This window comes from Bidens hawaiensis, unplaced genomic scaffold (assembly GCF_021521415.1).
Source record: "Bidens hawaiensis isolate Kalapana, Puna unplaced genomic scaffold, B.hawaiensis_p1.1 tig00020416_1, whole genome shotgun sequence".
NCBI classification, from domain to species: domain Eukaryota; kingdom Viridiplantae; phylum Streptophyta; class Magnoliopsida; order Asterales; family Asteraceae; genus Bidens; species Bidens hawaiensis.
This window is the reverse complement of record NW_027493108.1, coordinates 101,212-156,021: the sequence shown is the minus strand read 5'-3', so window position 1 is coordinate 156,021 and position 54,810 is coordinate 101,212. Positions and strand designations below refer to the sequence as shown.

General features: G+C 36.9%; 3 protein-coding genes and 1 pseudogene across 4 annotated transcripts; all 4 read right to left on the bottom strand.

Annotated features, from left to right (window-relative positions):
• Nucleotides 1–13,180: 13,180 nt before the first annotated feature.
• LOC143560594 (large ribosomal subunit protein uL5) lies at nt 13,181–14,843 on the bottom strand. Its single transcript, XM_077048872.1, has 4 exons — nt 14,725–14,843; nt 14,595–14,637; nt 13,703–13,898; nt 13,181–13,575 (listed from the first exon to the last, which is right to left on the bottom strand). Exons 1-4 carry the CDS (start codon nt 14,803–14,805, stop codon nt 13,377–13,379), a joined length of 519 nt encoding a protein of 172 aa, XP_076904987.1. The 5' UTR covers nt 14,806–14,843; the 3' UTR covers nt 13,181–13,376.
• A 1,632-nt stretch (nt 14,844–16,475) lies between these two features.
• Nucleotides 16,476–21,032, bottom strand: LOC143560593 (putative LRR receptor-like serine/threonine-protein kinase At5g45780). 2 transcript variants are annotated; one of them, XM_077048870.1, is made up of 12 exons: nt 20,983–21,032; nt 20,533–20,597; nt 20,298–20,430; nt 19,859–19,930; nt 19,616–19,759; nt 19,460–19,531; nt 19,300–19,359; nt 19,086–19,159; nt 18,524–18,670; nt 18,075–18,413; nt 17,153–17,544; nt 16,476–16,936 (listed from the first exon to the last, which is right to left on the bottom strand). In XM_077048870.1, the coding sequence occupies exons 2-12, from the start codon at nt 20,582–20,584 to the stop codon at nt 16,613–16,615; spliced, it is 1,809 nt and encodes a 602-aa protein (XP_076904985.1). In that variant the 5' UTR covers nt 20,585–20,597; nt 20,983–21,032; the 3' UTR covers nt 16,476–16,612. The 2 variants fall into 2 exon arrangements, with proteins under 2 accessions (XP_076904985.1, XP_076904984.1); XM_077048869.1 differs by lacking the exon at nt 20,983–21,032 and having other exon boundaries at nt 20,533–20,794.
• Nucleotides 21,033–21,770: 738 nt separating this feature from the next.
• On the bottom strand, nt 21,771–24,496 carry LOC143560596 (shaggy-related protein kinase eta-like). Its single transcript, XM_077048875.1, has 11 exons — nt 24,391–24,496; nt 24,171–24,230; nt 23,831–24,100; nt 23,679–23,753; nt 23,553–23,609; nt 22,896–23,036; nt 22,770–22,820; nt 22,590–22,685; nt 22,412–22,495; nt 22,215–22,316; nt 21,771–22,128 (listed from the first exon to the last, which is right to left on the bottom strand). The coding sequence occupies exons 1-11, from the start codon at nt 24,478–24,480 to the stop codon at nt 22,030–22,032; spliced, it is 1,125 nt and encodes a 374-aa protein (XP_076904990.1). The 5' UTR covers nt 24,481–24,496; the 3' UTR covers nt 21,771–22,029.
• Nucleotides 24,497–38,564: 14,068 nt separating this feature from the next.
• Nucleotides 38,565–45,476, bottom strand: LOC143560603 (uncharacterized; annotated as a pseudogene).
• Between the last annotated feature and the right edge of the window lie 9,334 nt (nt 45,477–54,810).

The window sequence follows — 54,810 nt, the reverse complement described above, 5'->3', positions numbered from 1 at the left end:
TATTTTTATTTAACTTCAAAAGGTTTTAAATTTTCTTTTATTTTAGTTTATTCTGTTTTGTTTTTGTTTTCTAAAATATTAAGTACCTTTATAGTTTAATATTTTCAGTTTTATTTTTAATCTTATTTTATTTTATTTTAATTTTATTTATATTATTTATTTTATTTTTATTTTTAATTTCTTATATTTATTTCATTTTATGCTTATGTTTAAGAGATCGTTAGTGCAAAGTTTAACTGTTATGGACCGACAAAAGAAAATCATAAAAATTAAACAAGTGCTTGGATTCTGTGGGTAAATGTTTTTCGGATTTGAAAATGCAAATCTTTTTAAAGACCGAGGACCGAGAGTGTATTTTTGGTGAATATTCGCCATGTTTTAACCTTATCGCGAGATAGGCTGACCCTATATATATAGAAAACCTAAAATATCTTTCAACACTTTTACTTTTCACTCTCTCTCTTCTCTTTCATCCTTTCATCCTTCAAACCCTAAAAGATCCGGCCTACTCATTATCCATCATGTCGTTGAATCCAGATCACGCTCCCATGGTATAACAACACAAACACCATCGTTCATCTTGATGATTCTTTGTTTCTGGGTTCTCGAGGATCGAGACGGCGGTTCAAGTGAACCGTCGGCTAGACCTAAAGCAGATCTGTTGATTTTTTTATGTTCTCATGATCATAACCTGTAATTAGGACCTTAGATTTATGTGACCTTAGATTTATGTTTATCATCATTAGTTGTTAGTATTAGATTTGATTTAATGTATCATGGGTTCTATGGTTAAAATTGACCAAGTAAATTAAAAGTTTTCGGGTTCAAACTTTCCAGAAATACAATTCAGGGCTAGGCAACACCCAAGGAAAAGAAAAGGAGTCAAAATTTGTGCCAAGGAACTCTTTCGCTTGGAAGAAGGTTTTGCTTCTCATGGTCATGCGAAGCGAAATACCTTTATTTCGCTTCTCATGATCATGCGAAGCGAAATACTCTTTGTTTCGCTTCTCATGATCATGCGAAGCGAATTGAGTCCTTGTTTCGCTTCGCATCCCATGCGAAGCGAAATAAGTGTCATGCGAAAAAGTTATACTTAGCAAAATTTTTTAAAATTTAAGACTGATGACTACTAGACTGTTGGACTGTTTGAACTTTTGGACTGATTTGGACTTAATCCTTATACAGATTGGACTTAGTAGATTATTAACTAACTTATAAAATCTAAAGTGTATATGATAAATTTATTGTAAAATTTAACTAAGTTAAGTACTATGCAAATATTTAAGGCATATGTATATAATTTATTTTGTTCCGTTATAATGATGATACTCATGTTCTTATGGTTTAATCTCAGGGTCATAATAACTTTTGTGCTCTCAGGTTGCCTAAGTCTAAGGCAGATAAAGTATTCACATCTATGGTCAAGGGGCTCAAGCAATCACCCCTTGCGCATGCCGACCCAGCTATTTACTACAAGTGGGTTCTGGATTTCTGGGCTTTTGCAAAAGTTGATGATGATTCCCTATCGTTCACAACAAAGGTTGCAAGACAGGAGTTAACGATTACTGAAGCAGATATTAGACGTGTGTTCAAGATTGCTGACTAGCCAGATTTTACATATGAGAAGGGAGACATGAAGAAGCTAGTTGATTTTGTTACACATATGGGATATGACACTGAGTGGAAGAGCCTCGAGAAGAAACATCTTCCACCATACTGGAGGTTTCTATTCCACATAGTCACTCATTGCTTTACTGATATTCGTGGAGGGGTTGATAGCATGAGTACTGACTGGGTCCGCATTATGTTTGCACTGACGACTCGAGAGAAGTTCAATTACTCTCGAAGGATATTCCTATGCATGTTGGGGAATATTAAGAGTGGGGCGACATGGCTTATGTACCCAAGATTTGTACAGATGCTTCTTGATGATATAATTCCAGATGTCCCTAGGCTAGGATCAAAGAAAGCCAAGGACAAGAAGTCATTTCCCTAGCCCTATCATGTGAATGAGATCAAGACATCAATCTTTGGAGTGTTGCTTAGCACCAAAAGAAGAGGACACCAGTATATAGGACCAAGGCCGGGTCCTAAATTTGGATTGTTTGAGGAAACAGATCCGGCTGGGGATGAGGCATTTGTTACACGTGAAGAGGAGGATGAGCCAGAGGTCGAGGCAGAACAAGATTCGTCTGATGAGCCTCTTGAGGACCGCACAAAGGCCAAGCATGATTTAAAGAGGAAGGAGGCTGAGAAGGGCAAGGTCATTGAGCTTGAAGAGGAAGAGGAAGACCAGCCACCCTTGAAGCGTCTGAGGAAACTTGGGGACTCCCAGAAGTCATCCAAGATTCTTGTCAAGATTCCCTCACAGGACAAACCATCTGACCAACCCAAAATCACCAAAGAAGCCCTAGCCCAAGCCCTCAAAGCATTAGATGTAACAAAAATCCATCCCTACCCACAAAAGGCCAAAGACAAGAAAGAAATCCAAATCCAAGAAAACCAAAACCTTGCTCCACGATTCACCTGAATCCTCACCCAAAACCACTCCAATAGACCAACCAATTTCTACCTTCCTACCCCAAATACCACCCTCACCACCTCAAGACCAACCCACAACTCCAGTCACACACCTAACCCAAACCGAACCCGAACCTTCCCAAATCACAACACCACCCACTCAACCAATCACCGAACCAACAACTTCCTCCATATTCACATCATCCGTCTTCAGCTCACCAATCCAAACAACCAGCTTATGGAGCCAAACCGTTATAACTTCCCCAACCCAAACCATAACACTACCTATGACACAACCAACACCACCCACCACTACAACTTCACCAATCCTCACCCAACCCATCACCCTACCTTTGCAAACAACCTCACCACCTATAATGTCCGCTACCCTACCATCCACCATTATCTCACCCAAACCCATTGCCCGAGGAAAGTCTTCGACACCTCCAGTGTACGCCGATCCTATCCTCGATAGGATCGTAACACTGGAGGAATCAAACGTAAAAAGGGCGGAACGTGAAATTGGGCTTCTCCGATTTATCAAAGACTTGAAAGTAAAGGAGATTGCAGATGAAAAGGAAAAGGAAGAGTTGAAATCAAGGGTACAAGTTCTGGAGGAAGTGAAGGCCGTGAATGAGGCTCAATTGGAGAATCAAAGATTATTTATTAACACACTTCACACCAGGGTCCAGAATCAACAACTGCTGCTGAACAACGAAGCATCTCAAAATGCCAATCTGAGAGCAGACCATTCAAGGCTTGCTGATAGATTGGCCACTCTTGAAAGAAGCCTACCATCAGCAAGCGCCCTCAGAACAAGTCTTAACAAGAAAATTGAGGATGCCACTCGAAGATGGGATGTTGAGAAAGAAGCTACAAACTCTAGAGTCACAAACTTAGAGAATCAGCTTGCTTCATCCGCTTCCCTCGATACACTCAGAGCCAAAATGGAGGTTGTTCAAGAGAAGCTCAAGGAACACGATCATCTCAATGAGCTTCAGCTGAAAACAAATGAAGAGCTGGTGAGCAAGTATCAAGCGGCCTCAGACCTTATGGGTATTCATGAGGATGACTTTCATGGTCTGGAGGATCGACTTGATACAGTTTTCATAAGTTGGAGAAGGTCTGGTGAGACTTCTCAGGCTGGTGGTTCGCATCCCACCGCAGGTCCAAGTGTGGCCTTGCGAGGAGTAAGGGTTGAGGCGTCTGAAGGAGAGGCGACTGTTAGTCGGTTAGTACAACAGGGCGGCCAGTCTAGCGGTGTTAGTGGTAGTAATGAAGGTGATAAAGAAGATGTTGGTGACGATGGTGATGATGAAGATGATGAGGATGGTGATGAAGAAGATGATGACGATGATGATGAAGAAGATGATGACGATGATGACGTTCATAATAGTTTTGATGAGGATGACGACGGTAATGATGATGGCGGGAATGGAGGAGATGGAGGGGGGCAGGGCAGCAGGAGGTGGAGGTGGAGATAACACTCAATCACCTCCACATTCTCAACATGATATTCAAGACCCTGCTGATCCAGACTCTGCCAGTAAAGTCAGGGAGCACGACTCACAGATTGACGATTTATATAAAGATGTTTTTTCTGCAGGTAATGTTACAGGGATGGTGGATGCTCTTATTGAGGCGGGTATGAGTTTTGAAGATTTTTTAACAAGAACGGAGGAGGCAGTGAACGAGCCAGATGACGACATCAACTACTCGCCAAATCCAGATACTCCTCCTGCTCAAGCTTCAGATGCACCTGCAACAGATCCCGTCTTAACTCCAGCAGCCGACTTGACACAGGAACCACCAAAGAAGAAGAGAAAGACGCACATTGTGTCAAGTCATGTGTGTGCCCGCTTGCTCAATTACCCTTATCATGACGATTCGCTGATCGTTTATGCGAAGTATGATAAGAGGAACAATGTTTGGGCCATCAGAGGATATAGCGGAGACATTATTTATCTCAACCACCACGAGCTAAAGTGGCTACCAGAGCTTGACATCAATTATCTCCGAAAAGCTCTAGGCCATGGTGCGGTTGGAAGTACGCTAGAAAGTTGGATCCCCGATTATCTTCATCGTCAATCGAGGGTCGACTACAAAGATTTTGAGCCGAATAAGGGTCTCAAGTACAAGAACCCAAAGGAGATAGACCCAGCTACAGGAGAGCCTCGCACCATGTGGAGATACAGGGCACCGAAAGACTGTCACGAGATTTATCACGGCGAGCCTTATCTTCCCAACGCTCTCCGAGTTTTCATTGACTGGGAGTTTGATAACAAAACCGGTGAGTCCGTCATCCACTGCCGTGATATGCACGAGATTTGAGTGTTTGACGAGCATGAGCTTATGGGTCTACACATTGAGAATGTGAAGAAGCTCTACAACAAGCCACTGGGAACCGTCGAGGACTTGGGACGTCAGAAAGACAGACCAGATAGTTGAAGCCTTCAACAAGTTCGTGCGTAGACTTGTTAAACTTTCACTAACCGAGGACGAATGTTTGGTCTACGATACCGACGAGTTTCAATACTAAAGACTAGAGGGAGATTGTTAGTCCCATTTTGTAGTTTTAGTCTTTTGTATTGTAATTATATGTATTGGGCTCTAGTTGTTAGTTGTGAATGTTTAGGCCCAAAAGAAATAATGTTGTAAAGCCCATTGGGCATTTGATGTGACTTACTTCTCATGCATGCTTCCCTATAAATAGGAAGCATGCCATGAGAAGTAAACATATATATGATTAATCAATAGAAAACCTTTTGGCAAACTCTCATTCTCTCTCAGCTTTCTCTCTTTCTCTCAAACTACCGAAAATAACATCTCAAGATCCGAGACCACTTAGGTGGCTTAGTGTGATTTCCGCTAGCACTAAGTTCGGTTGATCCAAGATTATTGTTAGATCCACCCGTCTCGGGACCTACACTTCTTCTTCTTCTTCTTCTTCTTCTTCTTCTTCTTCTTCTTACTCGTTTGAACGCTAACGGTTCCTTTCTCCATCGAACTTGAAGATCCTTCATGTTACTTGATCTTTACACTCATGAGGTTAGTTGATTAATGGCACTCTAGATTCATGTTTTATGTCTATTTTGTTGACCCAAAGTGAATAATGCTTGTCTTAACCACACAAAAAGACTAATTGTTGATGGTATATTTCTGGTAGATGATAAAGTTGTATGATGTTTGGCCGTTAGTTCTCTTTTTCATTCGTTTGTCAAGAAATAGATGAAGAAAAAGTTGGACCCATTTAGGGTATCTCATAAAGGGTAAAGAACTATCATGACTAGGAAAAAAAACACATCTTGGTATGCAAGAACAAGTTACAGAAACACTAGAGCTGATCATTTTACTACTTTACTAACAAATGAGCCAATTCGGGTTATACTCTATATTATATGTCTTGCCATGATCTGACAACATTTGAGATTTAAACATGAAACAAGAAGATTAAAACATGTGACTTCTTCTTGTTGATGTTGCTTGCTCATGAAAACGAGACCATAATTCAAAAAATATTGTCTGGCACCTCCGGTTACAATAGCAAGTTGATGGTTAAGTGATTATATTTCAGTTAATTTTTTGCAGTGTTTTATTGAGCTTAACTACAACTAAAAATGCAGGCAAGTATCAAGAAAAGCGGATGATCTTCCTCACTTCAATTCTGTAATAAGTTTTTTTTGTTCCAATCTTAGCTTGTTATGATCATAGATGTTTTTTCTCGGAACCTAATTGGTACTTTTGTTTAAACAAACTAGCAGTGTCGAAGTGTTGATAAAAATTTTTCTTTTTCAAATTGTGAAAGTTAGGTTCTCCATAGTTGTAGAAAAAAGAAAGAAAAATTAGATTCTAAAGATGGTTGAATAAAAATGATGCCAACTAAATACAAAAATTTGTGTCAAACGTAATGCTGTGATTTCTCCTATTTGGGTGGGCAGGGTGTTTAACCCGGACATCCGAGTAGGTGAGTTATCTTTACATAAATTTATTAGTTGGTGGAAAAGACTTAAATACGTCTTTATTTAACAAAAATATTTAACGGTGTTAATGATGTAGATTGTAGAGTTAATTGCAACGAAAATAAAATATTAGGGTCTGACATCACAACTTTTAACATACTGGATTGCAATAGCGGTTGTTAACGCTATGAGAACGAAAACCATAATTTACTCTAAATTAAATGATGAAATGAGAGTGTTTACTCCAAAATCATAGTTTTTTCATTAATGTCTAAAGACAAAATATTCAAGTTTTGTAGATTTGTTATGATGAACTATATTGTAACAAAACATATGAATTAATATATGTTACACAATTTTTATATAAACTGATAATTATAAAACTTAGAAACAACAACTAAACAAAATTGTAGAATGGTTTAGAACTTTTATATTACAAGAAATAATTTTAGTACACACATGTTATATTGAACTAGCTTTTGAACCCGTGTATTACACGGGATTTGTTAAATAATAAAAATAAATAAGGTACGTTTTTTTTGAAAGAAATGAACAAAATTAAAGATAAGAAGAAAATAAAATATATACTACAAATAATAAGAAGTCTATAATATCAAATTGAGAAATTAGAATAAGATAAACCATTACACGTTTACAATAATATACGACATTTGTTAAAATTGTTTTGACTCATTACCCATTGATAACTATAATGAATGAAATGAGAGGTTAAAAATTAGAAGAGAAATTATAACCCATTTGTCAAAATTGTTTTGGCTCATAACTCATGGATATATAGGATAAATAAGATGAGGAATTAGAGAATTATAAAGGAAATTATAACCTTTTTGCCAAAATTCTTTTGACCCATGGCCCATGGATAGATAGGATGGATGAGATGAAAGATTAGAAAGAAAATTATAACCCATTTAACAAAATGGTTTTACCCATAACCCATGTATAGATAGAATAAATGAGAATAAAGATTAGATTAAGAATGAATGTGGAATTATCACATCATCCTCATTATTTTCTTTTATTAGTAAAGTTAGATAGTAACTGATAATCAAAGATTCAAAACTCTATGTGTGTTATAGTTAGCACTTAAATACCAAGGTAGTTTTTTTTTCTTTAAATCAAAACTATATAATTAACATCTAACATAAATTTCTTAATTAAATTAGTATGCATATTAGATTACAATACAAATTATTTTTTGGACTTAAGATAACAAAGCAATTCTTTAATGCGACTCAAAATCGTACGTATTATAATATGGGTTACATTTAAAGATTTAAACGAAGTATAAAGTAAATCTTTAACAAAGCACCGGCTCAACTTTGTTTCTTTGACACAGAAAAGGTCTCTCTCTCTCTCATTAAATAGTTTTTTAAGAATTGTATTTAAGCCAAAATTTTAAGTTTTGCAAGATTTGTTATTATGTCCTATATTGTAACAAAACATGTGAATTAATATGTGTTATAATTAACATAAATTAGTAAGCATATTAAAACATAAATGTAAATAAAATTGTATATATTACAAGGGTCAGGTTATTTAATAAAATGGGCAAAAATGAGAAGGATGAGAATGATTTGTTGCCTTAAAAATAATAAAAATATTAATAGAAAAATCATAACTCAAAATTTAATTAAAAAAAACAAAAAAAATAAAAACACAAAAATGTTTTCACCGTCTTTGTCATTCTTAAAAAAATGTTTAAGAAAAAAGATAATTGTGTCTTTTTATTTATCATTTTGTTTTTTTATTTATTTTCGTCATTGCGTCTTTTTTTTGTCATTGTGTCTTTTCGTCGTTTTCTTTTTGAATGGGAATGACGAAGGAAACATGTTAGTTTTTAAATTTATTTTGTTTTTTATCTATACTTTGAGTTGTGATTTTTTAAAAAATAAAATTGAAGGGTTTTTTCTTTCTTTTTTGCCACAAATCCTTCTCACACTTCACATTTTTGTCTCACTTTGCATTTTAATCTTCTATTATATAAAAATACGGATTATTTTGATAAATAACAAAACAATTCTCTATAGGCTGTAAATAAACCAAACCAAACGAGACATTGGTTGTGTTCATCCGTTAAGCTTTTATCGGGCAAACAGACGGTTCATGAACACTTTCACGAACGAAATTTCATGTCCTTGTTCGTTTTTTAAGGAACTGAACTTGTCAGTGTCCGCCTATTAAGCTTTTATCAGATAAATAAACGGCTCATGAACACTTTCACAAACAAAATTTCGTGTCTGTGTTCATTCGTTAAGGAACTGAACTTGTTCGTGTCCATCTGTGTCTGTTCATCAATTTTGTAAGCGGACGCTAATGAACACCAACAGACACAAACAAACATAACCAGACGATAAAGGTCACTAACGAACACAAGGAAACGTATATTAAGTTTGAGAATAACAATCACTATATCAACACAAAATCACCCAAAAATCCAAAAATACATAACATAATAACCCAAAAAAAAATTAACATAGTCACTATAAACATAACTATATCAAAATAGTAATAATAAATAAATATATAAATAAACAAATAAAATCGGAAATAGTAATAGTAAAATTCTATCAAGACGAACATAGATATACAAACTTAACCAAACAGACGTAACAAACGTAACCTCACGAATGTAAACGAACAATAACAAACGAACCTAAACAAACATGTTACCAAACTTTCACGAACTTCACATTAAACTCACCAAACAAAATTCCTTGTCTACATTCATTCAATTTCCATGTTTACAGTCCACACCTCCTCTCTTACACTCATACAAAAAACCCCATCTTTTTCCTTCAATTTTAATCAAAACCCACAATGGAATTAGGGCAAAATCAACCCATGAAACACATCCGATCTGAAGAAGACGAAGCAGATGATGATAAAGATCGTCTCAGCAGCTTACCCGACTGCTCAATTGTCGAAATCCTTACCCGTTTACCCGAAACAAAACACGCCGTTAGAACAGGTACACTCTCCAAACGTTGGAAACATGTCTGGCACTCGGTTCCTAGTCTCAGATTCGTCTGTTACGATGACGTTAGCCCGGCTTTCTTTGACGCCGTTGATAAAACCCTAGCCCTTCGACCCCAATTGAAGGTTAACAAATTCGTTCTCGATACGTGTTACGATAATGGATGTGAATCCCGGATCGATAATTGGATTCGTTATGCTATCGATTGTAACGTTGAAGAGCTTAATTTGACTTTACGGCGTGTCGAACGCAACACCCGGAGGCTATGGATTGTGGATCACGCAAATGAGTTTCTGCTGGACCAGTTTGTGTTCGTGTGCTCGAGTTTTGTGGATCTGACGTTGTCAGGGTGCTCGTTTAATCCCACCGGGCGGTTAGTTGGAAAAACGTTAGGAGTTTGTTTATTACGTGTGGGAAGTTGGATGAGGATGTGATCGGGAAGATGGTATCGGGTAGTCCAGTATTGGAAACGCTGGTGTTGGAAAATTGCTATGGTTATAAGCGGCTTGATATTAAGTCGACGAGTGTTAAGACGTTGGTGATATCCGGGTACGAGAATTTTCCAAATATTGATTTTGGAGAGAATGGTTTCGAGATTAACGCGCCGAATATTTTGTCGCTGCAAATTCTGGAGGATGTTTGTATGAGGAAGTTTTTTTTGCGGAATGTGTCGTCTTTAGTTGAAGCTGAGTTGGATTACTGGCATGGGACGAGCATTGACTGTGAAGAGACGCTTAAGGGACTGATACTCGGCCTTCACCATGTCAAGGTGGTTAAAATTGGGGGTTACTGTTGTAAGGTAAGCTTTTGCTTATATGAATGATGAATCTGGTTTTGTTTATATAAAATGCGGGTGAGTGTGATGTTGAGTTAAAATTAATTTGTAGGTTTTGAATCGTTTGGAAGCGAAGGGTTTCAAGCGTCTGGCAAACTTGAAGGTCCCTTCAACTTCGCCTTGGTGATGGTCCTGCAGGTGATGAGGCTAGTTGAGTTTTAAATAAGTTTGTTTGTAGGTTTTGAATGATTTGTGTTTATATACTTAGAAAAGTTTGACTCATTGCGTGTTTCTCTTTGATTTGTGTTTAGATGCTTAAATAAGTTTGGTATGCAAAGAACATTAGAAGTGATAATTTTACTAGTTTACTAACGAATGGCCGCATTTAGGTTGTATTTTATATTGACAAAAAAAGCTACACTTGTGATTTAAGATTTTGTACATGAAGCAAGAAAATTGAAACTGTTAGGACTTAATATTAATCAATAAATCAAAGTAGTTATTTAGGTGGTGTTTGGGGTTGCTTATTTGAGTCTCTTTATAACTTATCAACTTTTCAAAAAGTTAATAAGTTATATAAGTTGTTTGGCAAACAAAAAGGACTTATGGATTTTAACTTATCAACAAGGCAAAATAACGACGTTTTGATAAGTTGGGGAAGTGTAACTTATTAACTTATGTTTGATTTACCTATTACACATTACACCTCTCAAACCCCCAAAACCCGTTACACTTCTTTTAAAAAAGGGTGCCTTTTTGGTCGTTTTGGCTTTCCCTACCACATAAGCTAACCCAAACACTTTTTAAAGAACTATTCTTAAAAAAGTTATAAGTTAATAAGTCTTTTTACAAAAAGTCCTTTTTAGCTTAAATAAGCAATCCCAAACAGACCTTAGGAGTCAAAATAGGTTAAATATGTAAGTCAAATTGTTATGTAAAAGATCAAAATAGGTTAGAATATATGCAGGTTTTAGAATGGGCGTTTTACTTTAGACCAACAGTTGGTTAAAATGGTTAATTCACTGTCAATTTTGAAGGGTATAAATACCCCTTGTGTGTACGACATTTATATCATAATAGTGTGTATTGTTTGTGATTTGCCTTGTCCATGTATCTCGAGTCCTGGCACATGATGTGTGCATATCATCGAGTTCATCCTAAATGAATCCTAATCATGATCTTAATTGCATGCATGATCCAGGCAACAGAAACATGTCACGTGAACTTGAACTCTTTGATGTTGCTTGTTCATGAATATGAAAATCCAACATTAATTTAACCGTCTTAGATGTGTATGGTTGACGTGTAAACAGTGCATGTAAATCTTTAGTTTTCTTGTGTAATTGGTTATTTGGAAGTTGAATTATGAGTTGTGCATCATGAAAGTTGGCGGTTGATTCAAGTTATGAAAGTGATAAGTTTCATCAACGAAGTCCATTGTAAATATATAAGCCGATTCTTCATTTCTAAGTACACGGTATAGTTTTTTCTTTGAACTGATCAAGAGAATGGACAATCAAGCACTTGACTGAGGGCCAATATTCACTAAGCCAAAGCTAAAAGCATTTAAGAAATTGACACCATCTCATCTTAACAATTGATTTATCGTGATCGATGGGCCAAAAAGAATGAGAAACCAAGGCATCTGTTGCAACGCTTCATTTACATTTGATCTAAAAGCATCATCGACGTGGGAGAGGGGGGTGGGGGGTTCAAAGACGCTTCCATGTCACCTTGTTAGGCGACCAATCACATTGAGTTACAATAAGAAACCCTTAATGTATAATGCACGTAGACTTCACAGTTCACACGCTGCTAATAGAGAAACATTATCAAATAGCACTGACAAAGAAGTACCAATGAGTAGAGGTGCACAAATCGGGTATTTAAAAAACCAGGAACCGGGTAGGAACCGGTTCCGGGTATGGTCAACAAAAGTCAAACCCGGTTCGGTTCCGGAACCGGTTCCGGGTATAGTCGGGTATTTGACCGGGTTTTGACCAGTTCCGGGTCGGGTTTTGACCGGTTCCTCCGGGTTTTTTTCGGGTTTTTGACCGGTTCCTCCGGGTTTTTTCCACCGGTTCCGGGTCGGTTCCGGTTCCGGAACCAGCTCCGAGGAGAAATCCTATACCCGGTCAGGAACCGGTTCCGGGTATGGGTTAGAACCGGTTCCGGGTCGGTTCCACCGGTTCGGTTCCGGAACCGGTTATTTTGTGCACGTCTACCAATGAGAAGAATTTGTAGAAAAATGGCCATTATGACCTTTAATCCTTTTTGTATTGTTCCGATAGTTACAAGTATAATACTTCAATTTAAACCCTAATAGAATTGAGTAATGAATGAGTTTTGGTCTAAGATGTCTTACTAGTAGTGACTTTTGGTGATAATTTGAGAATTTTAAAAGGCAAAATCATGTATATATACATGTGCATCGTATATATACATGTGCATCGTTCACAAGTGTTAAATCTATAAGGAAGATTTGCCAAACTAGATTTAGTGGGTGCCATTTTTGGCCTTAAAACGTGGTTGGAAATGCACCAAAAGACCTTACGTCGTTATAGTTTTTCTCATACATGCCACTCGTCTCTAAGGCCTTACGTCGTTATAGTTTTTCTCATACATGCCACTCGTCTCTAAGGCCGTGTAATCTAAGGTTATAATGGCCCATAACCAGATCATAAGGGGAGGCCATGTGATGAGGCAACTCATAACTTTGATTTCTTACACCTCTCTGGTGACTGGAACTGGAATATGGGGAAATTTGATGACAGCAAAAACAATGAGGTTCACTGCAGCCATTGATAACCCTTACTACAATGCGTTCGAACTTATTATTAGCATGCTTGTTTTGACTCCCCAAATTAGTCAGGTATTCTCATGAAATGATATATGAGTTGATCTCTTGTGATAATACACAATGGCACCAACAAATCAAAGCAGCATGTCTCAAATATAGAAATAAAAGACATCTGACCAAAACAAAGTTCAATAAAATCCTCCTAAACAAGAGAAAAACAACATCACAAGTCAAAACGCAAAAAAACAGAAACACAAAAATTGTTGTAATAAAAATTCTGGTGACCCATGTCATACGTTAACCAACAAAAAAAACTTAGAACGCCTTCTATGCTCCAATCTGCTGGGACTTGTTGAGGATAACACCTTCATACTTGACCTGGAACCATTTCATTGCATCCTCCTTGGTAACTCTGTGCTGGATCCCAACACGAGCCTTGCACCTACGTCTGCGACCCACACGGTATCCTGGGCGTTCAAGCACCACAAAGAAGTCCATACCGTAAATACCAGTAGATGGATCATACCTGTCATATAATAATATGAGAATAACATTCATAAAAGCAATAAAACAAAATGATTCAACCAACCAACAAATGAAGTTCCTAAAAACAATAACAAAATGTTTCAACCAACCAACAGAAACTAACTTACTTGATGCCAAGATCAATGTGCTCTTGGATGCCAAAACCAAAGCAGCCCGTGTCACTGAAATTGCGTCTCAAAAGCTCATATTCCTTCACCTTCAAGCCACTTTCCAAGAGCTGCATCGCCTTGTCGCCCCTAACGGTGACATAGCACGCAATCTTTTCATTACGCCTGATGCCAAAAGACCTCACGGTGTACCGTGCTGCACCAGCCAAAACCAAAATATTATTCACTCAATGCTTTCCGCAGAACAATCAAAATCAACTTTAAAGACTAAATAAATCTTTACAAAAGCATTTCAAATGCATGCTAACCACATTTTCCAAATCAAACCACAAAAACTCCTTTCGAATACAAAATCTAAAACTGTGACATTGAAAACCGAAGCCAGTCACTAACTACTCAAGCTCAAAACAATAAAAAGCTCGAGCCAATTCCGAGCCTCAAATAAAGCTTGTTTAGTTATCGAGCACATGCTCGAGCCTTGTAAAGGAACCTCATTTTGGCTCTTCTACACTGCACCACCAAGCTTGAGCCAAGCTTTGGCTCGTTTAAGGTACTACACGAGCTCAAGCCAAGCCACTAAAAGTTTTTTCAGAATAAATAGAAATAATATAATTGTATATAAACTAATTAATTAAATACAAGCAAGCCGAGCCCTAGCTTGAAAAACCAGCTCAAAAGTCGAGCTCATGGTCTCCAGCTCTAGAAAAAAAGCTCGGAACAAGCCAAGCTCAATCTCAAGCTCTTGCAAGTGAAAACAAGCTCAGTAATGTCTGTCTCATAAGACATAATAAAACTTGTAAAAACCGTGACAAATTTTATGAAACAAATATAACGCTTCTGAATTAAATAAATGATGTATCAAATAATAATATAAAACAAAAGTATAACTTACCCTTGGAAAAGACAGGGGATTGGCCACTAAGTTGTTCCAAAACCTAATTGTTATAAAAAATAAAAACTGAATCAGTAAAATTTCAGATCGGATAAAAAAAAAAGATAATAATAATAATAATATGATTGACCTTGGCGGCACGAGTGAGACGATCGCCACTTTCACCGACGGAGATGTTGAGAACGAGCTTCTGAACCTTAATCTCCCTCATTGGGTTCGCTTGCTTCCTCTCTGATGCCTACATAAACAAGACAACTGTTTGATTGAACCATGACAGGCTAATAGCGGATTAACACAGTGTTTGATTGAGATGGAAGCTACCATTGGAGATTGCTGATGGAGGCAGCAGCGAAAATGAGAGTGAATGAGGATTAAAAAGGTTTTTATGTCAAGTTTTGAGGCCTGCTAGGGTTTCGTATGGATGTGAATTGACGGTTTTGTCCCTGGGGTTTAAAAAGAATTGTATAAGAGGCTTCATAACTGATTCAGAGGTTTTGTTTTAGTGAACCAGACATCGGTTGATGCTGACCGATTAGGAGGTTTTAAAAGGCTACTAAACATCCTATGAGCATACCAAAATACAAATTGTTATGGGTGTTTTGTCTTTTCTATTCATTTCTATATATTGGATGCAAAGCGTTCTTGGGTAAAAGAGTGATAGCTTGATTTTTACTTAACTAAAAGATATGCAAGTCCTTTTTAGACAATACAATTGTTTCTTTTTTAAAGAGTACTAATCGATAAGAATGGGGCTTTTCAATATGAAATACATAATGTGATTAAGGAAGAAATAATATGTTTGGTTGGTTTTTTTAATTAGGTGAGAAAAAAATGATCATATGATAATCTAAAAACATTAGGAAACATGATTAATAGTTTTAACTTGTCATGTCACATGTAGCATTTCAACAGCTATATTAGACTATGTTATGCTCATCATATACTTTTGTGTTACTTATTATTGAAATGTTCCCATATGGTATATGTACATATTTGAATGTACATATAAACGCATATTACAAACATACCACAAGAACCATCTTCAAACATACCACAAGAACCATCCGTCTAATTTAGTTATTCAATATTCGTCAACAAACCATAGTACTAACAACACAATAGTTGACACAAGAACGAGTAGAAGCGACGACTGTGAAATTCTGAACACCTCCAAGGACTAAATAGTAGGGGTGTTCATCGAATCGAATAATCCGAATAATTATTTTTTTTTGCCAATATTCGTATTCGATTAAAAGTTGAACTATTCGATTCCTATTCGTATTCGTATTATTTGCCCAATTCGAAATTCGATTTGAATTCGTATTTGAAACTCGAATTCGAATGAGTTAGATTTTAATTCGAATATATTCGATCTAATTCAAGTTTACCTATGCCAAAATTTCGAAAACAATAATCGTAATTGCAAAACAAACGTATAAATTTAAAGTAGCTACAACACCACATGATAATAAATTCAAAAGTAAATAACACTCATATTAGTATTGGCTAAGAAACAATAATATGACACATTGGGTTTAATTAATTTGTAATGGACATTTATTATTTATGTATTTGACACAAATAAAAAATAATTATATATATACGTATATGTATATATAATTTGAATTTGAATTTCGAATCGAATAATAAATCATAAATTCGTATTCGATTCGTATTCGATTAATATACTTGAATACGAATCGAATCGAATTCGAATTTTTTAAAACTGAATTCGAATCTTAATAATCGAATTCGAATCGAATCGAATTTCGAATGTTTCGAATACGAATCAAAATTTGAACACCCCTACTAAATAGTAAATATGTACCAAGTTTAAATTTTGATATCTTCATGTGCTTCAGTCATTATAATGTATAGGCCATGCCATTACTGACAAAACTTATGGCTCCATTTCTAAACATATATAAGATAACAAAACTTTCCCATAATGGAAACTAGCAACTTCAAATATTCACAATTACACCACAACTAAGTCATCCATACACCATAAAGACCCGTTATCGAGGTCCCGAAAGCTCCATTGCTTCAAATATAAACGAAGACCCTTCACGAGCAACACTCAGATTCCTAGAAAAACTAAAAGCTCTCCCATCACTTTGTTGGGCGGGTCCCGCTTGTGCCTCGTCCACATTGCAGGGTTGACCTGTGATACCTTCTAACACCTTCATGACTTCTGACATCTTCGGTCTAGAAGTCGGGTGTGCCCGAGTGCATAGGAGTGCGAGTTCCACCGCCTTCTCGAGCTCTTGTGCATCATAACAACCTTTTAGATCCCTATCTATTAATATGTGCAACCGCTTTTCATCATATAAAGTTCTAACCTGTGTATAAAAGTCAACCTAGTCAAACATTGACCTTGACCAATAGTTAACAAAAAAAATGACTTTAACTTTTATGTCAAACATTGACCTTGACTGATAGTTTAAGAACAAAAAAATTTCTTTCACTTTTAAGTCAAACAAGTCAAACATTGACCTTAACCAATAGTTTGACAAACAAAATTGACTTTTGACTTGTAAGTCAACATGAATGCTTACCAAATCAAGGATCGTTCCCTTTTGAACTTGACCATTGCCAGCATCTAATGCTTTTTGTCCTGTTATGAGTTCCAAAAGAAGCATGCCAAATCCAAAAACATCAGTTTTTTCAGAAGACTGACCCGTGGAGAGATATTCTGGAGCGATGTGGCCCACAGTACCACGAACCGCGGTTGTGACATGTGAATCTCGGGGGTCTAACAACTTGGCAAGACCGAAATCACCAACAACCGCTTCGAAATTCTCATCTAGTAAAATATTTGCAGCTTTTACGTCTCTATGGATTATTTTGGGGTTACATTGTTCATGTAAATATAGAAGTCCTCTTGCGGCTCCAAGTGCAATATGCATTCTTCTACTCCAATCCAAGATAGGTGTTTCCCGACTGCCGTCTGTTTATGAAAATTCAAGTTAATGTACAAAAAGACTACATATAACTTTGTGTTTGACTTTCAAGAGTCAAAAGGTGAGATGTCTAACTTGAGTTTTATCTACAAGCTAACGCCTTTTCACATAAAGATGCAAAGACTCTAAATCTATGTAAGAACCAGTCTGATTTAGCTTAAAGGTACTGGAAACGTAAATTCAGAAAGCATGATTGTTTTAAATTTCAAAACTGTAAGGTTTTGACTTATCAGAAGTCAAGAAAAAGCATTTGACTTACAACAGTTGCCCTATCAGAGTCAAACTAACTTTTTTAATACATAAAGCTTTATGTAAAACCTATTTGTTTTTCAAGAACAGGTTTAACAGCATTAACTATGTAAGAATTCACTATAAATTTCCTTAGAAGCATCGAGAAAGTAACATCAAGAATTACGTTAATTTCGAATTTCATTTTTTTAGGATTGACATTTGACAACCAATAATAGAGAGTCAACACTTGTATAGAAAAAAAAAAGATTATCGCTTTAGTTGTTACCTCTCAAGCGATCCGCAACGCTGCCATTTGGCATATAAGGGTAAACAAGTAATCTTTCATCCGAAGTCAAACAAAACCCGTAAAGACGTAAAAGATTCCGGTGCAATGCCAAACTTATCATCTCAAGTTCAGTCTGAAACTGTACCTCCCCTGATAAATTAGGGTCTTTTAGTCTTTTTACTGCCACCAAACTTCTATTTATAAGACACCCTTTATAAACGACCCCAAAACCGCCTTGACCTAATATATTCTTGGAACTAAAATTCCCGGTTGCAACTTGTAGTTCACGAAATGTAAATCTTTGCAAGTGCCCGACGTTAAACTCATAGTCTTGTTGCACTGCAAATGTTTAAAACATTTAAATGTCATCACAAAGAAATGAAGAATGCATCATGGGATGCATAATGTTTGGTTAATAAAAAAAGTTGATTATTTTATATAAAATATACCATAGGATGTACATATAAGGCGAGATCGGTACCAATGGACCCCACAAACAAGAACCATTATTGAAGCCACGAAGGTGCAAATAACTCCAAGTGTAACAGAAATGATCCAACGGTGATGATTGTCAACTTGCTTTGTTTGACTGCTTTCTATAAAAGTTAAACAAAAAATAATTTGTTTAGATATTACGCCAAGATGCTTAAAGCAATAAAACATATCAGCAGTTATTCAACAAATTTCTTGCAAAAGGCATTAGTCATAAAGCAAACTTTTTTTCATATGGTAAAGTTGCATTATTAAAATCTTTGGGAATTAATCAATGTGTTAAATATTATTTAAAATAAAGTATACATTATTACATAATAATTTAACTTTTAGAAGCGATTGGGAGATTGTATGCATCAAAAATAAACTTTAGTGACTTAGAACCCGTCTAACTTTTTGACCCATTAGAAATTGTAAACACAACCCAAATAGATGTGTTAACAAGTTAACAGGTCAAGATTGTACTTCTACTAAAACGGTTTAATATCCGACAAGGCCACAATTAATAAGAAAGATTACCATTTGCCACTTTGGGGACGTTGACACAACTTAACGAGGATGATGAAGTGCAAAGATAATTGTTCCCGGTGATCCTGCAATATCAATTAGGCAGTTATTCATATAATATGCAAAAATATAAAAAAAACACATGAATCTTAAAGCATCTTAGTGCATAATCAATCTTAAAGTATATTTATTAACAAAAATGGTTTGCTAGAAGGAAAAAGGTTACCTGTAGTCTTTAGCTCTTATTTTTGGAGACGCTCCACTGAGATTATTAAATGACACATCCCTGCAATATAACAGAAATGCCATATCATGAATATTATTCCAACTTTACTGGAACAAACATAATATTGGTACGAAAATCGTGAACATATAAACCGACATACAAGAACGAAAGACCTGTGAGGTTTGCCACAGGTCCGGGAATATCCCCCGACAGCTTGTTCTTGTTCAGTCTCCTGATAAATATGTCAAAATAACCTTTAGCACGCGAAATGAGTAAAGAAAGACCATAATAAACAGAAACTTGGATAAAAACTTACAGATAACTTAGACGAGTCAACGAACCCAAAGATCCCGGGATTTCGCCGACAAATTGATTACTTGATAAATCAAGAGTTTCTAGTCCTGTAAGTTTTCCAATTTCAGCTGGAATTGGACCTGATAATGCATTGTTCTGTAGTAACCTATAAGAAATGGATTATAATTACAAAATATGTTCATATTTGGATAACTCTTAAATATAAGTCTATAAATGTAATAAAACATAGAAAATCTAAACTTACAACGTGCGAAGACGTCCTAGGTTCCCAACACTTGGGGATAACGTGCCTGCTAATCCGGTACTAGCCATTTCACTATGACAATATTAAAAAATATAGTCGCATTTCAACATCAAAACCAGTTTAATATTTGAGTTGCACACACATGCTACATATATAAAGTTATTGCATTATAGCAACATCAATCCACAATAATCAATTTTGAGGTTGAAAAAAAGTTGATTTTGATAATAATTTTTAAAGTATCTAGGGTCAATCTATATATAACAATATTTGAAAAAGGTTTAGCAGCAAAAAAGCTAATCATTGAGAAAATTGAAGAGTACCAAACTACCCCTGACTTTAAACAACTGGCTCAAAAAAACTATTGTGTTTAAAAATCTTGAATTGTTTTAAAATAAAGATTTAAAAATCAAAAAGATTGAGAACTTTGAATACTAACAGAGAAATAACAAAACCCTCAGAAGAACAAGCAACCATGTTCCAAGTACAAGGATCAACAGAATTAATATCCCATCCATCAAGCACATGGTGCTCATCTATCATTTTACCCTTCATAGACATCAATGCAGCCACTGCCACAACAAAAACACATTAAAAACAACCCTCAAACCACATTCTTAACTAACCAAAACTCAAATCTAACAAATGGGATTTCATAAAAATGTAATCTTTACCTTCAAAGTTGACACCTTTTGGGGAAAGAAGACTGTCAGAAGCACCCACCATTGAAACCCAAACCCTAAATAAAATCACCCACAAGATTACAAACTTCATATTGTTGGATTTCTGGTAATACCCAGAAAGATTTCTGGCAAAAAGACTGAAACTTGAGTCAAAATAAACACAAAATGTTGTGTTTTTGTTTTTAATCTTCTTGGAATGAAGCAGTTTCTCGAGTAACTAAAAATGATAAAATTTAGCTGGTGGTTTTTAATGTTTGTTACGGTAAAGAAATGAGGTTATGGGCATTGGGAGTGATGTTTGGAAATTGGGGAAATCAAATTTTATAAAAAATTAATAACTTGTGAAGAAATAGAAATAGAAATAGAAATAGATTATTGAGATTTGAAAAATGACACAGATGGTTCCCTTGTCTTTCTGTCATGGGTCAACTGACAAATTACCTATTAGTTGATTGTCAGAGCTGTATTCTCATTTTCTTGCTGACTCTGATTTCTGTTTTTGTATGAAAATGATTAAAGTATTTGATAAAAAAAATGGAATCTAGAGATCTAATCAGTAAGTAGGTCAATATTCCTCTGTAGTTTATGTTTTATGATTATTAAATATTTATAATTTATGTTTAGCAAAATAAAACAAGAAACTTTTCTAGATTACAACTTAACTTTAGATTGTTTACCCTAATTCTTTGTAAATAAAGACTGTTAACAAGATCTTTCAAATTTAACCATCATCTTTTATAAAAAAAAGAAGTTACACTAAACAACCTCAAAAAATTAACTAAGCATGCATTTTAAATATAAATTGACTTTGTAATATTAAAAATTACACCATTGTTTAGACATCTACAATAAGATAACCAAAAAAACCTAAAAACGTGTCTAATGAGCTGTCACATCATAATAACATTCATTCTTTAAAATCTCGGTTTTGACTTTTTGTTGACCAACCTTAACAGATTTTTACTTTGAAACCATTTTGTGCACCTTCACTCCACAAACTATATATATTAAAAGGATTACGGAGCCTGCTCGGTTTTTCTGGTTCTTCCACAATGGTAAAAACTTTAAAAACCACCACATAGGCATCCTTGAAGGCCAAAATCTGGTCTGCAAAAGTGTCTTAATATCGACTCCATTACCGTCATCCAGTCGATTCAAGTTATAGTTTATCTTGTACAGGTAAAATCACACAAATTAGCTAGAAAAACAGGCTGAACCTAAAGGGTATTTACATAACAAGGTAACCAGATAGCATCTACTGAAAATACAAAACATAGCTGTATTGTATAACTAGGGTGGGCCGAAAACCAGCAACAACCACAACTCCAAACCTTTCGGTTCTACCATCTCTTGTATTTCATTCTTCTTCTACCTAATCCATACATTTAAATAACAATTTTGCAGAAACACAAAACATATACAACCAACCAGCTTCTCATTCTCAGACAACAATACGAATCGATACATACAACAGACAACCTTAAATCTTTACGGCCCCATAACCGCCTGCACAACTTGTAGATTCATTTGCCTCTTCACATAGTCCGGAATCAACCTGTTTATGAGCTCCACAGATGCTCCCAATAACTGAATAACCACCCAAAATAAAAATAAAAAAAAATAAAACAATAATAACCCCAACAACAATAATAAATCACTTAGATGCATAATACCTCTTGTTTGAAGTCAAAGAGAGGAGGTAATGGTCGGCCATTTGGCAAGTGAACATTAGGTTGGCGTAGCTCATCAAAGAATGGATGCGCAATCGCTTCAAGCTAAATAATAATATTCAACAATTTAAAGAAAATAATTAATGAATATAATTCAATATATCAAGAACTTATTTATAGTAATACTGTAATAAACTTACCGCATTGCAGCGAAGACTTGGAGAGTACTGTAACAGACGCGAAGCAAGGTCAATCGCTTCAGGAGGCGTTCGCTTATGAAAAACCTTACAAAAACCAAAAAAATAGCAAATATTTAGTTAGAATTTACATTTATGTTATACTATCTAGCATAAACTAACAGCTATTATTAAATCATACCTTATGCCATGGGTGAGCCTTAATTTGAGGAAATCTAAAATCGTTGTAGTTTGGATTCATGCAACGAATTTCTTCTCGAGTTGGCGTGCCCAAAACCTAATATAAATTTACAATCCGACCATGAGAAATAAAATTATAAAACTATAAAAATAAGTTTCATATATTTACTGATTACCACACCTTGATGATCTCCACAAGCTGGTCCACTGCATTTTCTCCAGGAAATAGTGGCTGTAACAAAGAGCGTTAAAATTAGTAAATGATATTATTGCAATGTAGTGATAACGATTTTTTTAAGTTGCAAACCTGTCCCAAAAGAAGTTCAGCCAGAATGCAACCAGCAGACCAAATATCAATTGAAGTTGTGTACTCGGTAGCACCAAATATGAGTTCTGGTGCGCGATAGAAACGTGAGCATATGTATGATATGTTTGCTTCTCCCCTCACCTAACCACGATCAAACATATTGCCAAACATGACGTTAAAATCCCGAGAAAGATATTTTCTATAAGTTTCACATTGCAGAATTTGGAAATGATATTTAGAGCATATACAGAGGCCACTAAACCATGCAATCGTGTTAGTTTACACCAAATCTACCTAAAATGACAAAAATACCCCAGATTTATATTAATTTAGTGTTCTAAAGTCTCAACATAAAAATGTAAAATTTAGACAATTTAGGTGATGGGTGTGCTTTACTGTATAAATACATGAATGCACGAACGAAAAATTTTAATTTTGAATTTTGATAAGCTTGAACTTTAGGGTGGCTTTGAGATTTTAAAAAACTGAAGTCAAGGGCATAATGGTCATTCTATCATTTCCAAGTGCAACTGACACGATTGCAAATTTGGGTAACCTTTTTTTGAAGAAGTTTGGTGACCGTGTTGTATAAAACAAGCATGTTAAATAACGCATGAAATTATATAAGATAAGTGTTAAGTTTGTGATTTAACGTACCAGCATTTTCGCACTTCCAAAATCACAAATCTTGACTTGGTGAGTCAGCGGGTCCACCTGTGGAAAGTAAATACATAAGCTTTAAAAGATTCACAAAATAACACCGAGTAATAAATAAAATCTCACCAAAACATTCTGAGGTTTCAAGTCCCTATGGCATACTCCAGTAACCATATGCATGTACGCCAGCCCCCTAAAGATCTGAAACATTTACAAATTAGTCCCCGTAAAACAAAAGTAACAAAACTGGCCATTGTGATGAAAGAAAAAAAACTCACTTGATATGTGTAAAGTTTCACATAAATGAGGGGCATACTTTGATGTAGATTTTCGTAATGTTTTAAAACTCGATAAATTGTCTCGGGAACATATTCCATGACTAGGTTTAGAAACACCTCGTCTCCACTTGTAGTTGAGAAACAATGTTTTAAGGAAACAACGTTTGGATGGTTCATCGCATGCATTAATGGCAACTCACGGTTCTTGTGTCTTTTGTCTTGCAACACCTTTTTTATAGCAACAGTTTCTCCTGTTTCTAAACATTTTGCCTAAAATAATAAAAGATTATAAGAAATTATAAAACACAAATATGTAAAGTTTAAAGAAAAGATAAACTACCTGAAAAACGGTTCCAAAAGATCCGGTCCCGACAACACGCTCTGCCATGTAACTAAGCGTCTGCACAAATTAGAAATAATGTTGGATCGATACACAATAAATGCAACTTCACGTGAAAATGGTAATAACATAAAGCAATCTTGGATAAGTTTCATGAAATCAGGGTTGACCAATCAAACATGATTCCAGTTGACCAATAGGACTCGCCAACGAATCATACCTGCTTTGGTTCTCCATTTTTGCCTCCAATTGTGGTTGATATGATGTGACCAGCTTCTGCTTCATTCCCATCAACAACAGGAGCCGACATTTCCTAAATTATTTATCGAGTAATTTAGTCAAACAATAACTTGTCGATAACTGATATTATTTATAAAGAAAAAAAATGCCCAAAAAAAATCTTTTTTGTTACTTATTAGTAACTTATTAACATTCAAGAATTGCTATTTACTTCACACACAGAGTTTATGCCCAAACTTTAGAAACTAATTTGATTTCATAACAATTAAAAGCAAGTTTTAGCAACAGAAATTAGCATATGGTACCAGATCCACTCAACAAATAAAGAACACATGAACCCAAATCAAAACCCTAAAACACAAAACCTGATCTAGCAAGAACCAACTACCACCAACACAAAATCAAACAAAAACCAACAAACATCACACCTTTGAAACCCTAATTGCAACCCTGGCACACTGCAAATCAGCTTCTTCAAGATTCAAGACACCACATTTATACAAAATCAAACATACCCATATACCAAATCTAGCCCTAACTTCATAAAATCAACTTAAAGATTCAAGAAAACACAAACCCACCTCAATTCTTGACCAATTACAGCTTTCTTTGTATAAAGTTTGCAGCTTTATAGAGATCAAGAAAGTGGGTTGCTGCCACCGGGCATTCGGGGCTCCGGCAAGGTGAACGTGACGGCAAAAAGGGTTAAAATTTGGTGGGTTAAAGAAAGAAAGAAAGAAAGGAAAAGGAAAAGGAAAAGGAAAAGGAAAAAGAAAAAGGAATACTTTTTGTTAATAAAATTAAATTTTGGTCCGGTGATAAAGAGACCCCATGACACAAACAATTACATGTGAATACAGCTCCACTCTCTTTTGGTATGTTCCGAGGAGATGAGAGAGATTAATATGTGACCAACGCTATTTCTGTTGCTTTACTTAACCCCACAACACACAACAAGACTCTATTATTATTATTATTATTATTATTGTTGAAGAATTAAAGACAAATCATGTTAATTCTTGTTTGTTTAGTTGTTACAGGGGCTGAAACTGTCAAGTGTTAATAGTTGTAATAGTTCTGGAACTATATGACTGGTCTTAGAAGTTAAAGGGCTAGTTATGTAATTTTTTAAGTTAGTTTGTTAATCAGTTGTTAACCAACTGATTTGGGGATAAATAGAGTAGATTAGGGCTTCTAGATTTATTCAGTTTTCTTTTGTAATCCTTTTCTGTTCAATTGTAATTGTTACATTTCTTGATAATAAATCTTCGATTGAAACCCTTAATCGCTGATTCTCTGTGTGTGTTATACAACAATTGGTATCAGATCTCGGTTAGGGCTCAATACCGAAGAAGACGAAGTAATAATTCAATCGGAGTGGTCGGATTCAATCGTGATGGTGTCAACAAAATTCGAATTGGAGAAATTCGATGGCTGGAATGATTTTTCCCTTTGGAGGGTGAAGATGAGGGCTCTACTGGTTCATCAGGGTATCTCCGATGCCCTGTTGGGAGAGCCTAACATGCCGGAAGCTTTGACTGACAAAGAAAAGAAAGATATTATGGAGAAGGCGCATAGTGCTATTATTCTGAGTCTTGGGGATCGGGTCCTCCGGGAAGTATCCAAAGAACTCACGGCGGCCGGAGTTTGGGCCAAACTTGAGTCACTGTATATGACAAAGTCTTTAGCAAATCGCTTGTATATGAAGAAGAGACTCTATACTTTTCAGATGAGTCCGGGTAAGACCATGGAGGAACACACAGATGAATTTAATAAGTTGGTTCTTGATCTTGAAAATATAGAGGTGGATTTGGATGAAGAAGATCAGGCTGTAATCTTTCTAGCATCTCTTCCTTTCTCTTATGAACACTTTGTTGACACTCTGATGTATGCAAAGGAGACTCTAACCATGGATGAAGTGTTAGCAGCCTTGAATTCAAAGGAATTGAAGAAAAGAAGTGATCCAAAAGAAGAAGGTGGAGAAGGGTTAACCGTAAGGGGAAGAAATGAAAACAGAAGCTGGTCTAAAACTGTGACATTTGTCAATTTCGGGTTATTTTATACTTGTATTCTTAATGTAAACCCGACCCGTTTTGTATCCCGAACCTTTCAATATTATCAAAATGATGAATTGTATGTTAAATATTTGTTTTATAGTTGTTGGATAAAAAAAACACGAGAAGTGATCCAAAAGAAGAAGGTGGAGAAGGGTTAACCGTAAGGGGAAGAAATGAAAACAGAAGCTGGTCTAAAACTGTGACATTTGTCAATTTCGGGTTATTTTATACTTGTATTCTTAATGTAAACCCGACCCGTTTTGTATCCCGAACCTTTCAATATTATCAAAATGATGAATTGTATGTTAAATATTTGTTTTATAGTTGTTGGATAAAAAAAACACCGTTTTCGGTTCTTAAAATTCCCCGAAAACGCTCAAAACGAACTCCGGGGACTAAAACTACCAAAATGGAGACTTGAAGGACCCATTTGTAGTTTGTGCTTTCTTGGGTCTATAACCAACCCATTTTCATGAAACACCCTTTATGAAAGACCCATTCAACTTACCCTATATATACACACCCATCTTCTTCAGTTGTGCTTGCTCATTTCTTCATTTCTCTCTCAAATTCTTGAATTCTAAGGTTGTTCTTCATAAGCTAATCTTTCATTTTAACTAACTTCTCAATACTTAAAGCTTGATGTTACAACATATATATAATATACACTCCTTGTTTACCTTCGGTCTTTCATTTCTCCGGTCTCGGCCGGTTGAAATGTCGGGCTAGTAAGGCAAGGTTACATGGAGGACTTTGTAGTCCTTGTTTATATATTTAACAAATCTAACCATATAACTTGTTATACTTGCTTAACTTCTACATATTTTAGTTTATTGTTCATATTTGTCAAGTTCCATGGTATTGGGTATGTGGTGACTAGCCTCGGTTTCATCCCGAGTTGAGAACCGAACCAAAAACCGAACTTTTGTTTAAAAGCATTATTGTTAACTTTTTGAATGTAAAACTTGAGTATTATTATTTATAAGTTATTTTACAAGTTCCATGGTAATTGGGTATGTGGTAACCATCCTCGGTCTTATTCCGAGTCAAGGACCGAACCAAAAACCGAACTTTTGCTTTAAAAGCTTTATTGTTAACTTTTTGAATGTAAAACTTGAGTATTATTATTTATAAGTTATTTTACAAGTTCCATGGTAATTGGGTATGTGGTAACCATCCTCGGTCTTATTCCGAGTCAAGGAACGAACCAAAAACCGAACTAAACCGAGTTCACTCGCTTAAGACACACAAGTGTGTTTTTAGCCACCAAAACTCATATTTTTCTTCAAGATTATATTTTAAATCAATTTTAGTTAGTTTCTAAACATACTTGGCATGTCGGTAACCAACTTGATCTTATAACAAGTTCGAACCGATAAGGTCGTATACTCGCTTAACGAACGTTAAGGTTCTTCACAATAGAACTACATACTTGGTTAAGTCTATTTTGATTTTATTGAGTTATCTCATAACATTTATTATTTTGGGAAGTTAACTGTGAGCTTGGTCAATTATCAAGTCTCGAACCGACAAACCCGAACACTCGTTTAAACCTCGTTTTGGGTATTCTTATAATCAAGGGTTTTGCAATATCGCATTTTAACCCACATTATTACTTAACATAGGTTGAGTAAAAAAAAAGAAAAAAACTAATGAATAGAATACCGAGACCCGGTTTCGAGTAAACTTATTTTACAAAACTCGTTTCTTTAATTTCTCAAATATCTGCATTTTAAATCCTAAACTTTATTTATTTACTTTATTTGTCATGTATTTTATTTTAAACCCTTCCAAGACTACCTACTAACACAAGACCCGTTTAATATAGGTCTTGCTCGTTAAACCGATCTCTCCGATTATTCACGACACTATCTTTCAAGTTACTTGTTAATGTGAGTACTTTTTCATCCCCCGTTTTCCATCTTTCATTTTGGGGGTGGAATTGCATACTTATTCAAATTCAAATGATTTATACTTGAGTCTTAAACCACAACACGTATTGTATATGTTTACTTAAATAAATGCTCGATTTGGTGTTAAATGCTTTACATGATTATGTGCAAATTCTTGAATGCTAAGGCGGGTAGCCTCTTGAATGCTAAGGCGGGTAGCCTCATCAAAGTATGATCATACGTTAATTCCGAGTATATATGGTATCCCCATATAGAAAGGTGTCGTCAATGTATTCTTAGTGACGATTTCATTATTGTCGTCAATGTATTCTTATTGACGGTTCGTCAATGTATTCTTATTGACGGTTTTATTTTCTAAATTGTTGCTATTATTTATTGTTTTCATATACTAGTTGTGGATTTCATACTATATACTTATTGTCCAAAACTATGAAAATTGCTCACCAACCTTCGTGTTGACAAACTCTATTTTATGCAATGTTACAGGTTTGATGTTAGCTTGATTGGATTGCTTGAAGAAACTTATTATCTTGGCTTTAGGATATTAGAAAATAAAAGAACAAGTTATTTGTTTATCTATCTATTTGGCATTTTGTATGAACAATTGTTGTGTTATTTATGATGATATGGATTTAAATGAGTTGTTTAAATATTGTAACTTTATAGTGTCATTGTGCAATGAGCAATCATGTCGCGCCTCGACGTTTCCGCCTTCATTGGTCGGGGTGTGACAAAAACCAAGAATACTCCAAGATCCAAGTCTAAAGTCAAGAAAAGATGTTTAGTGTGCAACTCAGAGAAACACTTCAAAAGAGATTGTCCAGAATGGAAAAAGAAGAAAGGAGGAGATCCAAGCAGCAGTTCTAGGTCTCATAATTCTAAAGATGATCTGTCAGAAGGTTATGAGAGTTCAGATGTTATGACAGTTTGCTCCAATAATATCAATAATGGTTGGATTCTTGATTCCGGCTGTTCCTTTCACATGACACCAGTCAAGTCATACTTTAAAGATTTAAAGCTTGAAAGTCTTGGTGAAGTAAAGCTTGGGGATGACAGTTCCTGCAACATAGAAGGGATAGGCACAGTAACTTTCAGACTCAAGAATGGAAGTGAGATTTATGTGCATGATGTCAGGTATATACCCAGTCTTAAATAAGTCTTATGTCCTTAGGAACTGTTGAAATGAAAGGTTGTCAAATAAGTCTTAAGGATGGTAGAGTTAAGATTGTTAAAGGTGCTTTAGTGATAGTGACTGGTTCTAGAATAGGGAACAATACATACCTGTTGGATGGTGTAGTTCAAAGTGATGCATCTGTTGTTTTGACAAAAAAGGAAAGTGCCTTATTGTTGCATAAAAGGTTTGGTCATTTAAGTGAACAAGGACTTGTTGAACTTAGAAAGCAACAGATTGTAGGAGAATTCAATGTTCATGACATTGGATTCTGTGAAACATGTATTCTAGGCAAAAAGAAAAGGGTTCAGTTTGGTAAAGGAAAACATATTACCAAGGGAATTTTGGATTATGTTCACTCTGATTTGTGGGGACCTGCAAGGGTTGAAACTCTAGGAGGGGCAAGATATTTTCTGTCAATAATAGATGATTTTTCAAGGAGGGTCTGGGTATTTGTGATAAACAATAAGAATGATGCTCTTAGTAAGTTTAAAGAGTGGAAGATATTGATTGAAAATCAAACCAAAAGAAAAATTAAGAGATTAAGGACATATAATGGTCTAGAGTTTTGTAATAGGGAATTTGATCAATTCTGTAAAGAGAATGGAGTTGGAAGGAACCTTACTGTTCCAGGTACTCCTCAGCAGAATGGGTTAGCTGAGAGGATGAATAGGACTTTGTTAGAAAGAGTAAGATGCATGAGGTTGAATTCTGGTATGCCAAAACGTTTTTGGGGAGAGTTAGTTACTACAGCTGCATACTTAGTAAATAGATCACCTTCAAGAGCAATAGAAATGAAGACACCTATGGAAGTATGGACAGGGGAAAAACCTGATTGCAGTCATCTAAGAGTAGTAGGATCTTTGGCTTATGCTCATATAAGTCAAGAAAAATTAGATCCAAGGGCACAAAAGTGCATATTTTTAGGATATCCTGAGGGTGTAAAAGGATATAGATTGTGGAGATTAGGAAATGTAAGTCCCAAAGTAATTCTTAGCAGAAGTGTAGAACTTATTGAATCTGTGTTGTACAAACATGTGGTTGGAAGTAATGATTTCAACTGTGAATTCAGTCCTAATAGTGTTCAACTAGAGGTGGAGCCTAATGAAAGAGAAGGTGATACTGGGTCAACTGGTACAGGGGTAGAAATGGAAAATCCAGGAAAGGCTTCAAGGTATAACCTGGCTAGAGACAGGCCAAGAAGAGATATAGTTAGACCTTTAAGGTTTAGAGATGGTGAATATGTGTCAACAGTAGTTTTTAGTGTTGCTGAACATGAGAACATCTATGAGCCTTTGACTTTTTATGAAGCTGTAAATTCTGATGATAAAGAAAAATGGTTTGAGGCCATGAAAGAAGAAATGACTTCTTTAGACAAGAATCAAACCTGGGTTTTAGTAGACAAACCTAAAAACCAGAAGGTGGTTGCTTGTAAGTGGATATATAAAGTCAAAGATGGGTTACCTGGTGATAAAGGTCCAAGATTTAAAGCCAGACTAGTGGCTAAAGGTTTTACTCAAAGGCCTAGTATTGATTATGATGAGATATTTTCTCCAATAGTTAAACACACGTCCATAAGGGTAGTTTTGTCAATTGTTGCTGCTGGTGATTTTGAGCTTGAACAATTAGATGTAAAGATTGCTTTTTTACATGGGTATCTGGATGAAAATATATATATGGCTCAACCTTTGGGTTTCATTAAAGAAGGAAATGAAGAAAAGGTATGTCTGTTAAAAAGTCATTGTATGGGTTAAAACAGTCACCAAGGCAATGGTATAAAAGGTTTGATGAGTTTATGGTTACTCATGGATTTAATAGAAGCTCTTATGATAATTGTGTGTATTATAGAGAGTGGAGTAGTGGTAAGTATATCTATCTTCTGTTGTATGTTGATGATATGCTGTTAGCATGTGAAGACAAGGCAAAGATAGAAGCCACTAAGAGGTTAATGATGTTAGAGTTTGAAATGAAAGAGCTTGGAGAGGCTAAAAAGATTTTGGGCATGGAGATAATTAGGGACAGAGGTCAAAGACAGTTGAAGTTAACTCAGTCTGGTTATGTTGATAAAATCTTGAAGACTTATGGAATGAATAAGAATAATGTAAAGATAGTCTCAACTCCAATTGCAGCTCATTTCAAATTGTCATTACAAGACTCACCAAGATCAGAAGATGATATTAAATACATGGAAAAGGTTCCTTATGCAAATGTGGTAGGAAGTCTCATGTATTTAATGGTATGTACCAGACCAGATTTAGGGTATGCTGTCAGTTTGGTGAGCAGGTATTTGGCAGATCCTGGTAAGAATCATTGGGAATCTGTTAAATAGATACTTAGGTATTTGAAGGGTACTAAGGATAATGGCTTGTTGTTTGGGAAAGAGGTGGGGAAGAGTCAAGGTTTAATTGAAGGATATGTTGATTCAGATTATGCCAAGGACCTTGACAAAGGAAGATCGATAACTGGTTATGTTTTTAAAGTTTTTGGAAGTGTAGTTAGTTGGAAAGCTCAGCTTCAAAAGGTTGTAGCGCTTTCTACAACTGAGGCTGAATATATGGCACTGACTGAGCAGTCAAAGAAGCTTTATGGCTTAAGAGACTGATTTCTGAGCTAGGGGTAAAATTGTTAAAAACTGTTGTTTACTGTGACAATGAAGGAGCTCTACAGTTATCAAGAAATAATGTGTTTCATGAGCGTACAAAACACATTAATTTCATGTTACACTTTATTAGAGAAGTAATAAGTTTAAAAGAAATTGAGGTTGCAAGTATTGACACAAGTGAAAATTTGGCAGATTTTCTTACTAAGACATTGCCCGGGTCAAAGTTTGATAGTTGTATTAATGGGCTGAACATGGGATAAAGATATGATTTGATCTTTAAAGGTGGAGATTGTTGAAGAATTAAAGACAAATCATGTTAATTCTTGTTTGTTTAGTTGTTACAGGGGCTGAAACTGTCAAGTGTTAATAGTTGTAATAGTTCTGGAACTATATGACTGGTCTTAGAAGTTAAAGGGCTAGTTATGTAATTTTTGAAGTTAGTTTGTTAATCAATTGTTAACCAACTGATTTGGGGATAAATAGAATTGATTAGGGCTTCTAGATTTATTCAGTTTTCTTTTGTAATCCTTTTCTGTTCAATTGTAATTGTTACATTTATTGATAATAAATCTTCGATTGAAACCCTTAATCGCTGATTCTCTGGTGTGTTTTACAACAATTATTATTATTATTATTATTATTATTGTAATTGTTATTTGTATTTCTTGATCATGCTTTTGGCCCTTGATTATCTAGTTTGCAGTATTCATGTGAGTTTTGGAATGAGTGTTGTTGCTTTTCATGCGTCTAGTGTTGTTCTTTATACCAGATTTATGGTATGACTTATAAGATGTGTTTTTTACTATTTTAATAAAATTTTGAATATGGTCTGTATTTTGGCCCGTGTAGCTGCTTACGTCTTACTAGAATTGTAGTAGGAGAGGTCATACGTGAAGCCACATTCTTGTATCACCAACGGTGCACGAAACTATATTTGTGTATCACGCATGGCTTGTGTGGGAAGATAAAGCAAAGGAAATGTTGCGTACGTGTTACAAAACTTAATGATGAAATAATGAACAATAAATACGTAAGCCAGCTAATAGTATGTACAACGTGCTAGAAAGCTTAATAACAAGCAATAAATACGTAAGCCAACTATGTTTATATTAAACTAGTATATATGACCCGCACGTTGTGACGGAGATTAAGTTGTATAAAAAATATATGTTAAAACGTTAAACCGTGTACACACGTTGGACCTGTTAACTCGCACTTGAAACATAAAACAAAAAAAATTCCTTATGATACTCTAGGTGGTTTGGTGAAGTTTTATATTTGTATATTATTAAAGAAATGTATATTTGTTATTTTCTGTTGTAAAAAAAAATCTAATAACTTATATTGTATGGAGTGGTTGGTTGTGAATGAAGTAGAGAGAAAATTTTAATGGTTATTGGTAGATTTAGAGAAGCATTATTTATCCTCTATAATATTTTAATATTCGTTGAGAGTAGCTATGAGTGGAGTAGAGAGAAAAGTTAATGATAAGGGTATAAAAGAAAATTATTTATTATTTAATAATAAATGATAAAGAAAATGTAGTGATTTTTAATGTAGTTAAGATAGAGGACATGCTGGAAATGCTATAAGAAAATAGAAAATAAGAATAGAAGTGGAGACACTATGCAAAGAAATGGCCAAAGAGAAAACTTTGGTGCTTTTGATTTTTGAGGTTGCGTGGGTGAAAATAAAGAGGACACATATAATAATAATTAGGAGATGCCCCGGCACGTTGCGTCGAGGTTGTTTTATGTATGTATCTTTACCGGTTTACTCAACTTGTAGATTTGCATTTGTATTTGGTATTGGATTGAAGTTATCGTTTAAAATAAACATGGTATAAGTAAACTAATGTTTACTATTAATTGGTTACTAATACAATAACATACATTGCGAACTATTACAATTGCATCCATTTGACACACTACAACATTCCAAATAATGTTCTTTTGGCTGGGAATTTACTTTGCAACGATAACTACCATTCGACAACGTGAAGATATCAATATTCAATACAGTGCATCCATTTGAAGCAAACAATAGCATTGACAACACGAAGATATATATCAAAGCAATAGCATCCATGTAGTCTATATGACCTGTTTAAAGATATCAAAACAATAGCATCCATGTAGTCTATATGACCTGTTTGAAGATATCAAAATAATAGCATCCATGCATTCTATATGACCATATGACTTTAGAGTTCAGAATTGCAAACTCGTTACAACTGCAAAAAGGTCCCGATTGCAATGTGAGAACATAAACGCTTTCATAGTGCCATCACGGTTATCATGCCAAAACAACAATTGCAAACAAAAAATAAATTCATAGTCTTTGGTTATACTATATATAATAGAACAACTAAACACTACAATCTAGTTTATTTTATTTTGTTTTTGGCCACTGAACATTTTTAATAAGTTGAATGCGGAGTAAATTATCAAGCCCGTAAAGGGTTGCTTAGCCCACATGTTGCAGCAGGGACGCGACAGGAAATTGGTCGGATTAGTTCAAGATAAACATAGCGTAAGTTTACATGTTAAGAGAAAATATATGACCTGATTTCAACCTGTTAGAGATAAAACATAACCTAGATCGACCCGCTAAGAGATAAAACATAACTCAAATCGACTTGTTAGAGATAAAATGTAACGAAGAGGCGGCGTGGTAAACCCCAAAAGCGGTGCAGCTGACCAACTGTGGCATACTCATCTCCAGCAAGTGAAATCTCAAAAATATAGTGTGAAATTCCCAAATCGCCATTACTACTGTAGATGCTACAGTGGTCATCGTCACTTTCTTTTAATATATAGTATAATGGTAAGTATGAGAAAGGCAAGTCTGTATGCGTTGGATAGTTATATTATGTGCATAAAACTTACCTACAGAATTGAATAGTGTTTCCTCCTCACATCCATATGATTGATAAGGTTAAATGTTTTGTCCTAAACCCAGGTTCGAATCGCTATATGCAAACCTTGGTGGCTTTTTTTTACTATGTTATTTATGTTTTTGTATATGTGAGAATGGTTTTCTTTCAACATTAACTTTGGCATGGGCCGCAGAGTTGAACTGTTAAGTGAAACCGACCGAATTTGATCACTCGATTTTGTTTTAGTTTCAGTACCGCAACAAACGTAATAAAAACCGACTAAATGCCATTTTTTTTGTTTTTATCCTTTTGTTTTAGTTTCGATACCGTAACGAACTTGACCGGGACCGACCAAATTTGCGTAGACTCATCGCCTCAATGCCTGGCTGGATTGAAAACGCTCGAGTTCTACCAACGCCCGTGTTTTAGTGACCGACGCCACCACTTTGCCCACCTCAATTTTTATATTGTTTTTGTCTTATTTTTTGTTTTAGTTCTGATACCATAATTCACGTAACCAAAATTGATCGAATTCTCGTCGACTTACCGTCTTAAAACAGAACCGACAACGCTCGAGTTTTGCTACTGGCCGGGTTTTACCGACTGTTGCGCCGGATAATACACTAGTTTAATATATACTAGATTTTATCCCTTGTATTACGGGGGTTGTTTTACATTTTTCATTTTTTAATATTTAGTTTTTGGATTTTAATTTTTTTATTTTAAAAATAATAATAATATACTTAGAGTTTGATGAAGAAAAAGTTTTACAAATAAATGATATGTTATAACCCGTTTAAAAACTATCTGGGTTTGGTGACCCATGCTTATTTTTAGTATATCCCTATTTTATAGGATTTTCACATTAAATATTTGGTAAGATTAATTTTTAATTTAATGAGATATTATAACTCGTTTAAGAGCTATCTAGGTTTGGTGAGACCCATACCCGTGAATTCGGGTCAAATGCATGAGAAGTCTCTATTTACAAATAAAGAATCTGGTGGCTTGAGAAATTTAGGGAGTAACCAGAGAGCTTTAAAAGGCTTTCGTTTATATATATTATAGATTATGAATTATAACGTAACGGTTAACCGGTTGAAGTTAAATAGCGATCATATTTTTTTTCAAAGATACGAGAATTACATATATATTTGTTTACTAGGTTAGAACCCGTGTAATACACGGGATGGTAATAAAACAAATACAGGAAGAAAAGTTATTATATATACAATTAAAAACATTATCGATTTTTTATAGTTAAAATCAACAAATACAGAGTAATAAATAAATGGGAACAAAAATCCATATTACGAATCAAACGAACGTAAATGAATCCCGTCGAACCATTCACTAAACGTTTACTTCATTCATATGCATGTCAACCATTAGGAATAGTAGACGATATCTCATACTTCTTTACGAAACCAATATCGACCCGAAGAAACTTGTTGCAATATATACATTGGAATCTCCATAGATATTCTATTTGAACAAAAGTCTTCATCGTTAGAAAAAATAAAAGCTAAAAATAATATAAAAATCAACAAAGGAAAAATGAGTACCTTATAACTTATTAATCAATATTTTGGTAAGCATGCCAGCTCTGATTCCTCAATACAATTATAATAGAAGACTCCAAGATTTAAAATTGTTAATTTTCGTTGTAAGCTAGTGGGTTAAAATTGGTTGAATGTGTGTAGTGATGAGTATGTATAGTATTTATTCTTCAAATTTAGCATAAATCCTTTAATGTACCAACCCGCATCATTTAGATAGGAAAATGAACAACCGGACTCCAACTACTAAAAGCAGGCCATTAATCCACCAACAATCATTTTTAAACAAAAGACTGGTCAACTTTGGACTATACTAATGACACCTAAAAGAAGGTTATTAGCAAAAATATTATATACTATTTATATTGAAATATGCTATTCTCTCATAATTCTACCATGTAAGTATGTAACACTCAAAAATAATAAATGATAGTAAAAACATGAATAAATGACTACCTATGATTGATGAAGCACCAGCAGCTCCAGCAACATTTGTCTTGGATGTAAAACTACAATTCTCTCGGTGCCCAAAAACAGTTTCATCAGTAAGCTATATCTAAGCAGATGTCATTGAATTGTTTCCAAAATATAAAAAGAAAAATATGAGAATAAACCTTGTTTTATATGATTATCCTTCTTCTTTAATTTCTTTACCTTTTACCAAATTTTGACCCGTAATTAAAATCGAAACTCACTTCAGAATGTTGTTGAATCAGTCAAAATATTGAATTTTCGATATAACAAATTTCAATTTAATCCTATAATCTTTTAAGTTTGAAAAGAATATAATTTTGAAAACCCTGTAATCTTTTAAGTTTGAAAAAATTATAATTAAGAAGCACTTTTTGACCCACCCGTTTTGACGTTAACCGGTTTGATACTCCTTTAAGAAACCAATATCGACCCGAACTCATTTCAATCATAACTCATTTCGATCCGAACTAATTTTACTCTCAAGACTTACCGATCAAAACTTGATTTAAACTAAATATGAACTTGACCCGACTGTTTAAATTAAAATAAAAACTACGTGAATAATAACAAAAATTGGCAGATTATGACAGATCCCTACAAGTTGCACGTACCGTTTATCATCAATAGTTTTTACTCACTCTAAATCTTTAATGACTACCCTTGTTGTTGAAACAACCCCTTCTTGTTGAAAATGACCGGTTTGATATCATTATAGATAACTGAATATAAACTTTGAAGTTAATAAATGTTTTTCATGGCTACCGTTTTGGTGATTCTTTAACTATTGCCATGCATCTGTTATTTGAATAAAGTATTGTACTTGTCCTTTTATTTGATGAGATTGATCATTAACGCTCTTGATCTTTTCGTTTAGAAAAGAAAACTATACCTATTCTAATTTGGAATTGACTGTTTGATGAAATTTATTATTTTGAAAACTAAATCAACCGCTTGATGATGGTTAAAATGTTAGCTTTCATATTTAAGAGCAAGAAACTACATCGAGGAGTTCACGTTACAACGACGTGTTTCGGTTTTCTTGTTTCATATTCAAATCTCAGAACACAAGTGTCACTAGTTTATCCTCATCTATATGATAGATTGGTCTCAACTCAGGAGGAAGAACTGGTAATAGACACAAAACCATCCATTTTGGTTCTATATTTGTTCGAATAAAATGCTTAGCCAATTCCATGCGTCTAAGCAAAAAATCTTTTCTTCTTCCAACTTTTCTATCTTCCCATTCATTCCCTGTGGGTACCTCTTCCTCCAATTCTTTCCATTCTACCAATGAATAATCTATAAACATTTGTAAATCTATAATCATTCTTTCTTGTCAATATAAAAAATAACTTGAATGTGCTCATTCGTTAGCTAGCAACTAATAAAAATTATAACTTCTATTGTATGGTAATTTGTTCTTTGCGTACCAAAACTAATCTTGTCAATCCAAGAGAAACACATAATTAAAGTGCCATTAAAAATCTACTAGCCACATTATCATGGACCTAAGTTTGATGGACGGGTTAAACCCTTGGCTTCCAAGCGTTTCAAAACCTACAAACAAATTTTAACATTATGTTCACCTGCATTTGATGTAAACGAAACTAGACGCATATCAAAGGCATAAATTGCGAAAAGAGAAGTAAGTTTACCTTAAAACAGCACAGACTCTCAATTTTGAGTACCTTGATATGGTGAAGCTTAAGTATTAATCCTTTAAGCGCCTCTTCTTCAACTTCATCGGTTGTCATTTGCCAATAAGCTAAGTTAACTTCAACTAAAGATGACACATTCAGCAAAAAAGCTTCCTCAACCACGAAGATCCACAAATTGATAGTGACAAAATATCCGGCACATTGATTTCAAGAATCCCATAACCTGAGGATCCAGAGAACACCAACTTCTTAACACTCTTTGAGGCAATATTGAGCCGCCTGTAACCATAGCAATAGTGCAATGCGAGAGTTTCCAATACTGGACTACCTGATAATTTTCAATCAAATCTTCATCTAACTTCACATACGAAAGACGTAAACTCCTAAGGTTTTTCCAACTAATCGCACCCGTAGGATTAAGAATACAGCCTGACAATTTCAGATCTGTAAAACACGAACCGATGAAAAAAAACTTATCAAGGGGGAGCTCGATTTCAAGTGCTTCATTCCACAACCACAAATCAAGCTCTTCAACGTTACAATTCACAGCGTAACAAATCCATTTGTGGAGCTGGGATTCATAGCGATTTATGTAGTTGTAGCATTCCGTGTCCATATTCACTATAAATTTCTTAAGCTTCAATTGGTGACGTTGAGTTAAGGTTTTATCGACTAAAGAAATAAAATCGGGTCTCACGTTTTCATCATCATTATCATCCTTATATACGAATATGAGATTAGGAACCGAATACCAAATATGTTTCCATCCTTTAGAGAGTACACCTGTTCTGATGGCGTGTTTTGTTTCGGGTAAACGAGAAAGGATTTCGATGAGTAAGCAATCTGGTAACTTACTTATTCCATCTTCATCATCGTCTTCCATTTGAACCCGTTCCGTAGGTTGTTTTTGGCCTTCTTCCATGGAAGCAGAAACTAAACATGGGTTAAAACGTACGTAAGCATAGATATAAGTACGATTTAGGGTTTTGATTTCAAGTCTAAATGTCTAATTGCTATGTTTTAGGCCCAGCCCAATATGTGTAAACTTAAGAGAAGGAAGCTATTGATTTTAAGGCTTTCATATTTTATAGTTTAGTTATTTGTTAAATTAAATCACAACTTAGCCTCTTTAGTTTTTTTAATCTTTGTAAGGGTAGAATGGCCATTTTACCTAAACTTAACGGAAGTACGTTGGCCTTAAATCCTAAACTTGTTACAAAATCAAAACCACAAACCCCAAATCTGTTACTTGTACGTAGAACTTATTACTTAAATATGTTACTTGAGTCAAACCACAAGAACAATGAGAAATTTCCTAAATTAGCCTTATTTAACCAAATTTTTTCAAAGATAGCTTTACGAAAAATCCCCAAAATAGCCTATTTTTTCCGAGGGAGCTGACGGAATTTTAACACCATACGATGGAATTTTTGGACCTTTAAGATCGGGCCACGTGTCAACGTATTAATGAATCCGACGGAATTTTAGGAGGTCCGATGGAATTATTCATCATCTACCTCTCAAACCCTAAACCTCCATAACCAACCTCCATCTCCACATTTCTTGTTTCTTCACAAAATCAAGCAAATCAATAGTGCAAATCGCTTAGTATTTTGAAAAGAACTCAATAAAAAAACCCCCGAATTGAAAAATCTAAGGTTCGTTGGACAAATTAGACAGTCGAATCCGACGGAAGCATGAACTGAATCGTCAGATCCGACTCTTTATTAATATGTCGGTTTGTTTTACTAATCCGTCGGGCAAAATGGAAACCGTCGGATCCAATGAAATAGTATGCTTCATGGCGCATCCTAATAGGCTCATTATTCTGTCAGATCAGAAACGGTTTCCGCTGGATTAGTTTGGCTATTTTTGAAATTTGTTTTGGTCTTGGGCTAAAACTAGAAAAAAAGTAAGTCAAAAATGGCTAGTTTGAGAATTTTTCCAAGAACAATGTGTTATAGGTGCCATTGTAATTTAAAGTTTTTATTATACGCTTGTGGGCGTGTACACACACATTGATATTAGAAAAATTATCAAATTAGTCATTTTGACCCATTTTTTACTTCAAAAATAAGCATCGACCTTTAACATACAACTTTCTACATCCCTTATAAACCTATCAGATCGCACCATGAGGGATAAGCCACATTCTGACTAATCAGCTGTTAACATGTGGCACATGTAGGCTATTTTAGCCTACAAATTCATCAATTTCTTAGCTTATATACATGACATGTGTCAACTCATTGTTGGTCATAAAGTAGGACCACCGACTTTTTATCAATTTAGTGCTTAAGGTATCAACTAAAGCTTAGCCTACTTGGCATATATGGCAACTTTGGACTTACTAAATTTGAAAATGTTTACGGTATTGCAATCTAAAAGTGAATGTCTATTTTTGAAGAAAAAAAGGGACAAGCATGTCTATGTTGATAGATTTCCCTTAATATTAACTCTAACACGCTGATCATTTGTTTCATGTACTTGTATTGCATGCTAATTAATTACTAACTACGTTAATGTAATTATAATATATTACTACGAGGTGACACACATTCTTTATGGTGTATTCGGTGTTTTTTTTATATACAGTGACACTAAAACGACAACACATAAAAATGAGTGTCATGAATCCTGTGAGGTCCCGTTTTATCAACACATGAACATAAATGTTCCTAAACCGTTGATGATTTTGTTTGTTGAGCATGCGAATCAACAAAACAAACAAGGATCCAATTTAGGAAAGTATTGAATGAAACAAGCTAACAAGATTTACTCAAAATATTTCCATTGATAATCAATGAATATTACAAAAAATGTTTGGAAAGTGTACAGGGTTTTGTGCAGCCGCTATTACAATAAAAGCAAATATTCTTGGAAATCCGTGTCTATTAGTGACATAAAATATTCTATTTATAGGCCTGACACAAATCATGTAAACCCTAGATTCACTAAAACAATAGTTCTTCTAAGTCTTCAGCAACGAACACACGCATTGCTCATGAGTTGATTCTTCATTTAGGTTCATGAGCAGTCTTCGCACATATGATCACTTATTCACGAGTTCCTCTGTTATTTGAAAGATTCTTCTTAAACTGATAACATATCACGTATACATTGGAGCCTTCACGAACTGATGAGCTCCAAGCTGATTATGACTTAGTTGGAAATGATTACGTTCGTTTACATACCTATGTTCGTTTATTTAAATTTGACTATTAATATTTTGGTTTTTATTTAAATTAACCAAAGCCATTACTACGTTAATCCATGGCCCAACTATATTAGTTGATTTTTGCTGTCTTGTGAGTTTTGTTTTTCTTCTTTTTCCATAAATAAAATGTCTTTTAGTAGATCATCACAAATCATGACTTTTTCCTTTTTGAACCCTTTCAATTCTTTCAAAAGCATATTTATACATATAATTTATAATCACAAATATAACTTGTGTGTAATTGTACGGTTTATAATTATGTAATTGTAATTATACACTCGCTTCATAAATTAAGAAGAAAATAGGAATAGAGAGAGGCACAACTTGGGCAATAGACTATCCATACGTAGTTTAGTGAATATTGGCATTTGACTTTCCTTTGACTCTTTATCTTGATCATTTAGAAAATCATCATCATCATCGTACTCAGTACATCCCACTAATAGCAAAGCTATGGTAGGGTCTGAGAAGGGTAAGATGTAGACAGCCTTACTTCTACCCCATAAAAAATAATGCCTAGTATTTAAAAATGAAAAATCAGCTTATATATCTAAAATGGACTTGATTATGAAAATTATCATTTTCAAAAACTCATGTTGATCGAGTAATTCATAATTTAACTTCCAAAATAACCAATTATGCAAGAAAAAGAAAAATATGCAGGCATGGTTTAGCCACAAAACACAACAGTATGTTAACCATATACATATCTATAACTGTAGGTTTAAACCTAAGATTAATATTAGTCAAGGTTATTAAGCATCATCAGATTCAACATCCTCCACGCCACCGCTCGTAGTAGCATCAACTTGCTCTTTTAACTAATAGCACCACAAATATAATGTTTCATGCATAATCATTGAATATATCAAATACGGGTTAGGTTAAAATAAAAACCCACTTGAGTTGTGAAAACTCTAGAAACTCATTCTCAATCACATGTTTTTAATTAAAGATTAAATCTTGTGATCCACAATTAAAGTTAATAAAAAATGTTAACATAAATATAACTTTTTCTCTCTCCTAAAAACATCTAAAAAAATTAGTAAAAAAATGTTAAAAAATAGCAAAACAATTTTTTTTAATGTTTCGATGTTTTGTATTAAATGTTACAACATATATTACATGTAACAAAAAAAAACCAATGTTACATAGGGTATTCGCGGGTTTTCACATCTCAAGTGGGTTTTTATTCTATACTTTGCCTATCAAATACAATTTAACTATATATATTGTGTGGGAAGAAAAACAGGTCTTATACTTATTAGTTCAAATTCAAATGATTATGGCAATCCCAGTGCTAGATCTAGTTATTATTTAATACAAGATACAAATTACCTATAATATACATTGTATACTATATTAATTTTATTTTTTTTCTTAAGCTAGTTGTGAAATAGATCTTTTTTTTCACACAAACCCACTCTTAAATCTACACTAAGATCCAACATTAAGCTAGAACCCTCAACCATTTAGCGCGCAACATCTTTACTACTCATATTGATACTACAAGACCTTCGGTAAACGCGAAATAGATGGAGCACTTTAAGTCAAAACTCAAAAGATCAATCTTGTTCAAGAATAAACATATATGACAAAAAAAAATAATAATAAAATAATAATTTAAACTAATTACACAGCTGACCTGGGGAAAATCTTCTACTTTTCTTGATCACTGCCTGAAATTGTAGTTGTCTTTAGGCTCAATAAAACATAAACAAACTAATTTACTAGCACATAGCATCTGTTGGTATAACAGATCAATTGCAGCAAAACTAAAGAACGAATTGAAGCAAAAGATTCATTATAGTATTGATTGAATCAGAGTACTTGACAAAACAAAATAACCCTCTCTAAATAGAGGATACAAAGCCGAGTAAATAACAAATGATAAAAAAGGACCAGCCCTTGCTTCCATCACGTGAGTCTTGAATCAATTTTCATCAGCGTCATCTTCCCGTCCACTGCCAGTAATAGCATCAACTTGCTCAGCATCATCCTCCCGTCCACTGCTGGTAATAGCATCAACTTTCTCAGCGTCATCTTCCCGTCCACTTCTGGTAATAGCATCAACTTGCTCAGCATCATCCTCCCGCCCACTGCTGGTAATAGCATCAACTTGATCATCATCATCCTCCCCTCCACTGCTGGTATTAGCATAATCTTGTTCAGCATCATCCTCCCGTCTTAAAGCATCAATTCGGTCTTGTAACTGGAAGCAGAAGACATTAAGAGTTTTTTCTTGCATAATAACAACATAACTCATTGATTACTCAATACAGAACATCAAATACAACAAAAAAAATAAAAAATATACTCCATTTTATGAAGCTGAAACATAACCATAAACTTAAACCCAAACAAGATATTACAATGGAAATATGAGAGAAGATTCAGAATCATGATTAACCAACAACGATGATTGGGAAGTCTTAGATATTGAAAATGTGCAGTTGGAATGAACTATGAAGACACCACTAATTTAGCCGAACCTAAATTCTAAAGTAACATCAATCAACTAACCATATCAGCAAAACGATCAGGAACCTTCAAGTTCGATGGAGAAACAAAGCCTTCAAGTTTTAACTGAGCGAAAGCCTACAAATAAAAAATAAAAACGAATGATATCATTATTCACTTTTCTTAAATAGACACAAATTAACAAAAGAAGTACAAGTTTACATTAAAGCAATAAGGCCCGAGGGGAGGTCCTTGACATGGCGAAGACTGAGTATAAACCCTTTAAGCATTTCTTCTTCTTCATGGATTGCCCCATAATTAATATAATCTAACTCCGCTTCTACTAAAGAAGACACATCTAGCAACAAAAGCCTTCCGAAGTTCATCCTTCTTTCAATTATTAGTGACAAAATATTAGGAGCATTGATTTCAACATCACGACCACTATTTCTAGAGAACACCAAGTTCTTAACACTCTTTGAGGTAATATTGATCCGACTATAACCATGACATTGGTCCAACACAAGAGTTTCCAATACAGGACTTCCTGATAATATGTTTTCAATGAGATCTTCATCCAACTCCACATAAGTAAAGCATAAACTCCTAAGGTTTTTCCAGCTAATCGCCCCCCGTGGGATTAAACATGCAGCCTACCAATGCCAGATCGGTAAAACATGAATTCACGAAAAATAACTGATCCAGCGGAAACAGAGGTCTGTGTCCGATATGACATAGCAAAAAATCAAGGTCTTCAACGTTACAATTGATAGCATAATGAATCCAACTGCGGACCTGAGAATCAAACTGACGATCGTAGTTGCAATACGAGACTTCGAATTTCTTGAGCTTCAGTTGGGGGCGTTGAATAAGGGTTTGGTAGACGAAAGAATAGAAATCGGAGATCGGGTCAGTTTCATAATATTGCAGGAAAACGAGATTGGGAACCGAATGCCAAATATGTTTCCATCGTCTGGAGAGTGTGCATGTTCTAATGGCGTATTTTGTTTCGGGTAAACGAGAAAGGATTTCAACGAGTAAGCAATCTGGTAACCTACTTATTCGATCTTCCGCCATTTCAAATGCAGCGACAGAAACAGAAGATAGAAAAACCAATATTAAATACGATTTTAGGGTTTGGTATTATATATATTCGATTTTATAACTCAGGCCCGACCAGGTATTTAACGGGCTTTAGCAATAGCATAATACTACATTGGTTTTTATGAAATAAATCAATGATAAATATGGTTAGTACGACTAACTACTCTATGTCAGTTGGTTTTGTGATCCAATGGCATGGAGGTGACGGTTATTGTAGGTCTCCAAACGCCGTATCCGACAAACGAACGGATCTTGTTCTTGATAAGCGATCAAGGCGGGTGCGGTGAAATCAAACGATCGAACAAATAATATAAGGACATATAGACTATGAACGATCTCGTTATCGGTATGAAATTATGGAATATATTAAACGAACCGACCCACCCAAGGTGAGCGCCTCTTGGGTGGTTGATTATACCTTCAAAAACACACACATAAAAGTAAAAAGATGTTCCCTATTTATAGTTAAACACAAATCTTCTAGAAGCTTTTTCCACGTTGAAGCTAATCGTATGCACTGAAGTTCTCGTCTTGGATCCGAAATTCACGCCCCACTTTAATTATTAGTTTGACCATAAATACATTACGAGTTTCTCCATATTGATATCGCAAGTCACAAATTATTGACATTAAAATCACCCCCTTGACTTGTGATGTCAAAACTTTGTCAAACCGTGTCTGCATCTTCACAAATCACCCGATAACCGAAGGCTCTTCGTTTCAATACACCCCCTCAAGGTATGACCCACCTAATTTCATTCATCAAGAAGTTCTCACTTTTTTTCTCCATTCTCTCGGATCTTAAGCAATATAGGTTGAGATGAGCTTGAATATCCACAAATCGTTCTCGAAATACCAGCTTCAACAGTCGAATGACAATTCTTATTAATTCGTTCGAAGTTCACCTTTCGGATCCAACTTCTCGAACGCCTTGAAAATAATATAGAAATAACAAGCTTTGAACACGGTCAAACAATGAAGAAAACCAGATTCATTTATACTTTCTTTTGTCAACACGAATAACAACCAATTCTCGGCACCAAAAATTGTTCCATATAATCAGCCAAAATAAATGAGTCCAAAAAGCAATTTATTTGACCAAGAAAACTCACCAGCCCAAGCCCCAGGTTGAATGGAAACTCAGGCCCAAAAACTGACAAGGCCCCCCAGACATGTAATAACAAAAATACCTAGGAGATGAAGAACTCATACCCTAGTAAAGCATTCAACCGCCAAGATTTGTTTTTCCATCAGTCATCAGAGATGCCTACTGGAAAATCATGCTCCGGCTGGTCACCATGCCCTGCTGAAGAGGTAGGTCCCAGCAGAGCCCAGTTGGACCCGCAAGACTCACCTTGAAGAGGGACGTCTGCGCAAGGACCAACTGGTTCCGCAGGACCCACCATGCTCAGAGATGAAGACCTTAGGCGCAGTACGCCAGCTGTTCCCGCAGGAAAAGCCTCCCAATGGTGAAGTACTCCGCCTGTTCCCGCAGCTGCGGATACAAGCCATCAGGGAAGGCTACCCGCACTAATAGCAAGGCTACACGCACAAGGCACTAACTCTCAATAACTCAGTGTCACCTGAAGGAATGAGCAAGGCGGGAATACTCCCGCCCAACTGAGCCAGTCCGTACGCTTCTGGAAGATATTTTGTACTATACCTGCCAAGGTATGGACAAAATAGACAAGATCTGACCAAAGCAGCCCATGAACCAATCACAGGGTGACAGCTCACCGACAACAGTACGAGGAGGAGCACGCTCTAGTACTGTTTGTCACTATTAGCCGCTGCCTACTCACCAACCCTTGTCGTGGCACGCACATAGCCTGCAGTTGGTGGAAAAGGAATAGTACACAGCCGGCGGAAAAGGAACAGTACACACTATCAGCCGCTGCCTACCCACCAACCACTGGCATGGCACGTGCGTAGCCCACAGTTGGTAGAACAGGAATATTATACAGCTGGCTGTACCTGCTTGGAAACCTACCTTCGGCTATAAATACTCCAACACCTTGGAACGGTATTATTATCTTGTATCTTATCTTCTCTAGCAATCTCTCTCAATATATACTTATATTCAGAGCAACCTAGTCTGATTCTCACGCCGGAGGGTGGTCACAAGGAGGAACCCCCCTCTTCTCAGTGACGAGCTCACGGTATCTGTTTTGCAGGTCATCTGAACATCCTTCTTTGCCGGACCTAACCCTCGTGGGAAACATTACTTAACCCCCAGATTATCCATAATCTGTCCGGGGTCACTTAGTGTTTCTTCATTGGCGCAATCCGTGCATAAAAGCTAGAACTAATTCTCAGTTTTTTCAAAAAACCTCTGAAAAGATGGTTAACGTTACTCCGGTCCCAAGGCCAGTGAGTGACCAAGAAACCCCGGTAACCACAACCCCAGCTACTGGGGGGAACACCGGTGGTTACACAAATTTTACGAACACTACCCCGGTTACCCAAGCCAGGGCAAGTGCAGTAAACAATCTTTCACTGGGACTCACCGATGCCCAGTTGGAGAAACAAACGAGGCTCCCCCGCCAAACACTCGATCAAGTTAAGGCGTGGGCCGAAGCACGTCAGAAGGAATTCCAAGCTGAGTTGGATGAACGCTTGCGTTCACTCCAACAGGCTGACGAATTCGGAAGCACTCGACAACAGCTCAACATGAGCAGTGAGTGCGAGTACTCGGACGATGATCGGGAAGAATCCGACACCGACGCAAACCCTCGCCATAGGGCGAAAGGGAAGCGTAAGGAAACGGACTTCCAACCAAGAAGGAATTTCGGAGAAACCTTCAAACCAAGGACCGCGGGGGGAAACCCACGTGACTTCTCCAAAACCTTTAGACCAACTGTTGCAAATGCGGGAACGTCCAAGTTTGCAAGGGACATTGCGGAAGCAATCGCCCCGAAAAGTGCCAAATAAATGTCCAACATAGGCACTTATGATGGTATGTCCGACCCAGACGATCACTTGAACAGATTCATAGCTGGGGCAACTGTCAGCAACTGGACGGAACCCACGTGGTGTTATATGTTCCAGATGACGCTGGTTGGAGCGGCCAGGGCGTGGTTTGATCGTTTACTGGTCCACCACATCTATGATTGGGCGGACTTTCAACACAAGTTCAGCCAACACTTCAGTCAATAGAGGAAACATACTGAAGAGCAGTGGACGATCCTCAACTGCGTTAGAGAGGAGGATGAATCTTTACTAGACTTCATCACTCGCTTCAATTCCAAAAAGCTGAGTCTGGGCACCATAAGCGAAGATCTTGTTCGCGCCGCTTTTATCCAGGGCGCAGAGTACCCAGAGCTTATCCGCACGTTGACGGGTAAGGACGGCATGCCATCCACATGGGATGCCATCATGACGGCGGCCAAACGCTTTGCCGAAACAGAGAAGCAACTGGGTAGGGATCTTCCCCAGAACACAAATCTATACACGCAGAGGACCAGAGAAAACAATGTTCGGACCGCCCGGCAGAACAAAAAGAGGAAGCTAGGTATTTGGCAGTCAAGGGTAAACTTTGACACCTCATCCAGCTCTCGCCCTCTTGTTGGCGGAAGGGATAACACGCACCCTTCAAGCCGAAAACACCGGTGGACGCCACTCACCAAAAGCGTCACGGAGATATTTGCCACCGAAAAACTCCCATGGCCAAAAGCTCCAATGATCCGGCAGCGACCTAATGCGGATCAGAGCAAATCCTGTGACTTCCACGGGACAAAGGGTCACAACACAGAGGAGTGTACATCCTTGAAGGATATTGTTGAAACATTCGTCAAGGATGGAAGACTTGCACACCTTGTGGCATCAATCAAGAATGGAGGGAGGAATGACAACCGGTATAGAGGCAACGGACGACAGCACGTTGACATCAGCATCCACATGGTTCATGGCAACATCAGAGGAAGAAAAAGATGAACGAAAGAACCATGCGCATGGAATGGAGCTGAGGTGCGCTTCCCGCGAGTGCCAGGAGGACCCAGCAAAGAAGGCCCTATCGTCATCAAAAGCCAGCTGGGGCATTACATAACTTCCCGCACTCTTGCTGACAACGGCGCCTCGTCAACGGTTATGTACAGGCAGTTCTTCGACAAGCTAGACGACGAAGACAAAGAACGCCTGGAGACGGTTTACGCCTCAATGGAAGGGTTCGACGGCAGCACAAACACCCCCCTGGGTATCCTATCTTTCCCCGTCATTCTCACGGACGGGAAATACTCCCGCACAGAAGACGTGGACTTCGTCGTAATGAGGAAGCCACACCACACATACGACATTCTCTTCGGGAGAGACGGGATGGCAAGATTCAACGCCGTGGTATCTTCAGTTCACGGCATGATGGGATGGCCAACTGCTGAGGGTGTAGCGATGATCACCGGTATCCCCCAGGTATGCATCGCATCTGTCTCATCTAAACCCAAACCAAAGATGGCTAAACCAACCATCACCGAACCAGAAAAATGGGCCCTCAATGGCAAATACCCTGACCAGGCTGTTACCATTGGCCCAACAATCACTGATCCTACGCGCACCTTACTCAAACGCTTACTACAGAAAAACGCTGATATCTTCGCGTGGACACCAGCTGACATGACTGGTGTACCTCGAAGTAAAGCAGAGCATAAGCTCAAGTGTGACCCGACTTTTACGCCAGTCATACAAAAGCGCAGAGTAATGGGGGCGGAACAAGCTAACGCGTGTAGAACCCAAGTCAAGGAACTCCTTGACGCGGGCATCGTACGCGTCAGCAGATATCAAACATGGGTTGCAAATCCCGTTATGGTACCGAAGGCTAACAAACAATGGCGCATGTGCATAGATTTCAAAGATTTAAACAAAGCATGCCCCAAAGATTGTTACCCGTTACCCGAATATGATCTCAAAGTGGATTCATTAGCACCGTTTCGCCTTAAATGCTTCCTTGACGCATATAAGGGGTACCATCAAATCCACATGGCCATAGATGATCAGGACAAAACCGCATTTCGGACGCCCGATGGCACATTTTGTTATCAAATGATGCCATTCGGACTTAAGAATGCAGGGTCCACATACCAACGCCTGATGGACAAAGAGTTTCATGCCCAAATTGGGGGAAACTTGGAAGTCTAAATGGATGACTTGGTCATCAAAAGCCCTGAGCCAGAAGCGATGTTGAAAGACATCGAGGAAACTTTCAACACGCTCAGAAAGATAAACATGAAGCTCAACCCGAGCAAGTGTTCCTTTGGGATGGAAGAAGGGAAGTTCTTAGGAGTCATTGTTACTAAAGATGGCTTCAGAGCGAACCCTGAAAAGGTCGAAGCCATTATCAAAATGGAATCACCTACTACCATCAAGCAGGCTCAGACACTGAATGGACGCCTAGTCGCACTTAACCGCTTTTTGTCAAAACATGCGGATAGGTCGTTCCCATTCGTGTCAACATTGAGAAACTGTTTAAAGAAAACGCACTTCCGCTGGACACCAGAAGCGGAAGCAGCTTTTCAGGAAATTCGGTCACGCTTGATCGAACTCCCAACGCTCACAGCACCAGAAGCGGGGGAGGAATTAATCATATACCTTTCCGCCACAGATAGAGCAACCGGGGCAGTCCTGCTAGTCGAGCGAAAAGGTATCCAGATGCCTATTTACTATATTAGCCGTGTCCTAACAGACGTAGAAACCCGGTACTCTACCCTGGAAAAATTAGTCTTAGCACTTGTACAGGCTTCACGTAGGCTAAGACGATATTTTCAGGGTCACCCAATCACCATTCTCACCAACTTCAAACTTGCAAACGTTCTAGGCAAACCCGAGTTATCGGGACGTCTAGCCAAATGGGCGATTGAGTTGGGGGAATATGCGATAAAATACAAGCCGAGACCAGCCATAAAAGGCCAGGTCTTGGCCGACTTTATTGCAGAAGTCCCCACTTCGCAGGAGAAAGAGTGCCAGGAGGAGGCTCAACCCTCCCCAGCACAGGACATCAATGATGTCTGGCGACTCTACACTGATGGAGCAGCCAGCAACGAGGGTTCAGGCGCAGGGTTGAAACTAACCAACCCAGCAGGCCAAGAATACACTTACGCTATTCGACTGGATTTCCCAAGTACGAATAACGAAGCAGAGTATGAAGCATTCTTGGCCGGGCTGAGGATTGCGCGTAAGATGGGAGTGAAAAACTTGGAAGCTCACGTGGATTCCATGTTAGTAGCCAACCAAATAAACGGGACGTACACGGCCGTGAACGACACAATGGCCCTGTACCTCGCACAAGCAAAAACCCTTATGCGCGATTTTAATGATTGTAAAGTCATACACGTCAAGCGTAGCGAGAACAAATCTGCGGATGCGTTAAGCAAGCTTGCATCATTAGCCTTCACCCATTTGGGAAAGGACATCCGCATTGAACTCCTTGAAGCACCATCAGTCCCGCACAAGGAAGTTTGTGTCATCAAAACCGGCACAGAAACGTGGATGACACCGATAATAAATTACCTTGCAGCGGGTATACTACCAGAGTCAAAAACACAGGCAAGATAAATACGTTGTAAAGCATTAAACTATCAACTCATCGATGACATCCTTTACAGACGTAACTTTCTTGGCCCACTCTTAAGATGCGTGGACAATCAAGATGCTGACTACCTCCTAAGGGAAGTACACGAAGGCATCTGTGGAGTACACGCAGGTCCACGCGCTGTTGTAGCCAAGCTAAACAACGCGGGATACTTTTGGCCGGGGATGCATACGGATACGCTGGCATACATCAGAAAGTGTAGGTCTTGCCAGCTCTACGCACCCAACACGCATCGCCCGAAGAATGAACTTGTTCCAGTCACCTCTTCATGGCCATTTCAGAAGTGGGCCATCGATGTGACAGGCCCATTTCCCACAGCAGCAGGAAACGTTCAATTTCTAGTGGTAGCCATCGACTACTTCACCAAGTGGATAGAAGCAAAACCCTTAGCCCAAACAACCGCAAAACATATTAAAAAATTTATTTGGGAATTTATTATTTGTCGTTTTGGACTTCCACAGACTTTGGTGAGCGATAACGGCACCAACTTTGCTGACAAGAAGCTACAAAGGTGGCTGGAAGAACTTCAAATCACCCACACCTTTACCTCAGTGGCACACCCGCAGGGTAATGGTGAGGTGGAAAGAGCAAATAAGAGCATCGTCGACGGCATAAAGAAAAGACTCCTGGAACACAGATCCGGCTGGGTGGACGAAGTTCCACACGTCCTTTGGGCAAACAGAACGCTGAAAAAGGCCTGTACGGGAGAAACCCCGTTCAGCCTCACTTATGGCACTGAAGCCATGGTCCCAGTCGAAATTGGTTTACCCTCACCAAGGGTCTTGATTCAGCCAGAAGACAATGATGCGGAAAGACGGTTAGACCTTATGCTAACCGAGGAACGCAGAGACTTAGCCGCAACGCGTGAAGAAAACTACAAGCGACAAATGCAAAAGTACTACAACACGCGGGTAAAACTCTGCAACTTCAATGTAGGAGACTACATATTGCGTAACAACGAGGCTTCAAACCAAGAGCGCTCAGGAAAACTGGCACCGGTCTGGGAAGGACCGTACATTATCAAAGAAGTTTTGGGAAAGGGCGCATACCGGCTTGAAAGGCTCGATGGCACTCCAATCCCAAGAACATGGAACGGAGCTCAATTACGCAAATGTTACATGTAGATCAATTCCAAACTTGTAAAGAAAAGGCCTAGAGCCACTTCTAATGGAAATGATTCTCCTTTATCACATTGTGTTGATAGCCTTACCTTTATACTTATGAACTTCCCACACTGATGCCGGTATTCACCGCATAAATATGGGAAGAAGTAAGTCGTTGCGTGTGGAAGGCGGCAAAACCCGCATAAACACATAAAACGGTAAAAATTTCTAAGGAAAAGATAAGGAAAACCTTCACGCAAGTCAGTTATAGGTGAAGTTTGGTCATCTCACTAAATGAAAGTGACGGTCCTACCCGCACAATCATGATAGAGGAAACTAAACAACCTATTGATAACCGCGCGTCGAAAGGTTAACTTATTCAAAATACTTAGAAAATTTCTAAGGAAAAGATGAGGAAAACTTCCACGCAGGTCAGATATAGGTAAAGTTTAGCCATCCTACTAAGTGAAAGTGACGGTCTTACCCGCACAATCACGAAAGAGGAAGCAAAACTTTAACTTATTATTTGCCACGTTGAAAAGTTAACTTATCCAAGTACTCAAGAAATTGCTAAGTTAAACCAAAATATGCGTGAAATAAACAAGGCAAGGCATTAACAAATAATCTTTATTTCATCAAAATTCAAATATAACAAGAATTGATGGGTACATACCCGCATACAAGATTAGAAATCTATACAAACATCAAAATCTACTCTAACGGTGGAAAGGGATCTAAAGGATCAAGCTTCAGGACCACTCCCACTTGGACCCGCACCATCAGTAGAGTGTGGTGGTTCAAGGAAGGCCTTGAGGATAGCTAGCCCATCATCAGCAGCACTAATCTCGTTCACCTTCTCCACCACCGGGTGCGGGAAGGCAGCATACTGATTCACTGCTTGGTCATAAGCAGCTTCAGTATCCACATCGTAAAGAGGGAAGTTGGAAGGCGGGATGCCTTGTTCAACAAACCCTAGACCAAGCAGGAAGCCAGCTTTTTCCCCATCCTCATGAGAAGCGTTGAGGGCTGCGCTCATCGCATCGTCGTATGATGTGTTCGTGAAGACCCGATGCACAACCTACAAAACAGAGTATATCAAAAACTCTTCTAAGTGTAAGGAAAAGCGTAAAGAAACTGTGAAATTGCGCATACCTGAGACAACGCTTCTCGAAGAAGCCATTCCTTGGTAACCAGAGCCTCCTGGAGAGCAGCTTGAGCTTCATTACGGGCGCGTTCGGCTTCGTTCTTTGTAAGGTTGGCAAGCAACACATCTTTAGTTGCAGCCTCTTCGACGCCCTTTAGCTTACGCTCAGTGTGGTCAAGCACCCCCCTCTGGTCCAAGATCTCTTGGAGCTTCTTGGCGTCTTCCATCGCCAAGGCATCATGAGCCTGTTGGAGCCTCTCTAGTTTGGCTTTAAGTTCCTCATTCTCGAGGCGTAGAGGCTCAGCAACAGCTTCAGCCTTGGTGGCCCTCTCAGTTGCGTTCCGTGCAGTTTCCTTAGCCAGCCGAAGCTGTTCGTTAACAGCTTGGGCAGCCTTGGAACGGGCCTCGAGTCAGGCCTGAACTTCAACCTCGAGGGCCTTGAAGGCCTTCTCCTTTTCCGCAGCAACGGCGGCAAGCTTCGCA

Coding starts and splice junctions, on each gene's coding strand:
- LOC143560594 (XM_077048872.1), bottom strand. CDS start 14,805: ATGAGGGAGATTAAGGTTCAGAAGCTCGTTCTCAACATCTCCGTCGGT. Junction 14,638..14,724: donor GTCTCACTCGTGCCGCCAAG/GTCAATCATATT, acceptor TATAACAATTAG/GTTTTGGAACAACTTAGTGG. Junction 13,899..14,594: donor ATCCCCTGTCTTTTCCAAGG/GTAAGTTATACT, acceptor TGGCTGGTGCAG/CACGGTACACCGTGAGGTCT.
- LOC143560596 (XM_077048875.1), bottom strand. CDS start 24,480: ATGTCGGCTCCTGTTGTTGATGGGAATGAAGCAGAAGCTGGTCACATC. Junction 23,754..23,830: donor TGAAACTTTACACATATCAA/GTGAGTTTTTTT, acceptor TAAATGTTTCAG/ATCTTTAGGGGGCTGGCGTA. Junction 22,317..22,411: donor CAAGTCTTCGCTGCAATGCG/GTAAGTTTATTA, acceptor ATTATTATTTAG/CTTGAAGCGATTGCGCATCC.
- LOC143560593 (XM_077048869.1), bottom strand. CDS start 20,632: ATGAAGTTTGTAATCTTGTGGGTGATTTTATTTAGGGTTTGGGTTTCA. Junction 20,431..20,532: donor AAAAGGTGTCAACTTTGAAG/GTAAAGATTACA, acceptor TTGTTGTGGCAG/TGGCTGCATTGATGTCTATG. Junction 17,545..18,074: donor CGTTGCGGATCGCTTGAGAG/GTAACAACTAAA, acceptor TTTCATAAACAG/ACGGCAGTCGGGAAACACCT.